The sequence below is a fragment of the Dromiciops gliroides genome, chromosome 3 (genome assembly GCF_019393635.1).
Source record: "Dromiciops gliroides isolate mDroGli1 chromosome 3, mDroGli1.pri, whole genome shotgun sequence".
NCBI lineage: Eukaryota > Metazoa > Chordata > Mammalia > Microbiotheria > Microbiotheriidae > Dromiciops > Dromiciops gliroides.
This window is the reverse complement of record NC_057863.1, coordinates 582,566,283-582,638,371: the sequence shown is the minus strand read 5'-3', so window position 1 is coordinate 582,638,371 and position 72,089 is coordinate 582,566,283. Positions and strand designations below refer to the sequence as shown.

The following is a 72,089-nucleotide window of genomic DNA, read 5'->3' as shown; positions in this document are numbered from 1 at the left end:
GTCACACAGCTAGTAAGTGTTAAGTGTCTGAGGTAGGATTTGAACTCAGGTACTCCTGACTCCAGGGCCGGTGCTCTATCCACTGCGCCACCTAGCTGCCCCCCAGAGATACTTTTGTTCTTCATTGATAGAGGCAATTTCCTTACCCAAACTTTCCCCAAGAAGATCAAATCACAGATGTAATTTCTCTAAATAATGCATGTGGATTTTAAGCTTTCGAGTCTATTCACTAGTGTTTTTTTCTTGGACTAAAATCCTAAATGTACAATGATTTGGTTCAGAATTGAAAATGAGCTGGAGAATGCAAATTAACATTAAATGAGAATTAGAAAAAGAAGCAATAGGCAGATCATTCAGGACACATAGGACACAGAATGGGGGAGGAGAGAATTGAGGGTAGTTGCCAGTCCCATTGTAAGAAAAACAAGAAGAAACTTTCTTAAACTGTAGTAACACTCTGAATGAAGTTTTTGTTTTTTATTTTATGTCTTTTAAAAAATAGACATTTCATTTAGTGCACAAAGTTCTAAGGACGAAAGGAGAGGTTAAAGTGACTTACAAAGGTTTACTTACCACTACCTATCAGAGGAGACAATTGAAACTAGGTGTTCCTAATTCTGAAGCTCACTATGCTGTCTGGCTAATTGACACTACTCAGATATGTAAATGGTTTGTGATCACATTGATTTTAGACTTCTTTCCAATACATTTTTTTTTTTTTGCAGGGCAATGGGGGTTAAGTGACTTGCCCAGGGTCACACAGATAGTAAGTGTCAAGTGTCTGAGGCCGGATTTGAACTCAGGTCCTCCTGAATCCAGGGCTGGTGCTCTATCCACTGCGCAACCTAGCTGCCTTCCAATACATTTTTATCTGTGCACCACATGGGGCTCTTGTCCATGCTCTTCCAAAAATTTAGCACAGAAGATTCATTCAACATATTGGAGGCCTTCCTCATTTTGTTAACATTTAGAGGGTAGCAGTTCAGCACTCAGGCTCTCAGATAGTGAGCTCTCATTCTTTCTATGTAACCAGTCGATCTTTTCTTCCTATTATAAAATCCCTTGAATTCATCTCTTTCTTCATATTTCCTTATTGGTCTTTTATCGTGGTTGGCTCATACTGACTGTGAGTCTCTCCTTTGCTCTTTATAAGATACCCTTAGTTCTTTATAGGCAATAGCTTTCAATACTTTAATACCATCTAGTAACCTTAGGTAAATGTTAGTATTGAAAATATGGGTGTTTGTTTTTGTAGGAGGTTGAGAACCAACCACTGATTGATGTTAGAGTCAAGAAAACCCTCTCCATTTCAAAATAAAGGGGAAATAAAATTTTCTGTGAAAACAGGTGACTGGTCATAAAATCAAAGAAAGACCATCATAGATTATCTAGCAACCTAGTCATTTTTTATTTTTTTTTTTTTGCGGGGCAATGAGTGTTAAGTGATTTGCCCAGGATCACACAGCCAACTTATTCATTTTGTAGAAGAAAACCAAACCCAAGACTATAAATTGACTAGACTTCAATTTCAATACTATGAGTATTACTCATATCCAATTTCACTTCAAGTTCAATGAGGATTTCTATTTTCCTTTGCATTCCTTTACAAGTTGAATAGAATATGTTACATAAAAGTTTTTAGTGTCACTGAATCCAATTCCAAATAATTACATGGAAAGGAAAGTCAATGCAAGGTATCATATGAGCTGAAAACTTATTTTGATTTATTATTAAAGGCTATTAATAATAGCAATAATAGACATTTAATTATGAAGATGTATATATTGCAAATTACATTAAATATGTGTGAAGGTCTATCCATATATAAATAAATTGTATAAACTTCTTGAAAGCAGAGTCAATTATGCCTATCTTTAAATCTCAAACTCCCAACATTTGACCTTACACATAGTAGGCACTTGGTAAATATTTGGTGAATTAGAAGGAAAATTGAAGATGCCTCATAAGACCTTGAGTAGAGTTTTATTGAAATATGGTAAAATGTCTAATTAAAGCAACAGATATTAATATACATTATTACTCAGGAGTAAAAAGATACATTTGAAAATAAAGGGTGGGGCAGCTTGGTGGAGTAGTGCATAAAGCACCAGCTTTGGATTCAGGAGCACCTGGGTTCAAATCCAGACACTTAACATTTACTAGCTGTGTGACCATGGGCAAGTCACTTAACCCTCATTGCCCCACAAAAAAGAAAAATAATTCTGAAAATAAAGGGAACAGACATTAACATACACAGGGGGTGAAAGTCTCATAGCAATGAAGGTTAAAGCTGATAAAGGCTGTAAGAGTTCAGAAGCAGTCAGGTCTGGAATCCATGTTTCCTTGTTTTCAGAAATCATAGAAGCTAAAAACAAAAAGAAAAAAAAAACACCCAGAGGCTAATGCTAATGAAGGGGAATGTGCTATTGTTTAATCTCTGACTGCTAAGAACATTTTAGTGAAAATCTCCAGATTAATTCTTTGGTTACTGAATAGATGATGGGTTGTTTTGTTTGTTTGTTTGTTTCTTTGTTTAATATTTGTAAAGTTATGACACAGTTCCCCCATTGTTTAGTGCTGCATACAGATTCTGAGTCTGTCCCCAATTTACCAGCCCCCCTCTCCCTCTCCCTGTCCCCTCCCTCCTTCTCTCTCTCTCTCTCTCTCTCTCTCTCACACACACACACACACACACACACACACACACACACACACACACACAAATAAACAAGCACTCATACACACAATTATCATATTTCAATTTATGCCCCAGGCCTGTACACTTAGTCTGACACTTCTCTTGAAATCTCAAGCCTAGGCCCCACTCTGACTCATGGATCCCTTAGAATCCAAAACCACATTCTGAAGCTGTCCTTGTCAGAGCCTTAGAGAACTTTCTAGAATCTCACCTTCTATACCAAAAAGGAAAAGGAACTTGCCTCAGGCTGGAGGATTTGCTTCACATTCTCTTTGTCTGTGTCCTTTCCTGTAGTATATGAGGGTTAATCTCCACTGGGATTCTCCACTGTTCCTCAGTCACCAGGGAATTCTTAATCCTCCAAGTTTATCACTTTCTATAAACAATGAGCTATCTCCCATGAGGAAATACCTTCTGGTAAATACTCAAGATGAGGACAGCCTTGACTTTAACCCTTTGGAATCTGGAAACTCAGAACAGGAATAAAGATCCATGGAAAGGGTTTTGTATTCTCCAGTCATCTGGTCTGAACCTATGATGCATATGGAGATGCATCAAACCGAAATGTTATTACAACTTAGACTCAGTCCATAATGATGGTTCCAGAGACTTTGGGGACTTATGAAGGCCTTCCAAAACTCATTGTTCCCTTCTTTCCTGGAGGAAATTATTTTCTTTGCAGTCATTTAATGCTACCTTACATCCTCAGAGTCTTACTATGTGCAGAGACTGTACATAGGATGTATAGAAGGATTTGGGAAGATAGTGGGGGGAAAGGAAACACTATTTCTTGTCAATGGAGAGTTTACATACTCATGGATGGGTTACCAACAAGGAAAAATATGTAGATAGACAGTATAGTTACTCAAAGCAATTACTAATCATTTTCATTTACTTCATATACCTTAGGTCTGAGGGAACAAAGGGTCCTAGAGTAACCTAGTTTCTCAATATTTTTTCAAGGGAAGGAGGTTTTCTAGTTTTACAATCAGGGGAAGACAAAGGTAGATAGGAAGCAGGCAAGGAGAGGAATCAGAATGGTAAAAGACCTAGAACTCAGAAGATGTGAGGTTTATTAAAAGGAGCTGGGAGTGGTTAGCCTGGTGAAGAGAAGACTCTTGGAGGAAAGATGATGGCTTTCTTCTAACATTTGAAGGGCTATCCCCTAGAATAATTAGACTTGTTCTGTTAGGCACCACCTGACAGAGCTAGAAGCACTCAAGATATATCAATGAGGGAAAATTAGTCTTGAAGCAAGTGAATACTTCCTAACAATTTGAATTATCCACAAGTGGAATGGTCTATTGCAAAAGGTTCCCCCTTTCACTGGAGGTCTTCAAGTAAAGTCTGAATGAGCATACATTAGTTATGTTTTAGGGGTACTTTCCCCCCCAGATATAATTTGAACTGGACAGCCAATGCAGTCTCTCAGAACTCTGGCTTGTGTCTGTATCATAAATTTGAAGGGTCTTCCCTGGCAGTTCCCCAATGCTTGGGATTCAAGATATTTCTTGTCTGTTCTCAGTTGCTTAAAGGCAGTTGGGGAATAGAAGAGTGCCTTAAATGACACTTTTTCTCCTTCTCAACTTCCTAGGAATTTAAAAGCTAAGTAGTCCATAGACTACACTTTTCTCAAACCCACTGTTTTCTCTTGAGAGAATAATTCCTTCAATGTCATCTCACTTGTGTATGGGGTGGGAGTTGGGAAGGAATATCCCCAGTATTTTTCTTCTATCCTATTTGCCCTCCCTTTTGTAAGAGATGTTTCTTCTCCTTTGCTGATGTTTCTTCTCCCTGTCCCTAGTTCAGCCTCACTCTGTGTTAGGAACCCTTCCTATAATTATTCATAGCTCCTTGGGTGGGTACTTTTTTTTTTTGTTTTTCAGTTTCTCAAGTAAGAGAGGAGAAAGCACCTAGACATAATCAATGAAGTCTCAGGGAAGCAAAGAAAGCTAAAGGAAGATACTAATATTTTTGGTCTACTGGTTACAAAGATGAAAAACTATTCTTGATTTAATTCCCAGTGATAAGAGACTAAATAAGCTTTTATACTCCTCTGACATTCATGTATAGACTGACAAGGATATTGCTCCCAACCATAATCCCATGAATCAAGCTGAAAAAAAAAATAACCTGAGAATCAGATTTTTAATTCATATGTGATTTGGTCTGTGAATATTTGTATATTTGTACAGATATATCTACATGTTTTCTCTGGGGTACATATATAATAAAGAACCTCATGGGGCAGCTAGGTGGCGCAGTGGATAGAGCACCAGCCCTGGAGTCAGGAGGACCTGAGTTCAAATCCAGCCTCAGACACTTGACACTTACTAGCTGTGTGACCCTGGGCAAATCACTTAACCCCCTTTCCCCCCCCCCCCCAAAGAATTTACTAATGCATAATATATTTTGACTATGTACTGAGGATACAGAGATAGAAAGGATAAAATAGCTACTCTCAAGGAGTTCCATTCTAATTAGATAAAACATTTATACAAATCAGAATATTACAAAGGAGACAGTAATAGGAACGCAGAAGAAAATTAGATACAAAGTTCTAGGAATATTTGTGGAGGGGTAAAAAAAAACCTTTTAGCTGGAAGAATCAAGTAGATTACAGGGTAGAGTAGAACCTTAATTGAGCTATTAAGGTAGATTGAGATAAGGATTGTGAAAGATAGAGATGATTAGGGAGTGATTCAAGACACAGGGGATGGTTTTTGTGAATGCATAGAAGCAGAGAATAGAACATCGAATTTGTAGAATAGCTAGTATTTCAGTTTTGCTAGAACATATGATGTCGGTCAGTGAATCAGTAAAATTTTACTAAGCACATATTATGTACCAGGCACTGTGCTAAACACTGGGAATAAAAATACAAATAGAAAGATAGTTCCTACCCTTAAGGAGCTTACATTCTAATAAATAGGGGAAGGTAATGCATAAAAGGAAATTTAAAAGAGGAAGATGGTGGAGACAAAGGTATTGGAGCAAGGCAGAGGAAGTCCTAAGGATAATCTGGAGAAGTGTAAAACATGTCTGGTCTAAGCAGACACTTTCTTAAATGCGGATTCTGGGAAGTCATACAACCAAAGGAAGAGGCACATGGACAGATAATGTATGAAATGGAAGAATATGAAATCAAGGACAGGTGATTTTCAATCTGATTGTGGAGGATTTTAAATGACAGTCTAAGAAATTTGTATTTTATCCTAAAGGAAAGATATGAGTAATCTTTTATTTTATTTAAGGGGAAGTATATGTGATATGGTCAGACCTATATTTTAGGATTATTCTTTTGGTAGTTCTGAGAACTATGGATTTGAGAAGTGAGAGGTTCAAGACAGAATAATTAATAAGTTATTAAAACAGTGCAGAATATAAGAGCTCCTGAACTAGGATGATAGTTGTGTGATTGGAAAGGATGGAATGGAAGTGAGAAATATAAATGGAGAGATGACAATATTTAGCAACTGATTTGGGTAAGGGCAAAATAAGTAGAGGGAAAAGTCAAGGATGAGGTTTTGACTCTAAGGAATGATGTGAGAATATTATTATCAGGGTCCCCCAGTCGAGGTTTCTAATGTTGATTCAGTGTCCAGAAGTTACCTCACATCAACATGAGACCACCCTCAATCAATCAGCTTGAAGCAGTGTGTAATACTGTTCGTTTTGTCAGTTGGTGGTTGGAACCTCGTGGTGGTGGCAGAAGACCCAGCCCAGGTTGAACTCTGATCTCTCCTCTAGGGTAGCTAGGTTTTCCTATTCTTTCAGAGACACTTGTTCTCTCTTTGCTAACCTCTAATATACTTTAATAAATGCTTAATGCCTAAACTGTTGCTGAAGCTTTTAACTTTTTTTTAAGCATCTAATTTATAAGTAAATCCTAGCTATCTTCCGCCAAACTGGGGACAGGTAAGGTGACATGACCACACATCTTTAGTTTTACCAGTCACAATGGAAAGATGGCTCAGTTCTACCAAAAATTGAAGGGTAGGATTTAGGTCAAAGCCTGATTATTTGAGGTTGTTTTATTTTGTTTGTATTTTGAGGCAGTCAGGTTTAAGTGACTTGCACAAGATCACACAGCTATTAAGTGTCTGGGGCTTCATTTGAACTCAGGTTCTCCTGACTCCATTGTACCACCTAACTTCCCCTACCTCATTTTCTTTTTCTTTCTTTCTTTTTTTTTGTGGGGCAATGAGGGTTAAGTGACCTGCCCAGGGTCACACAGTTAATAAGTGTCAAGTGTCTGAGGCCGGATTTGAATTTAGGTCCTCCTTAATCCAGGGGTCCTGTTTTATCTACTGTGCCACCTACCTGCCCCCCCCATTTGAATTTTTAATGGTTTGTTTGCAGTGCTAAATATTCAACACAGGTAGGACTGGAGTTTAACAGAGAAATGACAACTGGATTTGTAAATTTGGGAGTAATCTGCATGGATGTAATAAGTGAACCCTTACACGTGGATGGGGAGGAGTACAGTATGAAAAGGGAGGAGAAGAGAAGGAAGATAGCATCTTGGAGGATACAGGCTAGGACAGCGGCAAATAAACCTGAAAGGTTCTATCAAGGCAGAAAGTCACTGAGTATAAAATTAGTGACAGCTTACATATTTTTCATCTGAATCCTAGTTAAAGCCTAGTTAAAGACACAGAAGCTCAGCTTCTCCTACCCACTTCCTGCTTTCCTACAGGAGGCTGACTTTTTTTTAACCATGACAATTCTTTAACACTGAATAATAAATTACTTGTTTTTTTTTTTTTTAACCTGTCATTGGAAAGAGAATCCACATGGACGAAATTGTATGCTAGAAATGTGATGAAGCCAGTTATTAGCAGTTCAGAGAGTCTTGTTAAATTTCCAGTGTGAACATTTATACTTCACAAAATAGCAGATGTTACAAATCAGAGTTTGATTTATTGTTTTGGTGATTGTTTAGACTTAAGAAAGTGATGGAGAAAGTTTAAGTAATGCACATTAAACTTTTTTTTTTTGGCAGGGCAATTAGGGTTAAATGACTTGCCCAGGGTCACACAGCTAGTAAGTGTCAAGTGTCTGAGGCTGGATTTGAACTCAGGTCCTCCTGAATCTAAGGCCAGTGCTCTATCCACTGTACCAGCTAGCTGCCCCCCAGATTAAACTTTAAAGTGTGTCATGTATGTTTTTTTCCTAGAGAGCCAGTTGTTAAATATTTAGCCACATATTCCTACATATGATCCTAAATATTAAAGAAATTATGATGATTAAGTCCTACTATTGACTTTAAAATGATGTAAGTGAAAGTGGTGGGAGAAATGTCCAGATTACTTTTCATGTGAAAATGATCTAAACTAGAATTGAGTTTCAAGTTCACAGGGCAGAAGACAACCCAAAATAAAGGAACGTGTTTTCAGCTACATTAAGATTTTGCTATCCAGAATCAGTCATGTAATCATCTCATTTAATGTTACCCTGGGCAGATCACACATAAAGTGTTTCATTCAGTTCTGAGGGCTACACAATTGCTAGACCATTAACAATGCTCTGAGGAGGATAGACAGATATTTATGTGGCACTTTAAATATTGCAGATTATTCTAAACATTTTGCAGCTCCCTGAGATAGGACTCATGGATACTATTGTCCCCATTTCACAAAGGATTGAACTGGATGGAAGGAAATAACCATTTATTAAGTATCTACTATGCTCAAGGCACTATGTTAAGCATTTTACAAATATCACATTTTAGACTCACAACAACACTGTGAGATAGGCACTATTATACCCATTTTACAGTTAAGGAAACTGAGGCAGTTAAGTGAATTTTCCAGAGTCACACAACTGGGAAACATCTGAGACCAGGCTTGAACTCAGGACTTTTCAACTCTAGGCTCAGTGCTTTGGCCAATGTGACACCCAGCTGCCTCTAGGAAGCCAGTTCATACATATTTAGAGAGTCTTAGAGATTAAATATCTTGTTCATACACAGATAATATATGTCATCCAGAGAAGTGGTGGTTGTGGAACTTAAATCAAGGTCTTCCTGACTCTCTCTATCACTCTATTCACTAAAATAAGCTAGAACACATAGGAAGAAAAGTATTAAGGGAAGGGGAGAAGAATAACTGCAATTCTGTAACAAAATCAACCCAAAGAACTTTTCATGATTAGCCTAAATATGATATAATACCAAAACATTTAGGGTCTACATGATATTTATCTTCAAATATTTGAAGGACTCTTATTTAGAAGGTGAATTAAACAAATTCTGCTTGGACCTAAAATTTGTAACTAGGATCAATCAACTATAAATGAGCTGTTTATTTAAACTACAGTGAGGCATCTTATAACCTCATACTCTGGTTCTCACTCGCCCACCACATCCCACCTCATTCACAAACACTGTCCCTACAAAGTCACATCACCCCAGGGTTTCTGTGGTTTGGAGCAGCCTGAGCATAGCTTGGCAAATGAGTTTGGTTTTCAAGCTATAGATAATGGGGTTCAAGACAGGTGGGAGTAACAGGTAGATATTGGCCAGGATGACAGGAATAATTTGTGGGGCAGTGACAAATAGACGGTGTGTAAGTGACACACTGATCATTGGAACAAAAAATATGGCAACAGCAGCAATGTGGGAAACACAGGTACTGAAGGCCTTTCGTCGCTCCTTGGGGGAGGTGATGCTCAGGATGGTGCGGAGGATCAGGATGTAGGAGAGGAGGATGAAGAGCAAGTCAACACCAGGATTGGAGAGTAGAACAAATAAGCCAATCAGATTACTGAGCCAGGGGTTGGAGCAGGAATGCTTAAGTACATCAGGGTGGTAGCAGTACGGGTGGGAGAGCTCATGTCCTCTATGGAAAGATAATCCCTTCAAGGCTAGGGTTATTGGGAGCATGGAGGCCATTTGCTTCACAAAGACCACCAGAACAATAAGCATGATGGTTGAATTAGTGAAAATTGCTGCATACCTTAATGGGTAACAAATGGCTATGAAACGATCAAAGGCCATGGCTAAAAGCACAGAGGACTCCAGAAAAGAGAAGAGATGGAGGAAGAACATCTGGATAATGCAGGCATTCAAGCTGATCTCTTGCAAATTGAACCAGAGGACACCCAGCATGGTGGGGAGAGTTGTAATCGTCAGTCCTAGGTCAACAGTTGACAACATAGCCACAAAGTAGTACATGGGTTTGTGGAGGCTTCGCTCAGTGATTATTACAAAAAGGATCATGCTATTTCCCAAGAGGGCAATAGCATAGAGACAAGAGAAAGGTATGGAGAACCACACACGATCACCTTCTAGCCCAGGAAAGGCAGTGAGGAGGAATGTTGGAGGCAGTAATGTGGTATTATTGAGAGCCAACATGATAGACTGAGGTTACACCCTGAAAGAGAGAAAAAAAAAAAAGTTGAGTCATCATAATATCCCATTTATCATTTATCAGTGAACCCAAGTGCTCTTTCCTGCATCCAGCTCATGATATCTCCCTTTTCTTCATTCCTATTACACTTATTGTATATAACTATCATGTTTGCATAATTAAAATATATTAGCTTTTAAATATATATATGTATGTATTACTTATTTCATCACTTTCCAATTACATTTTTAAAATTTTAACTTTATTAAAAAAAAGTTCTAAATTCATTTTGTCCTTTCTGCTCCTCCGTCACCCCTTGGGAAGGAAAGCGATATCATATCAATTATGTATGTGAAGTCATACAACAAATTTCCATATTAGCCATGTTGCAAAAGAAAACACAAAAAACCAAGAAGAATAAAGAAAATAAAGTGCTTCAATCTGCACTCAGTGTTTATAAGAATATGAGATTTGAAAAGTTTAGAATCCCATCTACCCCTTTTACATGATCCCTAAGAAGGCATTCTGTCAGCTTCTGCTTGAACACTTCCATTGTCCAGAGAAATAATTGCCTCCTAAGGCAACCCATTTCTTTTTGTGAATAACTCTATTCCTCAACCTTCCTTTAACTTACAGCAATTGCCATTAGATTTGATTTTTCAGACATACAGAAATATCACCTATTTTACATGGTACTCCAACTATTTTAAAGCAATAATAATAACTTCCCCAAACCTTTTCAACTGCACTTTGAAAATATCCCATTATTTCATCTATTTCTCATAGTTTCTTTTTTTATTTATAGCTTTATTTCCCAGTTGATAAAACAAAATAACTGTCTTGTGTACAAAACGTCTTTATTACGGTGGCATAAAACTCTATAATCAAATGGTGAATGTCACTAAATTATTTGCAATTCTGTCAGAAATCTTATTTTGGAATGTTACGGGTTTCAAATCTTTTTCAGGTTTCCTTGCTCTGAACCCATAGGTTCAAACAGATTAAAACAGGTCTCTGAACCACCTTTCTGTAAGCAATTCAATCTCAGCCTGTACTTGACTCATTACTATATATTTAATTTTTTTTTTTTGGCTGGGCAATTGGGTTTAAGTGACTTGCCCAGGGTCACACAGCTAGTAAGTGTTAAGTGTCTGAGGCCGGATTTGAACTCAGGTCCTCCTGAATTCAGGGTCAGTGCTCTATCCACTGCACCACCTAGCTGCCCCTACATATTTAAATTGTTAGTCCAAACTCCTCATTGATATAGGAATATGTTGGCTATTTTATTTCTAATTAGTATATTACAATCTCTTCTCATTAAATAATTAGCTAAAGTTCCCTATCCATGAATTAGAGAACTCATCTTTTCTAATATAAATTATCTTTATCTATATTCATGGATATAATAAAATTGCTATGTATAGAATAGTTAATAATTGAATGCAATGATAAAAAGATATATATACCTAAGTATAATTATTTATAATATTTTTCATATGGCCAGTTTCATCACCAGAGTCACCTGAAATTCTCAGAATATGAGTAATTTTCACTTTTTCTGGAAGTTAATTCTGAAATTACTCAACTCATTTCAGGTAAATGATAAAAGTCTTTTAAGCATTTAAAAAACATTTCTCTTCAGGATTAACCCTTTCTCTTTGCCTTTTCTTTAATAAGCACAATAATAAGCAAAGCATCAGTCTTTTTTCCAAATGCACTGTACTGTTAGCTCCTCACATATCCTTCATAATACTTCATAATTGTCTTTATAGGATTTTTGCATAAAATAGCACTGATGAGAGTTTTCGTAGGAAAAGTCCTTAATCATTATATGTAACCATTGCAAGGGTTCTATTTTAATTCTTATTATTAATTTAATGAAAAACCTCCCAAAATAACATTACCATATGCAAAGTAGAAAAAGTGAACCTCTATCACATACAGCTTACTTTTGGTTTTGTTTTTTATTGGTGAGGCAATTAGGGTTAAGTGACTTGCCCAGGGTCACACAGCTAGTAAGTGTCAAGTGTCTGAGACCAGATATGAACTCAGGTCCTCCTGAATCCAGGACTTGTTCTCTATCTACTGTGCCACCTAGCTGCCCCAGCTTACTTTTATTAAAGTCGATAATCAATTCAACATGTTACTTTCAAAGCTATCTTGCTTGTATGTTTCCATCTGAACCTTCTGTTCCTTTTTGTGCATTGCAAAATATTCATCCATGAGGCTCTTTTCTCTCATCTTTTTTTTTTGGCAACAGTATCACTTGTTTCCCTCTCCTATCCTAGAAATAGAAGACAGAAGGTGAAATGGGAGATATGATTTGGGGAGTACCTATGTATTTTCCACTTCAGTGACTGGGGACTGAACAACCTAGACTGGCCCTATGGAGGACTTCATTCTTTGTACTAACTGGTTTAAAGGAGAGCCCCAAAGCAACATCATTGAACATTGGTGGGGGTTGGGGGGAACCTAGAGTTGAAGGTTAGCCAAGAGTGTCTAAAAGTATATTCTCTTTGAAGTAGTGGAAGGGAGAAGAAACAAAGTTAGAACCTAAGCACCATAACCATCTTTCTTTGAATTTAAGCATGTTGTTGTTACTCTTTCTCCCTTCAATCTTCCCTGTAGATATAATGGACAGGTTTTAATCTGGATGTTAAATTCCATTACTGGAGATCCTGAGTTTCTTTGAACCAGCTCACAGAACAAAAGAATGATTTTGTTTGCTTTGTCTGAGATGAGCTGCAAGCACCCGGGTCATGAGGTGGTTGTCTAATAGGTTTTATTATTTTTCTTTGATAATCAAGAATAAAGAACTGCAAACAATTATTCCATATTTATGATCGATTTCTGTTAAAACGCTGCAATTAAGAGAAGATGCATGTGTTTGCTTTTTTTTTTTTTCCTGGAGGATGAGGAAGGACAAAGATACTGAATTAGAAATCGAATCAAATAAATTGAAACATACTACACAGTTACAATCAGAGAAAAGCAATGCCATTCAGAAAGACGGCAGTTGGGGGCAATAGAGGGAGCCAGTCAGTGGAACTCCTCTCTAAACCTTCATGAGGAAACTGAGACCTGAAACTATCCAAAATCACAAAATAATAAATGGTAAAGCTGCAATTTCAACCCAGGTCATCCAACTCCAAAATCAGAATTCTTTTTACTTTACCGGACTAAATCTCATTGATTGGACAAGGGTTGTCATGAATCAATTCAAGCGACATTAAGGATGCATCTCATAGGTGCAAGACATTATGTTAGGCATTGAAGTTATAAAAGTGATGGAAAACAACTCCAAACCTCACGGAACTTGGATTTTTAACGGCTGAGTTTTTTATATTTTTTTTTGCAAAGATATTGGAGTAGTTTGCCATTTCCTTCAGGCAAACAGATTAAGAGAATTGCCTAGGGTCACACACTGAACTCAGGTCTTTCTAACTTCAGTTCTGGTGCTCTATCCACTGAGACATCTAGCTGCCTCCAACTGCTAATGCCTCCCTTTATTTACCTTGCATTTCCTTTGTTGCTGTTCAAATATACCCTTATCTTCTCTGCAGAATACAAGCTCTATGATAGCAAAGTCTGTTTTGTTTTTAATCTTTGTACCTTTAGAACCTAGCAAAGCCCTTGGCATACAACAGGTGTTTAGTACATGCTTGTTGAATAGATGGATGGTTACAGTCAGTGCAGTTTTTTTTTTTTTTTTTGGTGGGGCAATGAGGGTTAAGTGACTTGCCCAGGGTCACACAGCTAGTAAGTGTCAAGTGTCTGAGGCTGGATTTGAACTCAGGTCCTCCTGAATCCAGGGCTGGTGCTTTATCCACTGCACCACCTAGCTGCCCCCACTCAGTGCAGTTTTAAGCTTTAATAACTTTAGTAGTATAAATGCTACAAACTTACAGATAAATATAACTTGAAAATTTGATGATCTACATTTCTTTTACACTTATTTATTTTCGTCAATTTTGAATGACCTATCTTAAATTTTAGTTTTGCCAAAGTGGGGCATCCTGTCATTATTTGACACTATCTGGATGACATTTTCTCAGCCTAATTGTTCAGTATAAAAGGCTTCCCAGGAAAACCAGAATGTGAGACAAAATAATGGAAGCATTTCCAGTTTCAGCACATCTATATTATTCCATTCAGCAAACACTAATCATATTGTATGTAAGTAATTTTGTTAGGACCCAGAAGAGATAGAAATGTGATTAGGCTATGCTTTCTCATGTATCTTAGATCTAATAGAATACAGAATATAGCTTGTCTAAAAGTACAGTTATAAGCTTTAGTAACCTGAAGTGCAAGTCCTACAAATTTAAAGAAGACATTTGAAAGGTTAAATACTTTAACATTTTAAAGTATTTCTAATTAATATTTAGCATGAACACTATCTTGTGCTATACATTTCTCTAGTTGACTTTTGACCTTGTAAAATTTTTTCATCAGCTGCTTCTCAGTGACTGAATGGATTATATTTGTAATTTAGTAATAATATCATTCAAAGAATTGTATTTTGGTGCTCATGTGGCAGTTTTGAAATGGTTTCACAAGCAAAAGTCAAATGGGGATAAATCCTTTGACTAAGGTGGCCAAGCAAAGGCACTTCTACTGAAACACTAGTCTGTTCCTCCCAGGCCTTTGCCCCAGATACAAAAACATGGAAACAGCATTAAAAACAAAACAAAACAAAACAAACATAAACCAAAACATATCAGTATGACCCTTTCCCCCTCTGTAGCCCTGATCAAGCAGTACTGTATGTCAAGGGGAGTCAGAGATATCAGTGTTAAAAAAGACCCTTATATTGAGGGGGTGCCCATCAATTGGGGAATGGCTGGACAAGTTGTGGTATATGAATACAATGGAATACTATTGTGCTGTAAGAAATGATGAGCAGGAAGAGTTCAGAGAAACCTGGAGGGTCTTACGTGAGCTGATGATGAGTGAGATGAGCAGAACCAGAAGAACATTGTACACAGTATCATCAACATTGAGTGTTGACCTACTGTGACGGACTATATTCTTCTCACCAATGTAATGGTACAGAAGAGTTCCAGGGAACTCATGATAGAAGAGGATCTCCAAATCCAAGAAAAAAAAAGAAAGAAAGAACTGTGGAGTATAGATGCTGATTGAACCATATTATTTCTTTTGTTTTGGGTGCTGTTGTTTTTTTTTTTTCTATTTTGAGGTTTTGCATCACTGCTCTGATTCTTTCTCTTGTAACAGGATTAATGCAGAAATAGGATTAATGTTATTATGTGTATATATATATGTGTGTGTATATATATATCTATATGTATATGTATAGAGATATATAGATATAACCTATATCAGATTACCTGCTGTCTAGGGGAGGGGGGAGGGAGGGGAGGGAGGGAGAAAAATCTGAAATTGTAAAGCATGTATAAACAAAAGTTGAGAACTATCTTTACATGTAACGGAAAAAATAAAATACCTCATACATTAAAAAAAAAAAAAGAAAAAAAAAAGGGGAAAAAAAAAAACCCTTATAGGATCCTCACAGAGGGTCTCTTGCAGAAAGTGACATTTAAGCTATGTCTTAAGACAAACCCAGAATATCAAGACCTAGAGGATAGGAGGGAGAGAATTCTCACCCAAATAGCTGGTGACAGGATTCCTACCTCCTCCCCCCCCCCCCCACAGTACTTGGACTATATTCCCCCGGTGTACACAAGGAGCAGAAGAGGAATGTGGCAATTGCAACCAAACAACCTACCAACAACAACCAAATTAACCCTCAATTACCAGACCTCTAAAGTAATTCCTCCACTTTTATTCTCCTCCCTTTCATTCTTCCTCTTCTCTTCCTTTCTCTATTTTTTATCTTCACGATGCCCTTCTTTCCATAGATTTGGGGTCAGAGGATTTGTGTTCCAATTCTATCTTCACCACTTCCAGGGGTCTTTGTTACCTGTGTGACCTTGGAAAAGTAGATTTGGTTTAGAAGTAGGAATGCTGATCTGGCATTCCAGGGATCTGAAGGGGTGCAGATCTGAGGCCTGTCACATACTATTTCACCTTGCCCAAAGCACTTACCCCACTGATCTTCAGTTTCCTCACATTTGAAATGACGGCAAGAGTGTTGATGGTCTCTTGGGGATCCTTTCTGGCTCCATGTTTTTAATCTCATGTTCTATTGTTATAAAAACTTATTTAACATTTCTGTGTCTCCGATGATTATTTGGAACAAGTTGTTTCGACTAGAAGAACTCTAATGTTTCTTCTAGGTCTAAATTTATGTTTCCCATCTTGTTCTCTGTTCATCCACTCTTTTCTTCTTCCTTCTATTACCATTTTTCTCCTCCCTTCTCTTCTTCCTGTCTAGCCTTCCTTCATTCCTCTCTTCTAGATGACCTTTCCTTCCTTATACCCCTTTACCTTTATTATATACATAACCTTTACCAGACTCACAAGAGAGGAAGCAGATCTTTCTCCACAGGACTCCAGGACACAGAGTAGATAGAGAAACTTTTTGGCTGTAGAATTTATATGGATTTTGGAAAAGTTACCAAGGCAACAGTAATTATGAGACCTAGCTGGGGTGAGAGTGATGAAGCCAATTTACACAATCCCTTCCCCATTGTCCCTGGGAATCAGTGTTTTAACATCCTGATCTTGATAAGGCCTATATATCAGGTTCCTTAAGTTAAACGTTGAAGCCCTGGAGGCTGGTTATGATGCATGTTTCTTTGATATTGCCTAGGCTGGCTCATGACAATGGTTCATTTTCCCCCATAATTAGACTCTGGAAATTTAACATGCCTCAGGCACCCTCCACTAGAGATGGAAATGAGTAATCAATCATACCTCAGCTTTTTTTTTTTTCTTGGTGCAAGGCAATGAGGGTTAAGTGACTTGCCCAAGGTCACACAGCTAGTGTCAAGTGTCTGAGGCCAAATTTGAACTCAGGCCTTCCTGAATCCAGGGCCAGTGCTTTATCCACTATGCCACCTAGCTGCCCCCTACCTATATATGTGGATTTTTTTGTTGTTGTTTTGTGTTTTTGATTTTTTTGGGGGGGGGGCAGGGCAATGAGGGTTAAATGACTTGCCCAGGGTCACACAGGTAGTAAGTGTCAAGTGTCTGAGGTCAGATTTGAACTCCAGTCCTCCTGAATCCAGGGCCAGTGCTTTATCTACTGCACCACCTAGCTACCCTCCGTACCTCAGTTTCTTGCATGGGTCAACCTTAGTGACCTTTTTTGTTTTGTTTTTAATCATAAAAGTATTTTATTATTTTCCAGTTACATGTAAAGATAGTTTTCAACATTTGTTTTCATAAGGTTTTTAGTTCCAATTTTTTCTCCCTCCCTCCTTCCCTTCCCCCCTCCCCAAGACAGAAAGCAATCTGATATAGGTTATATATGTACAATCACATTAAATATATTTCTGCATTAGTCATGTTGTGAAGGAAGAATCAGAACACAAGGAAAAAAGAAAAAGAAACAAAAACAAAAAAAGTAGAAACAGTATGGTTCAATCTGCATTCAGAATCCACAATTCTTTTTTCTGGATGTGGGGACATTTTCCATCATGAATTCTTTGAAATTGTCTTGGATCATTATATTACTAAGAAAAGCCAAGTTTATCACAGTTGATTATCACACAATGCTGCTGTTCTTAGTGACTTTAATACCCTTGTTCCCTTCTGTGTGTCCTATGTTTTTCAGAAGCTCAATTTTCCCTGTCCTGTATCTGAATCACAATGTCATTCCTAGCCTTATATTCATTTTCTGGAGGCTTCACTAAATTGGAAGGCCATTTCCCAAATGTACCCACTTAAGGTTCCCCTTCCCCCACCCTTCCCCACAGCACCTCCTGGTGATCTATAAGTGAAATATAACAATGAGTTTTTGTTTCGTTCCAAATGTGTCCCACTCTATGCTGCTTATCCTCCTCTACTTATATATGAGAGGTATCTCTGTTTATTAACCACCATACTATGAGTGCCAACTATGGATGTGATTCTTTCCTTAACCTCTCCTTAATCAATACCGTCCAGACTGAAGATCATGGGTATCTTCTTGCTTGATTCAGCAGCTTCAATCTTGATCCTAAGTGAGTCCATATTCTTTTTTTTTTTTTTGAGGGGCAATGAGGGTTAAGTGATTTGCCCAGGGTCACACAGCTAGTAACTGTCAAGTGTCTGAGGCTGGATTTGAACTCAGGTACTCCTGAATCCAAGGCCAGTGCTTTATCCACTGCGCCTCCTAGCTGCCCCCACATGAGTCCATATTCTAAGGAATGAGAAAACCTCAAGAAATTCCTGGTGTTGTGGGAAGATATGCCCTGGACCATCTGAGTTTTTTGGAACATGAATAATCACTGACATGCATCCTCACTGAAAAATACACACACATATACATGCATACATATATCCAATACATATATATATATATAACAGATACATATATAGATGTATGTGAATGAGAAGAAAAATAATTCTATTTAAATAGAGCTTTTTACCCAAATAATCAGAAGAGTTAACCTGGGATAATATCCTGATCAAATATATAATGATAATATTTGAAAAATAAACAGAATATAGTCTATTGCTACATATGTGAGGAACATTATTCTTTTTTCCTATCTACATCCCTTCTTTTTAAAAATAAAAGTATTATTTTCCAGTTACATGTAAGGATAGTTTTCAACATTTGTTTTCATAGGATTCTTAGTCCCAAATTTTTCTCCCATCCTCCCTTTCCTCCCTCTTCCCCAAGACGGAAAGCAATCTGATATAGTTTAGACGTGTACAATCACATTAAAACATATTTCTGCATTAGTCATAGTGACATCCCTTCTTACAACATTCTTTGAGGGCATAGATATCTAGCCGCGTTGAATCTCTAAGATTATTGGGTTGATCATTGCCCCATGAACATGAAAATATGAGACCTTTAGAAACTAGCTCCCCACAACACTTGGGTAATTCACCTTCGGATCTCTCTGGTCCTGATACTGTAGACTATAGGATTGAGAACAGGAGGGAGCAGCAAGTAGATGTTTGCCATAAATGTATGTACAATGGGTGACAGGTGTTTCCCAAAGCGATGAAGCAGTGTCATGCCAATAAGAGGTACATAGAAGAGCAGCACAGCACAGATGTGGGAGAAGCAGGTATTGAGTACTTTGAATCGCTCTTCTCGTGATGCAATACCAAGAACTGCCTGGAGGATGAAGATGTAGGAGAACAGAAGAACAACAGCATCCAACACAATGATAAAGATAACAGCCAACAGGCCATAGAGGCTATTGATGCGAGTGTCAGCACAAGCAAGCCTCATGGCATCCTGATGGAGACAGTATGCATGGGAAAGAACATTAGAGTGGCAGAAGGGCAACCTTTTAATAAGAAAGGGAACAGGAAGTACAGCAGCCACACTCCTTAACAGTATAGCTCCTCCAATCTTACTTATGACACCATTGGTAAGGATGATGGCATAGTGCAGAGGGAAGCGGATGGCTACAAAGCGGTCAAACGCCATGGCCACCAGAACCCCTGACTCCACTCCTCCAAAGGTGTGGATAAAAAACATCTGGGTGATACAAGCATCAAAAGCCACTGAGTACTGGCCAAACCAGTGAACTTTTAGCATAGTTGGTAGTGAGGACAAGGAGAGGCTGAGGTCAGTTGTAGCCAGCATGGCCAGAAAATAATACATAGGTTCATGGAGGCTCTGTTCAAGTTTGATGACCACAAGTATAGTGATGTTTCCTAACAAAGTGACACTGTAAAGGAGGAAGAGTGGCAGTGCCATCCAGTAATCATTCTCAGGCATTCCTGGGATCCCAGTCAGAGTGAAAGTCTGATGACTGAATCTTGTGTGGTTAAGAACTGACATGGCTGACTGAAGATAGCTTCTGGAGAAAAAAGCACAAGGGATACTACAAATTTGAAATGAAACCACCATCTGTGAAGGCACAGACTATGTGAAAAATAATATTCTAGGCACTAAGAGAGATTAAAAAAACAAATAACGCATTGCCCTTCTGTTCATAGACTGGAAAGACTTGCACTGGAACAATGTCTCAATAAAAACACCTAGAATGCATGATATTACAAGATATACTACAGACTTATCCTTAAATATTCTGTGATATCTAAGGAAGAAAATTGTTAAGTGTCATGGAAATCAAGGAAGACTTCCTGGAGGAGGTGACATTTGAGGTGTACCCTAAAGTAGAGGTGTCAAGTGCACAGGACTCAGCACTTTCAAGTATGGCCTGAGGCAAATTAAAATGTAATGGGTGGGGGCAACTAGGTTGTGCAGTGGATAGAGCACTGGCCCTGAATTCAGGAGGACCTGAATTCAAATCTGACCTTGGACACTTGACACTTGCTATCTGTGTGACCCTGGACAAGTCACTTAACTCTCATTGCCCTTCCAAAAAATGTAATTGGGAATTATTTAGTAGAATAAATAAAAATATAATAAAACACATCATGTTAGTTTGTGGTTTTCCTTTCTTCTTCTTTTTTATCTATCTAGAATTTAATTTTTCCAAATTACATGTAAAAACAAATTTTGATTTCAATTTTTTAAAACTTTGTGTTCCAACTTCTCTTCCTTCCTCTTTCCCTCCCCTAAGAACTCAAACAATTCAATATAAGTTATACATAAGTAGTCATGTAAAAAACCTTCAGATTAAGAAACTATCAAAGAAATTATCCTTCATTCTGTTTTCAGATACCATCAGTTCTTTCCCTGTAGATGGATTGCAATTTTCATTAGTACTTAAGAGTAATCTTGGATCATTTCATTGCTGAAAATAACCAAGTCATTCACAGAAGATCATCTTATAATATTGCTGTTATTTTGTATATAGTACATTTCACTCTACATCAGTTCATGTAGGTCTTTCCAGGTTTTTCTGATAGCATCCTGCTCTAGTTTGTGGTTTTCTATGTTAACATGTGGCTGCAGGAGTCATTGTGTATGATTTAGTGGCCCCCATTTCTATTTGAATTTGACACCATTGCTTTAAGAGATAAATAGGTTAAAATGTAAAGATAGAGAGGGAAGAGAATTTCAAGCATATAAAAGAGCTCTAGTTAGACATAGAGTTATAAGAATATGGTACATCTTCAGAGGGCTGTGGATAGTCTAGTTGACTTGAGTATAAAGGGAATAATATGAAAGGTCAGATGGCACCAACTTGTGGAAGTCCTTAGATTGTTAGCCAGTAGATAAACAATTGAACCTGATGTCAGAAAGATGAGTTCAAATCCAGCCTCAGACACTTACTAGCTGAGTGACTATTCACTTAAGCTCTGCCTACCTCACTTTCCTGAAATATAAAATGGGAATAAAAATGGCACCTATCTCACAGGGTATTATGAGGATCAAATGAGATAATATTTATGAAGTACTTCACAAGTCATACAGAGGTATGAAGGTGCTAGCTACTACTATTACTGCTACCACTACTACTCCTACTATTACTACTTTGAAATTCATAGGAAGTCACTGAAAATATTTAGACAGAAGAGAGATATAAAAACATGGGTAAGAAGGTTATAGGAACATAGGAGTTAAGCATGAAATTATCTTAGAGAAACCCAAATCCTCTTATTCAAATCCAGTTTTACTTCTATTATACCACACTATATTATTCTGACTGTGTATTGATGGATATATGAAAGAGATAACAAATATAAATAATAATGGGGGTATAGTTTTACTGAGTATTAAAGAGAGACTATGCTAGCCTGATGGCAGTTGCAAAACAAGGCGGTGACAAGAAGAGAGAAATAGAGATGGAATCCAGAGCACCTACTAAATGATTAGACTAGAAAGGTGCAGGGAAAGTCACTTAACTCTCATTGCCCTGGAGAGAGAGAGAGAGAGAGAGAGAGAAAGAGAATGAGAATAAAGGGCTGGAGTAGAATTTATTCACCTCATGTTAGATGGTCTCAAACTTAAAGGGAAGCTAGGTCATCTGCTTTTAGGAAAATGGACTATGGCTGGTATGAGGAGAAAAGAAGAAAAGATTGGGGATAGAAACCTTAGGAAATAAAGCAAGGAGTGTTTAAGGGTAGAGTAGAAATTTGGTCAGCAGCTAGGGTTCATAAAAAGTGATGTAATATGAAGGCATCAAAAACCAGTCAATCAAAGAGCCCTGAAATCAGCATAGCTGAGCATGAGAAAACATGTCAAGTACTATATAAAGTAAATGACTCAGTCTCAGCCCCTTCCCTCAGTCTAACACCAACACAAAGCCCCTCTTTTAATCCCCCAACATAACTGAAACAACCCAAATCTTGTTCTCAGAAATTCACTTGAAATCAATCCCAACTTTGCCACTTACTAGTTATCTGATTTTGAGCAACCCACTTTGCTTTTCTGAATATATTCGTTCAAGTATTAATTTAGAAAAGTCATTTCCTTTCCCTTGTTTTTCCTATGGGAAATGGAAGTTTGAGGTGATATGCTCTCTGAGCTCTCTGTAGGCCATAAAATTTTAGAGAAAGTGTTAGAAAGAAATTGACCTTAGTTTCCAAACGTCTTCACAGAGTTTCCTACCGGGTGGGCTAAAATGATATTGAGCTTCTGCCAAGACACACTCCTTCCTCTGTGGCAAACATAGGGCCAGGAGAATAGAAATGCTTCTTTATTCCTTTGGATATTTCTGTCTGAAGTCCTTGATATCTTCACCAGCACAATCAGATATTCTCTTTTCCTAGATCCATTATGTACTGGAATGCCAGCTTTGTCTCCCTCCACCCCCTTCATGTGAAACACTTTTAGGAAGAGCAGAAAAAAGAAAGATCACATGTGGGGGCCTGACTTGCCCATTCTAAACTGAAATATCAATGTAAGTAGCAATGACATCAGAGTATAGTTCTGTCCTGATGGAAACCAAAATGAGATCCAGAGAGGGCTCATACAGAATAGTTTGAGCTATTTCCATTTCCATTGTTTTGAACTGTCTGAGATCGCAAGCACACTCAGGGATTGTAAGGAATCTCAGTTTTTTCAGACATGAAGAATGTTATTTTGTTACAAAAAACCCTTCTGTGGAAGTAACTTCCCTTGCTCACTGACTCTGTGATTAGCTACTGACCTCAGCCAAAATACGTGAGATTCATAGCACATGGGGTGGGAAGCACAAATCCAGACCAATATTTTCCTATTACTGCATTCAAAGTGGTTACAAGAACTGGGGTAAAGACACAGAAGGGAAGGTTCCTGGTCATAGCTGTAGCTATACCTTTCCCCATATGAGCAAGTCTTAATCATATTCTTACCTCTCTGTGCTGCTAGATCATTTTTTCCAAAGCCATAAAAGGGTGACAGGTAATAATAAACTCTTTTCTTTTCTTAAACTTGGGTTGTTCTCACATTCCTCTGACAGAAATGGTGGCTTCATCACAAAGTTATCTCAAAAGATAACTTATTTGTGGCTTATCCAGGTTCCCTAAAGCCTGAGCATTATATGGGCATATCAGTGGACTCTTTCATACCTTAATCAAGGCATTATCCATACCCTCTTCTCAGTCCACATTTTATAGAATCCTATTCTGCTGACATAAAAATGCCTTTAGACAGGTTTGCAGTGTGTGTGTGTGTGTGTGTGTGTGTGTGTGTGTGTGGCGGGGGGGGGGGGGTCTCTGGCATTGAGCTAATGGAACTCCTAAGTAGAAAGGATTTTAGAGATCATCCAAGCCAACCTCTTCATTTTACAGGTGAGAAAACTGAGGCTACAAGCAATGAAGTGGTAAGGTAGAAACTGCCTTGCCTCTGTAGTCAGATATCCCCTGCACAAATCTTACCTTTGATATTTACTACCTGCGTGAAATACTCCAAGTCATTTAACCTCCTTGAGCCTTAGTTTCTTCATCCGTAAACTGAAGGAGTTGGAGAAATAACTCCTGAGGTCACCTTGAGCTCTATATCTATGATCCAATGGTCAGTGGTTTTTGCAAATCACAGAGTTAATAAAGACCAAACCGAGGACTCATGGCCCAGCTTTTGTCCTGGAAATAGGAGAATTCTTTAGTGGGATTTTCACAAGCCACAGACTTGTAGCATCATCAGTGGATTTTCCTTGATGATACTAGCATTTCAGATCTTTACCCTGACTACTTTGGTAGCTCCAGATAGACATAACCATCTTAGTTCTAACCTGTTCTCTTATACAGAAAAAACATTCCCCTTAATTTTGTTGGTTAGGTTGAATGCCTCTATTTCCCAAGCAAAACACAGAAAACATGAAAGATGTCAAATGTAAGTGGTCAGCAAAAATTCCCCTATGTGGCCCAAACCAGACTAATATATAATTTGAAAATATGAATAGAATGCAACATAGATAATTACAATTTGTGATTTTCTAAGTGAATATGTCATCTGCTGAGATGCATTTCTATTTGAATTTTGACACCATTGATTTAAGTCCCAAGCCCCTTCCATATGTTGCAAAATTGCTCAAACAGCTTAGAGCTCTATTTCATGATTCTAAAATGAAAGGGGACTGTTTTATATAATCGAAAGAGGGCTGCCAGGACTTCCTCTATTTATTCTGCAAGCATACTCCATATCTGTGCTGAACAAAATTGCCTACTAGTATATCCAGGGCTGGCAAGTTCTGCCTACTGATGTGCCCCTTAGTATAGTGGAAAAAACAAGATTAGGGGAGACATGATAGCTGTCTTCCAGTAATTGAAGAACTGTCATGTGAAAGAGGCATTAGACTTAATTTATGTATCCTCAGAGGGAAGAATTTAAAATGACTGAAAGTTGCAGAATCAGAATTCTACTCAACAGAAGGAAAACCAATTCCTGAGAATTAGAGTTACACAGAATTGGAACAAACTGCATAACTGCATTAGAACGTAATGACTTTCTTTTTTTTTTCTTTTTTTTGCAGGGCAATGAGGGTTAAGTGACTTGCCCAGGGTCACACAGCTAGTAAGTGTCACGTGTCTGAGGTCAGATTTGAACTCAGGTCATCCTGAATCCAGGGCTGGTCCTCTATCCACTGTGCCACCTAGCTCCCCTAATGACTTTCACATTACTGGCAGTCAACAAGTAGAGAGAGGATGACTACATGCTGGGGATGTTAAAGAAATCCCAGGTCTATGGTTAACCTCAGCTAAGGTGTCTGAGTAAAGAAAGGCAAAAGACACAAGACTGAGGCAGACAAGGATGAAACAAGGATGGACAATTTAATCCATATTACCTCTAAAAGACAGTCACTACTTCAAAGATCTAGTTGAAAAAAAATCTGGCCCTACTGGGATTGTATTAATTTTCTGCCTCAGGAAATTTTCGTCTCTCCTATGTGGGTTTCTTTGGGTAATAAGAATCTAGAATGAGCTGACCTAGGTTGCATTGGGCTTTATTTCCTGCCAGTGCATTTTTCTGAAGTAAGATCTGCTTCCCTAGACCCAACTCAAGCCTGCTCCCCTAGGAAGACATTAAATCCAGATTCTAGGCCATCTTCCAACTCACCCAGAATCTGACTCGGGACAAGAAATATCTCCTTCCTGGTGGTTACAGCAATGCTCTGCCTTTAAGAAAGACAACCCTGCCCCTCTGACTCTGCCCAGTTTAAAGGCCCCAGGAGAACTCAGTGAATCATGAGGAAAAGCCCTCAGGGATGAACCCAAGCAGCCACTGAAAACAACTCTAGCCTCCCTGCTATGAGGGCTCAGAGTTCCTTGCATCTGTTGGTTTGGGAGCTATATCCTCACGACAAAAAAATTGTTAAATCATTTAGTTGTTAAGGGGAAAGACATCCCATTATTAAGAAAATATGCTCAATTAAATGTCCATGTAGACGGCATTTTACTGTATTTGAAAGAGCACTGGGGAGTAAATCAGGACACTTGACTTCTACTTATGGGTCTTCTACCTATTTGCTTGTCCTTCAACAAGGACAAGTCAATGAATATCTCTTGCCTTGCTTAGTTTCTCTGTATCTATCTGTTTCTCTGTTTCTCTCCATGCCTGACTATCTCTCTCTCTGTCTGTCCCTGTCTCTGTCTGTCTCTGCCTGTCTGTATGTCTCTGTCTTTCTATCTCTCTTTCTCTCTCCCTTCTTACCAAATCAATACACTGACATCTTTGATTACATCTTGTGCCTATAACAATAGAGTTTGGGGTAGGAAGATGAGCCAAAATTCATTCTTCTCACCTGAAAAATTGAATTTGTATTTACTTATATGCATGTAATATTGTATTTCATAAAGAATGTAAGCTACATGAAGATATCTGTTCATTGTTTCTACTTTTATGTGGCCAGAATACTGATGGAACTGGAGAAGCAAGAGTTAATCCCCCACATTCTCACAATACCAGCTTAGTTTGTTATGAGGGAAGACATGGGGTAGTTTGAGTTAACTTTGCCCCTAAGTAGATTGATCTAGGACTCAGTTATGGGTTTTTTGGCATGAATAATATAAATGTGTTTTTAGGACTTTGTTGGTATACTTTAAGAACACTCCCCCCAAACACCCCCATGAACTTCTTTAATCACTGCTTTTAGTTTTGTGAATGGCATTTTAATCTTTGGGGACATGCTTTGACCTGTAGGTATTGAGATAGATGTTAGATAGACAGACAGAAAAATAGATAGATAGATAGATAGATAGATAGATAGATAGATAGATAGATAGATGGTAGCTAGCTATCTAGAGAAATCTATATACACATACAAGGTGGTTGTGAAGAACACATGAAATATTATTTATAAAGTGCCTTTCAAATCTTAAAATGCTAATATGACTAGTAGCTATCACCATCAGCTGCAGCATCATTACTACTTGTTTTATCTACAACTGCTGATGCAGATATACACGTATTGATATCAAAATGTCCACTTATAATCACTTACAAACATAGACATCCTCTTTCCTCTAAATGGGATAGATACAAAAACAAGGACATTGAGAAGTCACTGAAGATAAATGTCACATTTTTTTTTTCTGGAGACAAAACTATAAACACAGCCATAGAGAGAAACTTAGAAAACAGATGTTTATTACTTCATTCATTATTTGATTAAAAATTCTTTTTATATAAGTAAAAATGAAAACAATGTTGATATTAAATGTAATCAATGAGAATTGTAGCATTCAATCAACAGCCATGTGAAAAATATTCCAAATTAGAGCAACACAAATAAAAACAACTGTGATGTTTCCATCCCTTGCCTATCAGATTGACAAATCTGACAAAAAAAAGAAAATTATAAATGTTGGAGGGGATTCAGCACACCAGGCCCACTGGTGCATTGAATGTTGGTGAAACTGAATTATTGAGTCCATTCAGGTAAGCAATTTGTAACTATGCACCAAAAGTCACTAAAAATTTGACACAGCAACAGCACTATTAGACCTACACTTAAAAGACATAAGAGAAAGAGGAGAAAATGTGTACAAAAATGTTTACAACAGCTTTTTGTTTTTGCAAAAAATTGGAAACAAAGGAAGGGATGCTTATCAATTGGGGAATATTTGAACAAGTTAGGTTATAAGTAATGGAAGAATATTGGGTCATTATAAATTATGGAAATAACTTTTTCAGAAAAAATATTTAAGAAGACTTGTATGAACTTTTCAGAGTGCCATGAGTAAAAAAAGATAAGAAAGAAATTAATGATGAATACAGTTTTAGAAAATTGAGATATACTAGATCTCTAGAGAAAAATGAATTGAAATAGAAATGAGTATAACTTTTTCTTAGTTGTACATAGTGCCTTCACAAAAATTGTCCACATATCCTGGCATAGAAACCTCAAAAACAAATGCAGAAAAGCAGAAATGTTAAATACATCCTTTTCAAGCCATAATGCTACAAAATTGTAATCAATAAAGGGCCTTCAAAACATAGATTAAAAATAATTAGAAATTAAATAATCTAATCAAAAAATGAATTGGTTAAAAAATCATAGAAACAATCAATAATTTCATTAAAGAGTATGACGACAATAAGACATGCCAAAATTTGTGTAAGTCAAAACATTCCATTCACTTTCTTTTTTTATTTTTTTTTTAGTGAGGCAATTGGGGTTAAGTGACTTGCCCAAGGTCACACAGCTAGTAAGTGTTAAGTGTCTGAAGCCGGATTTGAACTCAGGTACTCCTGACTCCAGGGCTGGTGCTCTATCCACTGTGCCACCTAGCTGCCCCTCCATTCACTTTCAAAACAGTACTTAGGTGAAAAATTCTATCTCTAAATACATACATCAATAAAATTAAGAAAGAACAGAACAATGAATTGAGAATGAAATTAAAAAAAAATCTGGAAAAAGAACAAATTTGACAACCCTAATTAAACACCAAATTGTAATTCCTGAAAATCAAAGTAAAGATTAATAAAATTAAAAATAAAAAACAATATAATAAATAAAACTAGAAGCCAGTTTTGTGGAAAAGAATAAAATAAACATTGATTAATTTGATTATAAAAAAAAAGAAAACCAAATTACTAGTATCAGAAAACAAAAAGGTGAAAGCATCATTAATGAAGATGAAATTAAAGCAATTATTAAGAACTATAATGCCCAATTGCATGCCAATTAACCTGATAATCTAAAAACAACAAATTAATATTTATAAAAATATAAATTTCCAAAATGAAAATATGTTAGAAAAAATTTAACAAGCCACATATAAGCTCTCTAAGAAAAAAAAATCCAGGACCAAAGGAATTTTAATTAATGACAATACTATGTAAATTATTTGAAAACATAGGCAAAGGAATCCTACCAAATTCCTTTTATGACACTAATATGATGCTTATGCCTCGACCAGGAAGAGAGAAAACAGAAGAAGAAAACTATTGATTAATTTTCTTAATGAATATTTATGTAAACATTTAAAATAAAATATTACCAAGGTCATTATAGCAATATATTATGATGATCATATATTATTACTAGGTGGGATTTATACTAGGAATGCAAGGCTGGTTGAATATTAGGAAAACTATCAGTATAATTGATCATTTTAATAATGAAAGCAACAAAAATAATAATGTCAGTAGATGCCAAAAACTTTTTGACAAAATATAAAACTCATTCCTATTAAAAACACTAAAAAACTGAGGAATAAATGGAGCTTTTCTTAAAATAACAAGTAGTATCTATTTAAAATCATCAGGAAATATTACATGTATTGGTGATTCTATAGGACCCTGCCCAATAATATGAAGGATAAAGCAAGGCTACTCATTGATAAATTCAGCATATCCTATTCAACATTGTGCTAGAAATGCTATCTATAACAATAAGACAAGAAAAAGGAATAAATTTTTTTAAAAAGCTATGAGGGAACAAAATGATCCTTCATTGATAGAATTGTGAACTGATCCAATCATTCTGTAGAACAGTTGGGAAATATGCCCCAAAAGCTATAAAACCATATGTACATTTTTGAGCCAGGAATACCAATGCTAGGTCAGTATGCTAGAAAGATCAAAGGAAAAGAAAAAAGACCTATATGCATGAAAATGTTTATACCAGCTCTTTTTGTGAGGGCAAATAATTGGAAATCGAGGGGATGCCCATTAACTGGGGAGTGGATGAATAAGATGTGACATATGATTGTGATGGAATGCTATTGTGCTATAAAAAATGAATAGCAGGATGCTTTCAGAAAACAAACAAACAAACCTTTGAGGACTTATAGGAACATATGAAAAATGAAGTGATCAGAACCAGGAGAAGATTGTACATAATAAAAGCAATAGTGTATGTGATGATCAACTGTGAATGACTTTGCTATTCCCTGCAATATAATGATCTAAGACAATTTTAAAGTACTTATGATGAAAAATGTTATCCATCTCCAGAGAAATTACTGATGGAGTATGAGTCCTTTCTTTTTCTTTTTCTTTCGGTTTTTTTTTGCAATATGATTAATATATTTTGCATGATTTCATATGTATAATTATTATTACATTCCTTGTCTTCTCAATGGATGAAGGAGATAGAGAATTCAAAACTCAATTTAAAAAATTATAATAATGATAATATATTTTTCAAAAAATTAAATAAAATGTGACAACCAGAACTTACACGAAAACTCAAGATGTGTTCTGACCAGAGTGGAGCCCAGGGAAATTATTTATTTCCTCATTCTGAAGTTCATATTTTCCTTATTTTAACATTTTGGTAATTTTAAGATTTGGCATTTTGGCTACCATTTTCAATTTCGACTTACATAAAGCTTTCAATTTAGTAAATGCCTCAGATTTTTTTCTACATATATTCTTGTCTAGCCATGCCTTTTATTTATATTTATATTTTTTATTTTTTGCAGGGCAATTGGCATTAAGTTACTTGCCCAGGGTCATACAGCTAGTAAGTGTTAAGTGTCTGAAGCCAGATTTGAACTCAGGTCCTCCTGACTCCAGGGCCAGTGCTCTATTCACTCTGCCACCTAGCTGCCCCTTAGCCATGCCTTTTATATAATGTCCATATCAAGTATGGGGACTTAAATTCATTTCTATTAAATTTCTTTTAATATGGCTTAGTCTACTGTTTTACCTTTGTTGGCTACTAATATATCCCCTATTATGTCTCTTATTCCTCCAATTTTTTTTTGCACATACAAGGAAAGGACATTTTTGAGAGGGCAATTCCAGTCAATAAATATTGTTAAATTCCAACTTTATATAGGACACTATGTTAAAGGCTAGGAGGAGAGAAAATATTTTAACATTAACCTGCTTCAAAGGAATTTCTAGTTAAGTACACAAATGGCCATCAAACAAACACTGGTATATTAATGTAAAGAAAGCTGGGACAAAAGGATAAGAAAAATATAAGAAAAATCAATTTCATCTAAGGCAAGTGTAAGAGGGAATCAGTAATTCCTTCCTGGAGGTTAGTTTGACATAATTTATTCTCTCTCTCTCTCTTTTTGGCAGGACAATGAGGGTTAAGTGACTTGCCTAGGGTCACTTAGCTATTAAGTGTCAAGTACCTGTGGTCGGATTTGAACTCAGGTCTTCCTGACTCCAGGGCCGGTGCTCTATCCACTGCACCACCTACGTGCCCCACCATAATTTCTTCTTCTTCTTCTTTTTTTTTCTAGCAACAAACATTTATTTTATTTTCCATTTACATGTAAGGGTAGTTTTCAACATTCATTTTCATAAGATTTAGAGTTCCAAATTTTTCTCCCTCCCTCCCTCCCTTTCCTCCCCCCTCCACAAGATCGCAATCAGGTTACATATGTATAATCCACAAGTGTTCTTTTTATCAGTTCTTTCTATAGGGGTGCATAGTAAGCTTCCTCATTAGTTTCTTGGGATTGTCTTGGATCATTGCACTGCTGAGAGTAGTTAAGTCATTCACAATTGCTCATTGAACAATATTGCTGTCACTATGCACAATGTCCTCCCAGCTCTGCTCACTTCACTATAAATTGATGTTCATTAGTCTTTCCAGGTTTTGGGGGGATCATCCTGTTTGTCATTTCCTGTAGCACAAGACCATTCCACTACAATCATATAACACAGCTTTTTCCATCATTCCTCAATTGATGGACATTCCCTTAATTCTCAATTCTTAGCCTCCACCAAGAGTTGCTATAAATATTTTTTGTACAATTTTTCCCCCTTTTCTCTTTTTCATGATTACTATTGCTAACTGTTTCCCTTCCATCCTATTCCCTTCCCCATGATATTTATTCTATTATCCATCTTCTTTCATCCTATCCCTCTTCAAAAGGGATTTGCTTCTGTCTGTCCTCTCCCCCACTCTGCCCTTCCTTCTTTTGCCCCTCTCTCTTTATCCCCTTCCCCTCCTATTTTCCTGCAGGGTTAGAGAGATTACTCCACCCAATTGAGTGTGTACATTATTCCCTCCTTGAACCAATTCTAATGAGATTGAGGTTTTTGAGCCAATTCTGATGAGTGTTAGGCTCATTTACTACTCAGATTAAACAGATTACTCCACCCAGTTGGGTGTGTCTGTTAGTCCCTCCTTGAGGCAGCTCTGATGATTTTAAGGTCTTTGAGCCTTTTCTGATGATTGTAAAATTCATTTACTGCCCTGTTCCTCTCCCATCTCTTCCCCCCACTCCATAAGCCTTTTCCTGTTTCTTTCCTGTAGGATTTCACCTCTGCCTTTCCCCCTCCCCCGTGAATTCCCTTCACCCCACAATTTAACCCTAAATATGTCATCACCTAGCTAAGTGACACAGTGGACAAAGCATCACCCCTGGACCCAGGGGTATCCCAGCCAAAACCCAGCCTCAGACACAAGACAATCACCCACTGTATGACCCCAGGTATGTTCCCCAGCTACAATTTTTTATGGTTCTCTAGGGTCTTGTATTTGAAAGTCAAATTTGCCATTCAGTTCAGGTCTTTTCATCACAAATATCTGAAAATCTTCATTTTCATTGAAGTCCCATTTTTTCCACTGAAAGATTATGCTGAGTTTTTCTGGGTAGGTGATTCTTGGTTGTAATCCCATTTCGTTTGCCCTTTGGAATATCATATTCCATGCCCTCCAGTCATTTAATGTAGAAGCTGCTAGATCTTGTGCTTTCCTGACTGGGGCTCCATAGTACTTGAATTCTTTCTTTTTTGGCAGCTTGCAATATTTTCTTCTTGACTTGAGAGCTCTGGAATTTGGCTATAATATTCCTAGGAGTTTTTCTTTTGTGATCTCTTTCTGGAGGTGATCGGCAGATTCTTTCAATTTCTATTTTAGCTTCTTCTTCTAGAATTTCAGGGCAATTTTCCCTGAGAATATCTTGGAAGATGGTGTCTAAGCTCTTTCCTTGATCATGGTTTTCAGGTAAACCAATAATTTTCAAATTATCTCTTCTGGACCTATTTTCCAGGTCAGCAGTTTTTCCCAGAAGGTATTTCACATAGCCATTTTTTTATTCATTTGGATTTGCTTTATTGTGTCTTGGTTTCTCATAAAGTCACTGGCTTCCATTTGTTCAATTCTCATTCTTAGGCAATTATTTTCATCAGAGAGCTTTTGTACCTCCTTTTCCATTTAGCCAATTTGACTTTTCAAGCTGTTGACTTTTTTCTCATGTCTTTCCTGCATCACCCTCATTTCTCTTTCCATTGTTTCCTCTACCTCTCTAACTTTATCTTCAAAATCCTTTTTAAGCACCTCTTTGGCCTGAGACCAATTCATATTTTTCTTGGAAGCTTTAGATATAGGGGCCCTGATGTTGACATCTTCCTCTGAGGGTGCCCCTTGTTCTTCCTTGTTAATGAAGAAACTTTCTATGGTCCTCACCTTTCCCTGTCGGCTCATCTTGCCTTTCTTTTACAAGACTTTTAGCTCCTTAAAGTGGGGTACTGTTTCCAGGCTGCAGTATCCCAAGCTTAAGAAGTCTCAGGTGGTATGATTTAAGGAAGATCAGGTTCTTCACTTCCCTGGCCTGTTTCCTGGTCCTTAGATGACCCCAGACCATCTTGCTAATCAACCAGCTTTGTGTGTTGTGGTTGTTAGCTCTGATGAGCCTGTGCCCCTCCCCTACCTGGGCCACTGCTACTGAGCCTACTTCCTGGTTCTCAGCAGGGGTGTAAAATCCAAGTTCTGCCTTAGCACCAGCATAGACCCCTGTAGTCTCCCCCCCTGCCCAGGGCTTAGCCCACTCACCAGACTGTGAGCTTAGTTCTAGATGACACTGGTTCTTCAGCTGATTCAGAGGCTCTGGGGGTCTGCTTCTCTGGTGAGGCTTTCCTGGGACTGGATCTGTGTCAGGGTGACTGTGGGGTTGGTCTCAACTCCTGTATCAGTACAGCAGCTCCCTCCTTCTGACTTTCCAAGATGTTCTTGTTTAGAAGATGATTTCAGCACATTCTTCTGTGAGTTTTGCTGCTCCAGGCATTTTCCTATGGCGTTATTTGGATGTTTTTTGGAGCAATCATGTCATGAGTTCAGGAGCTCATTGCCTTTCCTCCACCATCTTGGCTTGCCCCGGAAGTCAAGGCTCCATAATTTATTCTTTTTTTTTGTGTGTGAGGCAATTGGGGTTAAGTGACTTGCCCAGGGTCACACAGCTAGTAAGTGTTAAGTGTCTGAGGCCAGATTTGAACTCAGGTACTCCTGACTCCAGGGCCAGTGCTCTAGCCACTGTACCACTTAGCTGCCCACCATAATTTATTCTTAATGAGCCTCTGATTAGTCTTCTTTTTCATAGATCTCTAGCATGTAGAATATTACTCAATATGTAATAATGATGATGATGACAATGATAATAACCAGAATAAAACTAATAGCATTTATATAGTATTTAAAGGCTTGCAAAGCAATTTAGACATATTACATTATTTGATCCATAAAATGTCACTAGGCAATAGGGCCTATTATTGTCCCCATTTTATAGATAAGGAAACCAAGGCAAACAGTGTGTTGTACAGGGTTACCCAGGTAGAATATGTCTGAATCCAAATTAGAGTTTAGATCTTCCTGACTCTACTACCAGCTCTCTTTCTTTCTTTCTTTCTTTCTTTCTTTCTTTCTTTCTTTCTTTCTTTCTTTCTTTCTTTCTTTTTTGGTGAGGCAATTGGGGTTAAGTGACTTGCCCAGGGTCACACAGCTAGTAAGCATCAAGTGTCTGAGGCCAGATTTGAACTCAGGTCCTTCTGAATCCAGGGTCGGTGCTTTATCCACTGCTCCACCTAGCTGCCCCCTGTGATTTTCTTTCTTTCTTTCTTTCTTTCTTTCTTTCTTTCTTTCTTTCTTTCTTTCTTTCTTTCTTTCTTTCTTTCTTTCTTTCTTTCTTTCTTTCTTTCTTTCTTACTACCAGCTCTCTATCAACAATGCCTTTAATAACTGCCTAAAGAATATTTGTCAAGTTTCATTGAAAAGTTGGAATATATGCAAATATGACAGAGCATAATAATAGATATTGAATAAATACATAGAGGTAATATAAATATGTGCAATGTGTATACAAGAGTGAAAGGGGTATTTTCCATATGGTACATATGTTTGTTGCATAAGAAGATACAAGATTCCAATGGTGGGAGAAGATGGGGGTGTCATAAATGGGTAAAGACCATAACATTCTTTTGAATCATCTGAGATTTCTTTAATGAATCATGATATATATGAGTCTTTCTACCCATCTCCCCCACCTCCAACATATACCAGAAGGAGAAATTTCTGTAATAAAATGTCCATTTTGTTTGTTTGGGTTGTTTTTTGTTTGTTTTTTAGGGGCGAGGCAATTGGGGTTAAGTGACTTGCCCAGGGTGGCACAGCTAGTATGTGTCAAGTGTCTGAGGCCGGATTTGAACTCAGGTCTTCCTGACTCCAGGGCCGGTGCTCTACCCACTGTGCCACCTAGCTGCCCCCTTTCCATTTTGTTTGATTGGGATCTAGGGAATCATCAGGGCCTCCTAGAGACTCCAGGTGACCCATGGGTTTTAAAATGACAGCATAAAAGCTAAGAATCATTGCCTTGGTGAAGGAAGAGGTGGAATCTACAGCATAAAGAGGAATCTAGGTAAGAATAATGGGAAAAGAGCACAACAGAGAATCAATGATTAACATGGGGTAGGTAAAGGGGATGATGAAGAAGCATCTAGGAGTATGAAATAAATTCAGTGGAACAAGGAGTTCCAGAAATAGGGAATTGAGGGTGGTACATAATAATAATAGTGATAACAACAACAAAATACACCATGATTTTATTTTAATTTTCAATCACAAGCACATGCATAAATACTGTAGGCAACAGAGAGTGGGAAAGGAGGAAGTAAGGGAAAGGAACTGGAAGTGAAGAACAAGAAAAAATTAGAATGGAGTAAAGATTGATAGCCTTTTTCTGAGCAAAAATCTGAGTTTATGAAAAAAACACTATTTAGAATATGCTATTTTATTTTTGTAGGTATTTCAGCCCATGATAATCCAGTGAGAATTAGACTTCACACTGATCAAATGTGTTGAGCAAGGTAATGAACAATCAGAATGACATACAGATGGGTTTTGCCATTCTCTTTCTCTCAATGCCTTAAGAATTGGAACAAATAAACAAAAATAGAAGACAAATAAACCAAATTCCATTCAAATCACTTTTAAAAATAAAATGTTAACCATTCTCTCTGTGGCTAGCACTCAGAGAGTGGCTATGACAAATTGCATTCAATGGGTTAATGGCTTCTAAAAACAAGTTATAAAAAACAACACCGACAAAAACAGCCTATTAGTTTGAGAATAAAAGTGGCCTCAAGGGTACATTTGTCTATCCTGCTTAAAGGCTGATGAGCTTATCTCTAGCCAGTTCAGGGTCCATAACTCAGAAATGTACCCAAATCAATGAGATTGAACTGGACTGAAGAAAATTAGGGATTGAAACCCTGGGGAGAAGAGATGAAGAGAAGCTGATGAAACATTTATTGCAGACCAAACTGGCTCTCTCCTTTACTTTCCCCACCAACTGTTTCCTTTCACCCAGAAATCTATTTCCTCTTGTGAGTTGCCAAGAAAATGTCCAGGGGTTCTTTGCGTGTGTTTGTGTGTGTGTGCATGTATCTCTCTGTCTGTTACAAAAGTAACTGAAGAGAATAGAAAGCAAGTAGACAGAATGTTTAGATACATCCTTGTGCCAGCCAGAACCCGGATGAGAGTCAGAATAGTGTGACTTCAGAGAGAACAGGATAAAGGATGAAATACCAAGATTAGTGGGAAACATCTCTTCTTTAGGGCTCTAAGGTTAAGTGAACACCATTTTTATGAAGTTCTAATTAGGTAAGTGATTGAAATATTTTCATTTAATCAAAGGTCACATAGCTGGTCTAGGTCAGAGACAGGAGTCAAAATCATATCTTCCTATTCTGTGTCTAGAGCTCTTTCCACCAATTTGTCCTGCTAAGCTAATGATTCAGGCAGAGAAACATAAATAGCATGAGTTGAACTACACTTTTCTCGAGGAGTTGTTCTGTGGCGGTGGGAACTCCCTATTAATTCTTTTTTTTTTTTTTTTTTTTGGTGAGGCAATTGGGGTTAAGTGACTTGCCCAGGGTCACACAGCTAGTAAGTGTTAAGTGTCTGAGGTCAGATTTGAACTCAGGTCCTCCTGAATCCAGGGCGGGTGCTCTATCCACTGCGCCACCTAGCTGCCCCTCCCTATTAATTCTTATGTCAAGGCTCTCTGCTTGCTGGTCTCTCCTGTTATGAAGCACAACCACACCCAGAGTGCATCATGTGTATGCCACACTTAATCATGTATGCATATATGCATGCATCTCACTAGCTAGCTAAAGAAAGATAGCATAGATCACTGAAAATAACTGCATTTGCATGAAGTTCAATAGCTCCTAGTTTGGTGTCTACCAATAGAATTCCAGAGGGATCGAAAAGTTCCTTTTACCTCCAGCTTTCAGTCTCAATCCTGAACCACCTGTCACCTGACCAAGTTCTGAGTAGTCTTTTTTTTTTTTTTTTTAGTGAGGCAATTGGGGTTAAGTGACTTGCCCAGGGTCACACAGCTAGTAAGTGTTAAGTGTCTGAGGCCGGATTTGAACTCAGGTCCTCCTGACTCCAGGGCCGGTGTTCTATCCACTGCGCCACCTAGCTGCCCCCTGAGTAGTCTTTTAACGGAACATGATCATTCATCCAAAGTCAGAGATCAGGCAAAAACTTAAAATTCTCAGGGTGGGATATTTCTACATAATTTAGTAATTTACGATTCACTTCACCAAGACACATTGTATCCAGAAATGGTATACAGAGAGCGGTAAAGTGGGTGGGCATCACCAAAAGGAAGAAACAAAACAAAGGAGGGAATGGTCTGATCACACACACACACACACACACACACACACACACACACACACACACACACACACACATAAAGTAAACTTTCATCACAGTTTTCTTCAAGGCTGGCTTGGTTATAGAGTTATTATTTTATTCTATCCTCAAGTAGACAGAAGATAGAAAACTTCTGGAAATATAGAAAGCTTTCAATTATCCACAGACTGAAAGAGCAGAAGAACCTGAAAAACATAACTTACAAATCTTCATCAATTAGTTATTGATCAACAAATCATAAAATTACATTGATGAGATATCTGTACCTTCAGAGCAGGAAGTAACAGGAAAGGAAAGAGGTGGAGAGTGTGAAGGTAAGAGAAAAAGATGTGTGGAGTGTTCTTGTTAATGTAGAGGTGAGTATTTGCGCATAGGAGTACATAAGCCCCTTTGAGAAGAAGTAGAAAAGTATGTAGTTATCTAGGTGGCTCTGTATATAAAATGCTAGGCTTGAAGTCAGAAGGTCTTATCTCCCTAAGCCCAAATCTGACCTCAGACACTTATTAGCTGTGTGACCTAGGGCAAGTCATTTAATCCCTTTTCTCTCAGTTCCTCATCTATAAAATGAGCTGGAGAAAGACATAACAAAGCACCCCAGCATCTTTGACAAGAAAACCCAAATGGGGAGATAAAGAATTGGGCACAACTGAATAATAACAAATAGAAGAGAATGTGTATATATGTATCTCTATATGCATGTGAATGAGTGAGAGATAGAGATAGAGACAGAGAGAGGGAGGGAAGAGAAAGAGAGACATACACATAGAGCAAGAAGAGAGAGAGAGAGAGAGAGAGAGAGAGAGAAAGAGAGAGAGGAGATAGATACAGAAACAGAGACAGAAGGGGACAGAGGGAAGGAAGACACAGATACAGTTACAGAGCAGAAAAACTGACAGGACAGACAGACAAAGGAGAGAGGAGAAAAAGAGAGAAGGAGAGAGAGAACATACTCATTTTCTGTGTATGGCAATTTCATTCATGTATGAATATATTTATAGGTTATTGATAAGAAATGCAGCTGTGCAAATAAGTATATCTATATAGGACCATTTTTAGTTATGCTTGAGTTTATAGAAGAGTGTCCCTATAAATATAGTTGTTTGTCTCTGGTATGAAACTTTATTTCTGTGGAAGCACAATGGTATATTTACTTGTATTTGTTTTCCCAGTGCTTAGCCCAGTGATTGACACAGTAAGCACTGCTTAAAAACATGTTTTGTTTTGCTTTTCATTCATGTATTCATTCACTCATTTGTGCATAGAATAAATATCTGGATGTTTTTGAGTTTGTGCAAAAGAAACTATGTGTCTATGTTCAAATTAATGACATAGGAGCAGCTAGGCGGATCAGTGGATAGAGCACCAGCCCTGGAGTCAGGAGGACCTGAGTTCAAATCTGGCCTCAGATACTTGACACTAGCTGTATGACCCTGGGCAAGTAACTTAACCCTAATTGCCTCACCAAAAAAAACAAAACCAAATCAAAATAAACCAAACCAAACCAAACAAATGAATGACATAAGCACATAAGTATGCCTTTTTTCAGCCTGATCTTAGAATCTGGATTCCGCACTGTTCTATACCAGATAAAATCGTATCCCTCCATCAAGGGTCAGTTCAAATGCCACCCCCTCCAGGTAGTGTTCTTTGATTGTTACCACTAGGAGTGATCTAGTCTTCTCACAGGTCTTTGTACTTCAAATACATGCTTCCTCACTATAATACACCACATGTATTTGAGTATATCCCTCATCTCTACAGTGAGAATGAAAACTCAGGCATGAAAAGCCATGATCATATTCAATTCTGTATAATCACAATGACATTTGTAGGAATAAACCACAAAGAGCCTACACTGAAGTAATAATGGTTTGTGTTCATATGGCAATTGGCAGGTTTTGAGGTATTTTTCTCACAATCTTGTGAGTCAAGTAATTCAATTTCACCAGAATTTATTGAGTATCTATTAAGCACTAAGAGCTGTGCTAGGTTCTATGAATACAAAAACAAAGTGAAAGAGTCCCTACCCACAAGAAGCTTATTTCTAAGGTGCTGAATAGGTAGAACAGCATGTGTACATATAAGTGAATATAAAGCACATACATAATAATTTTTATGAAGAAGGCAAGTGTTTAATATGGCAGGAAGCTTGGTAATAATGGAAGTATTCTAAAGGGCACATAAGAGAAGGGTAGAGATTAAGACTGGTTTTCATGGAAAAGAATTTTGGCCATGGCAACGTTTCCTCTATTAAATAGTTAAGCTCTTCAAAAAATTAATTATTTTTCTAACAAAATCATTCTTGTTGATATATTTTCTTTTTAACCTGCCTACATTTCCTCATGTATCTCCTTCCCAAAGTGTCATCCCATATGTCAAAGAATATTTTAAATAAAAAAAATAGAAAAGACAATACATAATATGGATCAGGACATCCAACATGAAAATGTATGCAGTGCCATGGCCCTCCTGTGACTGCAAAAGAAATGAGTGAAAGATCTTCATATCTTTTCTTTTTGCCCTAGGCTTATTCTATATAATTTTGAAATGACTCAACTTTTATGTTAGTTTTTTTTCCATTTACATTGTAATCATTGAGTATATTATTTTCCTGCTCTTGATTTCTTAGAACAAAGATAATATTAATTTGATTATTAGTCACTGTAGAAAAGCTACATAGGGTATGTCAAAAGGTCAGATGTCCAGTACCTCATCCTGTCTTATGTTCAAAGGAGAGGTGATAAATTACTAGGGTCAGGTTGGTAATAGAGGGGAGAGACTTATTTGAGAACTCTCCTTCATTCAGATATAGTTCTACCTACGTAGGGGAGAGAATCTATTCAACATTTAATCAGAAGGGCATTTTCTTCCTTACTTGAACTGGTGATCAACATGGTGCAAGGTGGGTAGCAGGATATATGTCTGGTTCTTGGTCAGAAAGTGAAAACAGGGGACAGTAGAGTAATATAAATACTACTATCCCCATTTTATTGATGGGAAAGTTGAGGTCAGAAAAGGGAAGGTTAGTGAGTCAGTATATCTCATCATTTTTAATAGCTCTCAGTCTTTCCATTTCCACAAAGCTCAATGTAGTGTGACCTACCTGCAGGAAAACAAGCCAGTTTGTTATATGAATAATGACATTTATAGAGGAATAACTGTATATTTATATTCACACATGCAAATGTCTGGACTTTAGTGTCCAATTCAAATGATTTGCATAACCTGCATAAATTACTATATGTGAATATAAGCATATAATGTGTGTCCACCATTGCATGTCTATATGCTTGGGAAATTTTCATGAGCATAGAGAAAGTGAATATATTTGTAGAGATTGTATTTAAAGGAGAATGATGCTTTGACAAGTATTGTCTGAGTATGACACACTCCTAAATTACTGGGAGTTTTTTCCATTGCTTTTATTACTTCTCTACGAACATTTAAACTGCAGAAATGAACATAGAGTCATGATGCCCCACACACTAAAGTCTTTAAGCCCTTGTGTTTGGATTCCAGGTACTACTTAACTCTTAAGGATACTGCTTTCCTGTTTATATCCTTACTTTTTTCAGACAAACCAAAACCAATGGAAGGAGTTACCACACATGAGATACCCAAGGAGGTAAGGGGTAAAGTTGGGCTGAAAAACTTGTCTCTGTTCCATTTCTTCCCTAACCTAGCTGTCCATTTCTCCCTACCCCATAAGAGAATGTTCTTTTACTTTAGGAACTGTCTCCCGAGCAGAGAAACCCTTTGCTGCCAAAGCTATGCTTACCCTGAATGGCTCTCATATAAATCATCACAGTTTTCTGCTGACGGGTATACCAGGAATGCCAGAGAAGAACTCCTGGATGGCATTCCCACTGGGACTCCTCTACACTCTCACTCTTCTTGGCAATGGTACCATCTTATCCATTATCAAGATGGATAGCAGCCTCCATGAGCCCATGTACTATTTCCTCTCTATCTTGGCACTGACCGATGTGGGTCTCTCCATGTCCACCCTGCCTTCTATGCTTAGCATTTTCTGGTTCAATGCTGCTGAAATCCCTTTTGATGCCTGTATCACTCAAATGTTCTTTATACATGGATTTGGAGTGGTAGAATCTGGAGTGTTGGTGTCCATGGCCTTTGATCGCTTTGTGGCCATCCGAGATCCACTGCATTATGCTTCCATACTCACCTCTGAGGTCATTGGCAAGATTGGAGTAGCTGTCCTTGCCCGTGCCATCTGTGTGGTCTTCCCTGTGCCCTTTCTTATTAAGCGACTGCCTTTCTGCCACTCTAATGTCCTCTCCCACTCTTACTGCCTCCACCAGGATGCCATGCGACTTGCCTGTGCTAGTACACGTGTCAATAGCCTTTATGGCCTTATCGTTGTAATTTTTACTTTGGGGCTGGATGCCCTTATCATTCTCTTCTCCTATGTGCTCATCTTGAAGACTGTGCTGGGCATTGCCTCATGGTCTGAGCGGCTCAAGGCCTTCAATACCTGCCTCTCTCACATCTGTGCTGTGCTACTCTTTTATGTACCCCTCATTGGGGTCACCATGATCCACCGCTTTGGGAAGCACCTTTCACCCATTGTCCACACACTGATGGCCAATGTGTATCTGTTACTACCGCCTGTTCTTAACCCCATCATCTACAGTATAAAGACTAAGCAGATACGTAAGAGAATAGTCCAAGTATTCTTTAAGAGAAAGGGCAGGGCTTAGTGGATGCTTGGGCTCGGAGTGAGTTGAGTGATAATCACCAAGTAGGGTGGGCAAGGGTGGGAGGGTAGGGAAGACAAAAAGAATTTATATCATGCCTATTAAGTGTCAGACACTGTGCTAAGTGCTTTACAAATGTTATCTCAGATGATCCTCACAGCATCCCTACAATGTGGCTGCTGCTATGATATCCATTTTACATTGAAGAAAACAAAGAGTAGTTAAGTGACTTGCCTATAGCCATGGAGCAAGTAAGGGTCTGAGGCCACATTTTACTTGAAGTCTTTCTGATTCCAGGCCAAGTACTCTCTCCATTATGCTACCTAGTGGCCCCTAGTTGTATATAGTAAATAGTACCCAAACCATTAGATTGTCTGGACTATTAAAGGGAAATGGGTACATAGATTGCATTAGAATTTAGGAAACAATATTTTATCCTCATGTCATTAATTTATATATCATTTCATGATTATAAATATCTTTCACATGCATGGTTTCATGTGATTTCCATAGATTTGTACTTTCCTACAATTAAAAAGATTTTTATTAAGTCACTTAGGTCAACTAATACCAAATAGTAAATCCTATTAATAATAGCTGTGAAAGAGATTATCCAGTCTGTGCTTGAAGAACTCCAATAACACTGTAAAGTAGACAGAATGAGGATTATTATTCTAATTTTACAAATGAACCAATTGAGAAAGAGAGAAGTGAAGTGATTTATCAAAGGTCATACTTCTAATAAGTGGAAGAGCTGGGATTTATATTAAAATATTCTGAATCCACATCTGGTATATTTATATAGACCATATAGAAATGCTCTAATCAACTGATTTTTCTATTTAAGATCATATATATGTACATATACAAAGACACATAATATATGTATATGTATGACATTATATCTATATATGTATACGCATATATGCATTAATATCATGGATAATTTATCTAGATACGTACAAATATGTACATATAGAAAATGTACATGCATATATGTGCACATTAAGTTGTAGATGTACAATTTGAATGCCTTCTATATTCCTTTTTTCCATTAATAAACTACGAATTTGAATTACTGCTGATTCTGTGAATGGTTATTAAGTTTGGAGTCAAAAGACCTGCATTTGAATCTTGACTTTACTTCTTTTTTTAAAAATTTCTTGGCCAGCTAGGTGGCACAGTGGATAGAGCACCGGCCCTGGAATCAGGAGTACCTGAGTTCAAATCCGGCCTCAGACACTTAACACTTATTAGCTGTGTGACCCTGGGCAAGTCACTTAACCCCAATTGCCTCATTAAAAAAAAAGTTTTCTTCATTAGTCATGTTGTGAAAGAAGAATCAGAACACAAGGGAAAAACCTCAAAAAAGAAAAAAAAATGAAAAAGTATGGTTCAATCTGCAGTCAGAATCCACAGGGGTTTTTTTGATTGTTTTTCTGAATGTGGAGAACATTTTCCATCATGATTCTTGGATCATTGCACTGCTGAGAAGATCCAAGTCTATCACAGTTGATCATCACACAATGTTGCTGTTACTGTGTACAATGTTCTCCTGGTTCTACTCACTTCACGCAACATCAGTTCACTTAAGTCTTTCCAGCTTTTTCTGAAATATGCCTGCTCATCATTTCTTACAGTGCAATAGTATTTCGTTACATTTATATACCACAACTGGTTTAGCAATTCCCCAATTGATAGATATTCCTTCAATGTTCAATTCTTTGACACCACAAAGAGAGCTGCTATAAATAGTTTTGTACACGTGTGTCCTTTACCCTTTTCTATGATCTATTTGGGATACAGACCTAGTATTGGCATTACTGAGTTAAAGGGTATGTATGCACAGTCCCATAGCCCTTTGGGCATAGTTCCAAATTTCTTTCCAGAATGGTTGGATCAGTTCATAACTTCACCAACAATGCATTGGTGTTCCAATTTTTCCACAGCTTCTCCAACATCTATTATTTTCCTTTTTTTTGTCATATTACTGGCTTTACTTCTTATACCTTTAAACTTAAGCAAGTGATATGATCTCTACATTCCTTGATCTATAAAATAAAAATACAACTTTGTGATCTTTAAAATGCTTTGAGCTCTGTGTCCCATTGGCCAATGATCTGACTTGGGAACTCCTTCTTTTAAATTACATTAGGCGTGATGTCAACAATTATATATTTTACAGAGAAGATGTTGATGTGCATTGCTTGAGGAGGTTCCTCACCTAGGATATTTGACCAACTACAAAGATCAAGACTGGATAGAATTTTTCTACTTCCCCCAACACAGCAGAACCAGGAGCAAAGTATATGAAAGTATGACAGTAATTAGAAGGAAGATTATGGATTCCATATAAAGTAAAACTTCCTAACTATTACAATTGCTCTAAAGCGGAATGACTTGACTTAAGAGATAATGAAGTACTGATCACTGAAGGCAATCAAGTAGATACTGACTGTTTCCTTGATAAGAATTGGCCATGATTAGTTAACTAAATAGGTATAAGGCTAAGGAAGAGAGAAGTATCAAAGATAACTTTGAAGTTGAAAACCTCATTGACTTCAAGAATAGAAAGGGAAAGTTGGATTTTTAGGTTTTAGAGGAAACATGAAGGATTTAAAATCATCCTTATGCCCTAAAAAGATAAGCAGGAGTGAATTGGCAAATGTTTTTTTTTTTTTTTTTGCAGGGCAATGGGGTTTAAGTGACTTGCCCAGGGTCACATAGTTAGTAAGTGTCTGAGGCTGGGTTTGAACTCAGGTCCTCCTGAATCCAAGGCTAGTGCCTTATCCATTGCGCCACCTAGCTGCCCCCAATTGGCAAATGTTTAACAACCTTCTCTCCAAAAAAGTTGAATACACTTTTATATTTAATCTGCATTATTAAAGGTTTGTCTATCATTTTCTTAAGTCTAGACAATAAATAAAACAATATATCAAATTGTAATTTTATGGTTTGGGGATTTACAAGGTATAAGTGCTCACACTGAAAATTTAAAAATTGGCTTTTGAGAGTTTATTTGAGGTGGCTCCAGAATACCCCTTGAAAATGAAGGTGAAATATGCAGGCAGTAAATGGAAATAGTTGGCAGAAGTGGTTGAAGGATTGTTGATGTAGCCTGTCAGCATTTTAAGATCTCTAAATCTCTGAGCTAGGAACAAAGTAAGTAGATGACTGGATTTACCCAGTATTGAAAGTTAGCAGAGTAGGAATGACAGCTGATTGAGGAGGAAAGGACTTCAAGAATGGTGGAAGAGGAATTGAAATGTTTGAGGAGAAGGTAAGGATTAGGTACAAATTAAAGTGAGCCCAAAACAGGCTACTCTATGAAACCTTCCTCAGCTTTTCCAGTCTATTTGGATTTCATATTTTCTTATGTTTATAGGTTACATCCCCTAGAGGAATGTAAACTTCTTGAGATTGTTTTTCATTTTTGTCTTTGCATCCTCGTTTATGTCCTGAAATTCTATAGCATTTTTTGACTACACAATGCCATTCATAGAAACACTTCCACTCTGGATTGCTTGACTTGAACTACTCTGATGTTACTACCTTTTTTTCCCTAAGTAGGCTGTTAGAGGGGAGGCAGACAGAAGGGACACCTTCCCAGTTGCTTTTTAGACTAATATATTCTCTGAGGTCCTTCCCAGTTCTGAGATTCTATGTCTGAGAAGAGTCTTGTGGAACTCTCACTGTTATTTAAATAAATATTGGGGCATTGTAGACATTCACTGCTGGGATGATTAAAAGCATGAGAGACATAGTTTCTGGGTAATTTAATCATTTTATTAATAGGCCAGCAGATTATTAATAAAAGATGGTTTTATCACCAGGATAATACACTATGACCAGGTGGGATTTATACCACGAATCAGGGCTGGTTCAACATTAGTAAAACTATCAACATAATCAAGCACATCAATAACAAAATTTACCAAAATCAGATGATAATCTCAATAGATGCAGAAAAAGCTTTTGACAAAATACAGCACTCATTCCTAAGGCATAGGAATAAATGGAGCTTTCTTTAAAATTATAAGTAACTATTAGCAAAGATTACATGTAATGGGGATAAATGAGAGGCATTCCCAAGGGTGTAATAGGGATGTCCCTTATTAACTCTATTACTCAACAGTGAACTAGAAATGTTAGCTTTAGCAATAAGAGAAGAAAAAGGAATTGAAGGAATTAGTATACACAAGGAAGAAATAAAATCACTCTTTGCAGATGATATGATGGTATACTTAGAGAATCTTAAAGAATCAACTAAAAATTACTTGAAACAATTAATGACTTTAACAAAGTTGCAAGATATAAAATAAATCCACATGAATCATCAGCATTTCTATACATGACCAATAAACCTCAGCAGCAAGAAATAGAAACGGAAATTCCATTTAAAATAACTGTGAACAACAAAAGAATGGTCAGTGACTGTCTCTCTCAGACCAAAGATCCCATGGTGATGAGACACAAGGTTTTTATAACCTTGAAACTGTAAGAGGATGAAGGGGCCACAGTTTGAACCCTGAACAAGAAGATTATCTCTAGGCTTGGCCTATTAATTCAAAGAATGCCATCCTCTTCAATAGGGGGCTATCTGGGATGACCTGCCCTGAACAGACACTACCCTCCCACAATGGAGAAGCCTTCAGTTATCTAGATAAATGGATTTGTCTCCACCCAAGATTTCTTGTAATCTTGGATTGGGCCTGACTCACACATTAGATTCAATGTAATCTTACTTTCAAGGAGCTAGGTGTCAGTGAATAAAGCACTAGGTCCCTCCCCCAATATATAGGTTATAATTTTTTTTCACACTGCATGCCAGTAATGAAATAAAGTTGTTTTTTTTTAAGTTGATTTATATGCATCAGACCTCATTAGTAATTTTGCTCTTATTGAAGGGGTGACCTGAAATAGGTAGAGAAGGTGCCTGCTCAGAGTATCAGAGTATTAAGATCCATTGTAAAAAGCTTTGTTATAGGTCTCAATAATGAGGATCTTGGTTTCCTGCTGATCTGTCCTCCTATATGAAAAGAAAATATAAATCCATTCCCTTTATGCCTTCCTCCACCAAGCATATTCATTTTGGGTGATAATAATCTCTCTCTCTCTCTCTGTCTCTCTCTCTGTCTCTCTCTGTCTCTCTCTCTCACACACACACACACACACACACACACACACACACACACACACACACACACTCTCTTTAACACATTCCTTCCTAAAATCCATCTCTTCAAAATTTCTTGTTTCCTTCCAAGATCAATTCAGGTGCCAACTTGTACATAAGACTTTTCCAATCCTCCCAATACCTAAAGCCTAACCTTACCACTTACCTTGCATTTACTTTGTATATATGTTTATATGTGCATATGTTGTCTCACCCCCTAAAGATTGTAAGCTCATTGAGGGCAAGAAATGTTTTGTTTTGATTTTCTTTGTTTTTCTTTGTACCCCCAATGACTAACATAGTGGCTTGTTAGAATGAGAGACAAATTTCATCAAATGATATTTGATTGATTGGTTATTTGACTCCCACCATTCCCAGTAGAAATCATATTATAGCAAATGTGAGAAAAAGAATAAAAGCCTTTATTCTTAACAGTCATAATTTGTTCATAAGAACAGAATTATTTCTTCCCTTATCCTTAATACATATAATACTAACCATGTACAGTGATCTTTGTCCATGTAAATATATTTTAATCTTCCTTCAGATCTCCTTGGTCTTCATAGTATAGAATATGGATGGGGTTTACCACAGGGGGAACAAAGAGGTAGGCATTGGCCATGAGGGTATGAGTCAGAGGGTATAGATGCTTTCCAAAGTGATAAATATCAGAAACACCAATGAGTGGCACATAGAAGATGAGCACAGCACAGATATGGAAAGCACAGGCAATAGCCAACATTGTACATAGGAGAAATGCATAGGAAAGGAGGATAGAGAGTGAATCTGAACCTTTGGTGAAAATAACAACAATAAATCCATGAAGATTATCGACACAGGCACTGGCACAGGCAAGGCACATGACACCCTAGTGGAGACAAAAGAAATGTGATAGAACATTGGAATGGTAGAAGCAGAACCACTTGATGAGAAAAACAGGAAACACCACACAAGCAGCCTCTGTAAGGATAGCTGTCCCTCTTTTGCATACTGCACCACTGGTAAGGATGGTGCCATACCTTAATGGGTTCCATATGGCTACCACTCTGTCAAAGGCCATGGCCACCAGCGCTCCATACTCAATGGCTGATAAAGTGTGAATAAATATATCTGGAGCAGGTAAACATCAAAAGCAATAACTTTGTAGTCAAACCAGAAGATTTGGGTCAAGCCCAGGTCTGCCAGTGCCAACATGCACAGGAAATAATACATGGGGATATGCATGGACAATTCAGATTTGATGGTGCCATTGCCCTAGATGGCAATAACATAGTTGAAACCCACTGGGAGTACCAACCAATAATATTCTTTTTCTAGTCTAGTTTTTCTAGTCTAGGATTTCTGTCAGGACAAGGTGGAGGTGCTGGAAGTAGAAGTGATTGATGGATGCCATGGGAAGGGTTGCTAAAGAGGAAGCTCTTGGGCAGTTAGGTCGTACAATGGATAGAATCCCAGTCATCAGGAATACTCATGTTCTTGACTTCATATCTGATCTCAGATATTAACTATCTGTGTGACTCTGGACAAGTCACTTAACACTTTTTGCATCAATTTCCTCATAAGAAAAATTATCTGGAGAAGCAAATGATAAATAACTCCAATATCATTGCCAAGGAAACTCCAAAACTGGTTCACAAAGAATTGAACATGACCAAAAATAGTAAACAACAAAAACAAAGCTTTGAGTTAACTTCATTACCCTTGGGGAGATCTCTAACTTTAGAGACTGCATGAAATCCCAGCTCAGGCTTCAGCTAACTAGGGAGAGAGTACAGTGGCACAGTGGAAATCTGGCTCTAGATTAATAGGAGTTTGGTTCAAAATCCATTTCTGAAGTTAATTATCTGTGTGACCATAGAAGAACACTTAGTTTCCTTGTTCATCAGGTTTTTCATTTTTGGTAGTTGTCTCATAAAGCTCTTTACTGAAGATAAGGGTTTAGAAATGATGAGACAAGGAGGCAGAGCCAAGATGAAGGAGAAAAGACAATGACTTACCTGAGCTCTCCCCCAAACCCCTCCAAAAAACCTTAAATAATGTCATAAAGTAATTTATAGAGAAGAAGAACCCATGAAAGGATGGGGTGAAATAATTTTCAAGCCAAAGACAACTTTGAAGGTTGTCAGGAGAGGTCTGTCACACCTGGGTGAGAGTGGAGCACAGTCCAGCACATGGCATACCAGCACAGACCTGTCCTCAGCAAATCAGCAACAAGCTTTGGAAGCCTCTGAATAAACAGCAGCAGTAGCAGCTGCTTATAGACCTCTCAGCCCACAAACTTACAGTAAGGGGGTCAAAAAACTGGTCAGAGGGGGTTTACAGGGGTCTTTTTGCTAGCATTGAGATAGGACTCTGTTTCTTTGCCCATACTCAGTTTCAGGTCACAGTTTTAAGTGGCAGTCCTTGGATGAAAAGGAGCACTAGCACATCTAAGTTTGTGGCAACACTGGAGCAGGGACCCTAATCACAATTCCAGGATAGAAAATAGTGCTTATGGTCACTCACAGACAGGAGAGTAGCAAACACACCTCTCCTTAGATCATACCACCTTGGAAGAACTGAAAACTGACAGGTCCCTAGAAGTATCTATGAAAATAACTGCACAAAACTCCTGACACTTGTAACAGTGAGCCCTCCACCCTGGAAGCAGGGCCCTACTTTAGCAAACAGTTAAAAGTCAAGAAACAGACAGAAAATGAGCAAGTAACAGGAAAAAAAATCTGACCATAGAAAGTCACTATGGTGACAAGGAAAATCAAAATATATACTCAGAAGAGGGTCAAATTAAGAGCTAAGTATTATAAGCAGTTCCTTTGAATTACTTTTTTTCTGGAAAGAAAAAATAAAAACGGGGTCATGAGAATCAGACATGATTGAAACAACTAAGTAACAACAACAGTGGTTTTATTTGTTTGGTTTAGTTTTTGTGTGTGTGTGTGTGTGTGTGTGTGTGTGTGTGTGTGTGTGTCGGGGGGGGGGCAATGAGGTTTAAGTGACTTGCCCAGGGTCACACAGCTAGTAAGTGTCAAGTGTCTGTGGCCAGATTTTAACCCAGGTCCTCCTGAATTCAGGGCCAGTGCTTTATCCACTGCACCTCCTAGCTGCCCCCAACAACTGTGTTTTAAGGTTTAAAAAGCACCTTACACATATTTTCTTATGTGATCTACAAAATAGTCCCAGGAGGTAGGTGTTGTTATTGTCCCCATCATAGAAATGAAAAAAAACTAAGGCTAATAGAATTTGTGACTGGCACAGTGTTACCTAAATAAAAGGTATATGAATTCAAATTAGGCTAAAGATCATACTGACTCACCTTCTAGCTATTTATCCATTGTGTCAACTAAATTTCTTTAGTAGTGCTTAATGAACATTTTTCAGATTTCATTGACAAATATAAAATATATTTCATGTATCTAATTACATAAATATATAATTTATTGGATATAGAATAAATATGTAGAGGTAATATAAACATGTGCATTATATGTACTTAAAGTGAAAGGTATATAGGTTTTTGGATGAGAAAATACAAGATACAATGGAGAGAGAAGACTGGGGTATCGTGAATGGGTAAAGGCTATGAAGCTATTTTGAATTATCTGAGATTCCTTTAATGTTTCAGCATAAATATGAATCTTCCTTCCCATCTCCACCCCTCCCACATAAACCAGAAGGAGAAAATGCTGTAACGAAAGACCCATTTTGTTTGATTAGAATCTAGGGAATCATCTGGGCCTCCTGGAGACTTAGAGTGACCCATGAGGTTAAAAATGATAGCATAAGGGCTCAGGATCATCACCTTGGTAAAGGAAGAGGTGGAAATTGTAGCAGGAAAATAAAGGCAGGTAAGAATAACAGAAAAAAGCACAATATAGACTGATAAATCAGTAACATGGGGTATGGAAAGGGGATGATGAAGAAACACTTAGGAGTGTGAAACAAATTGAGTGGAGGAAGGATCCAGGAGGTTAGTAGCCTCAGGAGTAGACAATTGAGGTTGGTGAAAATACACATCATGATTTTATTTTCATTTAATTTTTCTTCTCTTTTTCTTTTTCTTTCTTTTTTCTATTTTCATTTTCAACCACAGACACACATACAAATACTATGGGCAACATAGAAGGAATAAGGAAGAAGGAGGGAAAGAGAAGGAATTAGAAGGCAAGGACAGGAAAAGTTTAAAATGGAATAAAAACAGGCATTAGCCTTTCAGTAAGCAAACATCTCAGCTTCTTAAAAAGCTGGCTATTTAGATTATGTGAAATTATTTTTCCTTGATATTTCAGTTCATGCTAATATAGTGAGAATTAGATTTGACATTGATTAGGTGTAGTAAGCAGACTATTCTCCTCTGGACATTGAATAACTACAAGGTAATGAACAATCAAATTGACACACAGATGGCTTTTGCCATTTTCTTCACCCTCAATGCCTTAGGAATTGGAATAAATAAACAAAAGTACAAGACTATGTTCTTATCCAGGTCAACAAATTCAATTCAAATCACTTTTAGAAATAAAATATTGACCATTCTGTGACTAGCACTCAAATAGTGGCTATAACTAATTGCATTTAATGGGTTAATGGCTCCTAAAAATCAGTTGTTAAAAAACAAACAAACAAAAAACAGCCCATCAGTTTGAGAACAAAAGTTGCCTCAAGGATACATTTTACTATCGTGCTTAATGGTTGATGAACTTAGCTCTAGCCAGTTCAGGGTTAATAAGTATAAAATATACACAAGTGGATGAGAGTAAACTGAACTAAAGACAAGTGATTTAAACCTTGGGAAGGATGGATAAGGAGAACCTAATGAAATAGTTATTTCTCTCCAAGGTGCTTTTCTCCTCTTCTAACTTCCATTCGCCCTTAACCAATTCTTTCTCCACAGATTACTTTCTCCTGTGATTTGCCAAGAAAATATCAGCCATTGTGTGTGTGCATGTGTATATGTGGATGAATCTCTGTGTGTGCATGTGTTTGTATGCAACAAAAATAACAGTAAAGAGAGTGGGAAGCAGGTAGAATGTTTAGATACATCCCTGGGCCAGCCAGATCCAGCCAGATCCAGCATCCCATGACTTCGCTTACAACAAGATAAAGGATTTTCATGCTTTATCAATACTACAGTGGAACCTCTCACTTCTTTAGGGCTCTAAAGTTGACTGAGCACTATTTTAATGGCATTCTGGGTAGGTAAGTGACTGAAGTATCATCTTCATTTTACAGAAAGGTGTCAAAGAGAAGTTCAATGACTTGTCCAAGATTACATATCTGGTCTAGGTCAGAGAGATGATTCAAAGTCATATCTTCTTATTCTGTGTCTAGATCTTTTTCCCTCAATCCATAATGCTAAGCTAATGATTCAGGCACAGAAACACAACTAGCATGGGTTGAATTAGACTTTTTTCCAAGGAACTGATTCATGGGTGTTAGCTTCTTTCTAAGTCTAACTTCAAGGCTCCCTTCTTGAAGGTCTGTCCTACTATGAAGCATAACCACACTCAGGGTGCACCACATGCAAGCCCCATTTATTATTCATTTTTGTATGTATATATGCATATCTCTATATATCTCTTTATATATATATATTTATATATATATATATATACATATATATATATATATTTTTTTTTGGTAAGGCAATTGGGGTTAAGTGACTTGCCCAGGGTCACACAGCTAGTAAGTGCTAAGTGTCTGAGGCTGGATTTGAACTCAGGTCCTCCCGAATCCAGGGCCAGTGCTCTATCCACTGCACTCCTTAGCTGCCCCTATCTATCTCTTTGAAAGGGAGGGGATGGAACATTGTACCTAACTGAATTTGTATGAAGTCCAATAACTCCCAGATTTGTCTCTACCTAGACATGCCTAGAAGTACACATCCATAGATTCAGAAGGCAGGTATGGGGCACACTGGATAAAGGGCCAGGCCTGAAGTCAGTAAGACTCATCTTGAGTTAAAATCTGGCCTCAAATACTTAATATCTATGTGACCCTGGGAAAGTCACTTGAGGCTATTTGCCTCAGTTCCTCATTTATAAAATGAGCTGGAGAAGGAAATGTCAAACCACTCCTGTATCTTTGCCAAGAAAACCCCTAAATGGTGTAAGGAAGAGTTAGACATGACTGAAAATACTGAACAACATATGTAGTTATAGATGAGTTGGAGAGTAGAGTCTGAGAGTGTCCTTAAAGACATAGTTGCATATCTGTAGGTATGAAAGTTTGTACATTTACTTGTGTTTTTCCCCAGTGCTTAGCCCAGTGATTGACACATAGTAAGCACTACCTAAAATGTTTTGTTTTGCTTTTCATTCATGCATTCATTCACTCATTTTTTTTGTAAGGCAATTGGGGTTAAGTGACTTGCCCAGGGTCACACAGCTAGTAAGTGTTAAATGTCTGAGCCTGGATTTGAACTCAGGTCCTCCTGACTCCAGGGCTGGTGCTCTATCCACTGCACCACCTTGCTGCCCCCATTCCCTAATTTTTGTATAGAATGTATCTATCTGGATGTTTTTGAGTTTGTATGGAAGAAACTGTGTGTCTATGGTCAAATTAATGACATAAGAACATAAATGTGCCCTTTCTCAACTTGGTCTTAGAGCCTGGGTCTCCCTCTGATCTACACCAGGTGAAATCTTATCCCTTCATCAAGGATCGGTTCAAATGCCACTCCCTCCATGATGTTTCATTGATTGCTCCCACTAAGAGTGATCTAGTCTTCTCAAAGGTTTTTGTACTTCAAATGCATGGTTCCACAGTAAAATGCATCATATATATTTGAATCTGTACCTCATCTCCACAATGAGAAATAAAACTCAAGGATGAAAAGTCAACTCTGTATCAATGAAATGTCACCAGTAGGAACAGAGCACCCAGATGTTGTACTGATTTAACAATAGTTTACATTCCTATGGGAAATGACAGTTGATGAAGTATTTTAATCACAACAATCCTGTGAGCCAAGTAATTCACTTTGTTGTTGTTTTTTGTGGTTGAAGTAATTCACTTTGACAAGAATCCATGAAGTATCCAATAAATATCAGGCACTGTGCCAAGTGTTATGGATTCAAAGACAAAATGAGAGAGTCCCTACAAGAAGCTTAGTTGTAAGATGGTGGAGAGGTAGAGTAACGTGTACATATAAATGAATATAAAATATATCCAAAACAATTGGTATGAGGAGGACATATGATGAATGCTTGTTGATAATAGAATAGGAAAAGATACAAAATAGTGGGACATGAACACTAGAAGAATCAGGATGATATGAATGGTTTTAAGGGAGTAGTATGAAGTTTTCATGGAAAGGAGTTTTATCCATGCCAGAATCTTCTGAACAAAGCCATATATTATTAGATTGTCAATATTAGATTCTGAATAGAGCCAGATAGTATATAGATACTTACTTGAAAGAATTGAAGATAATTATTTTTCTAATAAAATTGATGTTTCATTTTGAACTTAGCTAAATTTCTTCATGCATTTTCATCACAGAATGTTATTCCACACATCAAATAATATATATACATATATTTTTTTTTTAGTGAGGTAATTGGGGTTAAGTGACTTGCCCAGGGTTACACAGCTAGTAAGTGTTAAGTGTCTGAGGCTGGATTTGAACTCAGGTACTCCTGACTCCAGGGCCGGTGCTCTATCCACTGCGCCACCTAGTTGCCCTTTTTTTTCATCAAATAATATTTTAAAGAAAAATGAGAAAAGTTAATCAATAAAATGCATCCTACAAATCTGAAAATCTATGAAATTCTATGAACCTTCTATGTCTGAAAAGGAAATGAGCTGTGTCTATTAGTATCTTTTCTTGAGCTCTAGGCTTATTTTTTTTTTTAATTTTGCAACAGAGACTTTCAAGTTTTGAGGGACTTATTTATGTTGTTGTGATCATTGTGTATATTGTCTTAGTGCTCCTTATTACTTAGAAAATATATAATATGATTTTTATTATCAGTCACAGCAGAACATATAGATAGGGTAAGCCAAAAGGCTAGATGTCCAGTACCTCTTTCTGCCTTATTTATGACCAAATTAGATGTGGTGGATTACTAGGGTCAGGCTGATAATAGAGGTGTTTCATCCAGGTAAGTTTTACCTTATTTTAAATATTGAATAGATTCCCTCCCCAGATAACACAGGAAGGTCGTTCCTTCCCTTCTTGGATTGGTGAACAACACGGTGTGAGATGGGTGGCAGAATACATATCCAGTTTCTGGTCATTTAATGAAGATGGGGGTTAGCAGAGTGCTGGAATAATGTAAGTAATATTATTCCCATTTTATTGATGGGAAATTTGAGACCAAAGAAGTGAAGCTAATTGTAACGGTAGCAAGATTAGAGTCAGCATATTTCATTGTTCTTAATAGCACTATGTAGTTCTTTCCATTTACAAAAGCTAGCTGTAGTGTGACCTACCTATATAAAAACAAACCAGTTTCCACATATGAGAAACAATATTTATAGATGAATAACTGTGTACTTAAGTAAACACACACAAATGCCTGGAAATGAACAAATATTTGATTATTTATATAAATTACCATATGAAAATATATGTGCATTGAATATTTTTGTCTTACATCATGTGCTTATATGATTAGGAAAGTTTCATGATTACAAAGAAAGTGTGTATATATTTGTAGAGGGTGGATTTAAAGGGCAATGATGATTTGAGAAAGTATTATCCCAGTTTGAACACTGCTAATTTCTTTTCTTTTTCTTGGTGGAGCAAAGAGGGTTAAGTGACTTGTCCAGGGTCACACAGTAGTAAGTGTCAAGTGTCTGAGGCTGGATTTGAACTCAGGTCCTCCTGAATTCAGGGACAGTGCTTTATCCACTGTGCCTCCTAGCTGCCCCCATGAACACTTCTAAATTGCTAGGAGTTTTCTCTATTGCTTTTGCCACTTCTCTACCAACATTTAAAATGCAAAAACTGAACTTGGAAATCAGTGTCCCACAGACTAAAAATTTTAAGTCCTTGTGTTTGGATTCCAAGTGCAATTTAACACCTTTCCCCCTTTATTTTGTCTTAATAGCATTTATAGGATAAAACAAGCATTTCCATAACAAAATACAATAAAAAGATGATTGCATATGAAACTGCAAATCTACCATGCACAACTTGCTACTGCTTTGAAATATACAACAAAATTATCATTTTTTTTCCTTTTTTCTTCCTTCCTCTCCCCCATCCCAGAAATGACTATAAATAGGTATACTTAAGAAAAATTGTTCTATAAATACTTTTATTTATGAGTTTTTTTCTCTAGGTGCAGATAGCATCTTTCTTCATATGTCCTTGATAATTAATTTGAGTATAACAGTCAAAATAACTTATTTTTCGAAGTTATTCTTTTTTTTTTTTTAGTGAGGCAATTGGGGTTAAGTGACTTGCCCAGGGTCACACAGCTAGTAAGTGTTAAGTGTCTGAGGTTGGATTTGAACTCAGGTACTCCTGACTCCAGGGCCAGTGCTCTATCCACTGTGCCACCTAGTTGCACTTTCAAAGTGATTCTTAATACAATATTGTGGTTACTTTATACAATGTTTTCTTGGTTCTGCTCATTTTGTTCTTTATTATTTCATGCAAGTCTTTCCATGTTTTTCTAAAGATCATCTAGTTCTTTATTTCTTGCACCACAGTAGTATTCCATCACTATAGCATACCACAACTTGTTTAGCTATTCCCCAATTGATGGGCATCCCGGAAATTTCCAGTTCCTTCTGACCACAAAGAGACCTACTGTACGCATTTTAGAATATATAGGTTTGGGGCAGCTAGGTGGCACAGTGGATAGAGCACTGGCCCTGGATTCAGGAGGACCTGAGTTCAAATCCAGCCTCAGACACTTGACACTTACTAGCTGTGTGACCCTGAGCAAGTCACTTAACCCCAATTGCCTCACCAAAAAAAAAAAAAAAAAAAAAGAACATATTGATTCTATTCCTTTTCCCCTAATCATCTTTGGAAATAGACCAAGTAGTGGTATTGCTAGATAAAAGGATATAGGTAGTTTAATAACTCTGGGCATAATTCCAGATTGTTCTCCAAAATGATTGAATCCATTTATAATTCCACAAAAATGAATTAATGTCTCAATTTTTCCATATCCTCTAGAATATTTGGCACTTTCCATTTCTATCATTTTAGTCAATGTAGTAGGTGTAAAATGCTATCTCATGGTTGTTTTTATTTGTATTTCTCTAATCAGTAAGGATTTAGAGCATTTTTTCACATGATTATAAATTGTTTTGATTTCATGATTTGAAAACTGCCTTTTCATATACATTGACTATGTATCATTTGGGGGAAGCCTCATACACTTATAGATTTGACAAAATTTTTTACATATTTTAGTTATGAGACCTTTATCTGAGAAACGGTCTATATTTTCCCCAATTCTCTGCTTTTCTTCTGATCTTACCTACGTTTGTTTTATTTGTAGAAAATCTTTTTAAATTTAATATAATCAAAATTATCCATTTTACACTTAACTTTGCTCTCCATATGTTGATTATCCATAAATTGTTTGCATACCCACAAGTCTGATAAGAAATATGTTCCGTGTTCTAATTTTCTTGTAAAATCTCTTTATTTAAGCCATGTATCCATTTTGACCTTATCTTGGTAAATGGTATAAGATATTGGTCTATGCCTACTCTCTGCCATATTGCTTTCCAGTTTTCTGAACAATTTTTACCAAATAATGTATTCCTATTGGATATTAATACTTTTTTGGGGGGGCAGGGCAATGAGGGTTAAGTGACTTGCCCAGTGTCACAAAGCTAGTAAATGTCAAGTGTCTGAGACTGGATTTGTACTCAGGTCCTCCTGAATCCAGGGCCAGTGCTTTATCCACTGCACCCCCTAGCTGTCCTTTGGTTATTAATTCTTTTTTTTTTTTTTGGTGAGGCAATTGAGGTTAAATGACTTGCCCAGGGTCACACAGCAAGTAAGTGTTAAGTGTCTGAGGTCGGTTTTGAACTCAGGTACTCCTTACTCCAGGGCTGGTGCTCTATCCACTGTTCCACCTAGCTGCCCCTGGTTATTAATTCTTAAGGAAACTGCTTTTCTATTTATATTCTCACTTTTTTCAGACAAACTAAAAACCAATAAAGGCGGTAGCCATACTTAAGATTCCCAAGGAGTTAAGGGGTAAAGTCAGGGTGAAAAATACTTTTTCTTTGTCCCCTTGTGCCCTGATTTAATTGTGACTTTCTACCTACCTAATGAGAGGATGTTCTTTTACTCCAGGAGCTCTCTCTCTCAAGCAGAAAAACCTTCTGCTCTTGATACCATGATTACCCTGAATGGCTCTCATATAAATCATCACAGTTTTCTGCTGACGGGTATACCAGGAATGCCAGAGAAGAACTCCTGGATGGCATTCCCACTGGGGCTCCTCTACACTCTCACTCTTCTTGGCAATGGTACCATCTTATCCATTATCAAGATGGATAGCAGCCTCCATGAGCCCATGTACTATTTCCTCTCTATCTTGGCACTGACTGATGTGGGTCTCTGTGTGTCCACCCTGCCTACTATGCTTAGCATTTTCTGGTTCAATGCTGCTGAAATTCCTTTTGATAACTGTGTCACTCAGATGTTCTTCATACATGTATTTGGAATCATGGAATCTGGAGTGCTGGTGTCCATGGCCTTTGATCGCTTTGTGGCCATCCGAGATCCACTGCATTATGCTTCCATCCTCACCTCTGAGGTCATTGGCAAGATTGGAGTAGCTGTCCTTGCCCGTGCCATCTGTGTGGTCTTCCCTGTGCCCTTTCTTATTAAGCGACTGCCTTTCTGCCACTCTAATGTCCTCTCCCACTCTTACTGCCTCCACCAGGATATCATGCGGCTTGCCTGTGCTAGTACACGTGTCAATAGTCTTTATGGCCTTATCGTTGTCATTTTTACTTTGGGGCTGGATGTCCTTATCATTCTCTTTTCCTATGTGCTCATCTTGAAGACTGTGCTGGGCATTGCCTCATGGTCTGAGCGGCTCAAGGCCTTCAATACCTGCCTTTCTCACATCTGTGCTTTGTTGCTTTTATACATACCCTTCATTGGTGCCACCATGATCCATCGCTTTGGGAAGCACCTTTCACCCATTGTCCACACACTGATGGCCAATGTGTATCTGTTACTGCCGCCTGTTCTTAACCCCATCATCTACAGTATAAAGACTAAGCAGATACGTAAGAGGATAGTCCAAGTGTTCTTTAGGAAAAATGACAGGGCTTAGTGGATGCTTGGACTGGGAGGGAGCTAAGTGATAGACACTAAGTAGGGTGTGCAAAGGGGGTAGTAAGGAAAGCAATAAACTTTTATATCATGCCTACTATCTACCAGCCATGACACTAGCTGCTTTACAAATATCTCAGATGATCCTCAAAGCATCCCTACAATGTGGCTGCTGTTATGATATCCATTTTACAGTTGAGGAAAATAAGACAAATGGAGGCTAAGTGACTAGCCTAAGATCACAAAGCTAGTAAGAGTCTAAGGCCAGATTTTAATTCAAGTCTTTCTGACTCCAGGCTAAGTACTCCATCCACTGTGCCACCTATTTACCCAAAGCTGTTTCTACTAAATTATACAGAAACTACAGGATTATCTTGACAATTGGGGGAAACTGAACACATAGATTGCATTATATTTCATCCTGATATCATAGCATTTACATATCATTTCATGGTTATAAATATCTTTCACATACTTTGTTCCATGTAATTTCCATAGATTTGTAGATTCCTGTAGTTGAAAGGATTGTTATCTAGTTATCTGGGTAAACTAAGGCCAAAGCATTAATCCTGTTAATAATAAGACTGATAGGGGCAGCTAGATGGCACAGTGGTTAAAGCACCAGCCCTGGATTCAGGAGGAACTGAGTTCAAATCCAGCTTCAGACACTTGACACTTTCTAGCTGTGTGACCCTGGGCTAGTCACTTAACTCTCATTGCCTCACAAAAAAACAAAACAAAACAAAAAATAAACAAACAAACAATAAGCCTGAAAAGTTAATCCAGTCTGTGCTTGAAGACCTCCAATAACCCTGTGAAGTAGACTGAATAAGAATTATTTTTCTAATTTTATAAATGAAAAATTGAGAAAGTGAGAAGTTAACTCCCAGTTATTGGAAAAGTTGGAATTTTTATAAATATGACCTCATTAATATATACAACATACTTATATATCCCATATTGAAATGTTCCAATGAATTGATTTTTCAATTGAAAGTAGTGTATGTGTATATATAGACACATATATGCACATATATGTGTGTGAATGTATATATCAATCTATATGCATATACATGTTTATACAAGTGTAATATGTATCATAGCTGTATATATGTGAATGTATACGAATATGTACATATATGTAATCCACATGATAACATATATGTACACTAAGTTGTGAACAAATGTCATGAGTACCTTCTAAATTATTTGTTGAATTAATAAACTCTATGAATTATTTTTATTCTTACTGATGCAAGGGAATGCTTAATCAATTTGGAGTAAGTTTAAAAAAAAACCCGTGTTTGAATCTTAACTTTGCTTCCTATACCTTATTTTACCTCAGGCAAGTCACTTTAACCCTATATTCCCTTGTCTATAAACTTTTTGAAAAACACACATTTAGCTAGATGATCTCTAAAAGGTTTCTAGCTCTGAATCTCATGGACCAATTATCTGACTTGTGAACTTATTATAAATTACATTAGGCATGAGGCTCTAAAATTGTGGGGCTGAAACAAAGTAAGTAGATAGCTGGAGCTATCCATTATTGAAGGTTAGCAGGGTGGGAATAATAGCTGGCCAAAGGGGACAGGGATTTAAGGATAAGGGAAAAGGAATTGAAGTATTTGAGGATTAGATAAGGATTAAGTACAAAGGAAAGTAAGCCCAAATAGGCTACTTCATAAAACCTTCCTCAACTCTTTCAGCTTTCATGGATATAATGTTTTTCTTGTGTGTATAAGTTTTGTCCCCTAGAGGAATGTACACTTCGAGAATATTTTTAAAAAATTTTTTGTCTTTGCATCCTCAGCACCTAGAATTGTTCCTGATATAAAAGGTGCCCATAGTAACTTCTTCTTCTTCTTCTTTTTTTTTTTTTTTGCAGGGCAATGAGGGTTAATTGACTTGCCCAGGGTCACATAGCTAATAAGTGTTAAGTGTCTGAAGCCAGATTTGAACTCAGGAACTCCTGAATCCAGGGCTGGTGCTTTATCCACTGTGCCACCTAGCTGCCCTCGTAACTTCTTGTTAAATAAAAGTGATTTATTACTTTCACGCCCTAAAGTTCTCTAGCATTCTTTGACAATATGGTAGGATTCCTAGAAACTTTCATTGCTGGAATCATAGAAATCATTTTATGCTGCTTCAGAATACTTTCTAGTGTTTGTACCTTTTCTTCTTAACTAGGCTGTTAGCAGGGAGGAAGGTGGAAGGAAATCATTCCCAGTTACTATTTGGATTATATGTTCTCTGAGGTCCTTTCCAGCTCTGAGATTCTATAAATCTTGGGACATAGTGGAAATTCACTACATGCCAATAATTAAATTATTATTTTTTAAAAGTTGACTTTTATATGCATCAGCTCTCATCTGTGGTTTTCTTCTAATGGAAGGGGTAATATGAAATAGCTAGAGATAGTGTCCTGTCCAGAGTTAATGACACCTCTTATGAAAAGCTTGGCCATAGGCATCAACAATGAAAATCTCACATTCCTGTTGCTTTGTTCTCCAATGTGAAAAGAAGACAAAAATTCATTTCCTTCATGCCTTCCTCCACCAATCATATACATTTGAGGTAAGAATAATTTCTCTCACCATCTCTCTCTTCTCTCTTTTTCTATCTCTCTTTTGCTCTCTTTTCTCTCTCTCCCACACACAATATCTGCATTGCACTCCTTCCTCAAATTCATCTTTTATAATTTTTATTTCCTTCAAAGATCAGTTAAGTATCAACTTGTACATAAGACTTTTCCCAACCCCACTAATACTTACAGCCTAACTCTACCACTTACTTTGCATTTATTTTGTATATAATCTGATATGTGTGTGCTGTCTCTCCCTTATAGAATATATAATATTTTCCTTTATACCCCTCCCCCCAGTAACTAATATAATGCCTTGGTACAGAGAACATTTAGTAGATTCTTTTTGATTGATTGTTGATTGCCTCCATTCTCATTAGAAATCATGCAATAGCATATATGAGAAAAATAATTTAAAAACTTTATTCTTGACAGTCATAATTGTTTATAGGAATGAAAATCTCTCCTCCCTTATCCTCAACATGGATGGTCCTAAACTTTTTGCACAGTGATCTTTGTACGGGTACATATTTGTATAATCTTCCTTCGAATTTCTTTGGTCTTCACAGTATAGACTATGGGGTTTAGCACAGGGGGAACGAGGAGGTAGGCATTGGCCATGAGGGCATGAGTCAGAGGGGATAGATGTTTCCCAAAGCGATGAATAACAGAAACACCTATGAGTGGTACATAGAAGATGAGCACAGCACAGATATGGGAAACACAGGTGTTGAGTGCTTTTAGTTGACCCTCTCCAGAGGCAATGGCCAATACTGTACGTAGGATAAATGCATAGGAAAGGAGGATAGAGAGTGAATCTGAGCCTTTAGTGAAAATAACAGCAATAAGGCCATAAAGGCTATTGACACGGGTGCTGGCACAGGCAAGACGCATTACATCCTGGTGAAGACAAAAGGAATGGGATAAGACATTGGAACGGTAGAAAGGGAGACGCTTGATGAGAAAGGGAACAGGAAACACCACACAGACAGCCCGTGTAAGGATAGCTGCCCCTATTTTGCAGACTACACCACTGGTAAGGATGGTGCCATACCTTAATGGGTTCCATATGGCTACCACTCTGTCAAAGGCCATGGCCACCAGCACTCCAGACTCAATGGCTGAGAAAGTGTGAATGAAATACATCTGGACCAAGCAAGCATCAAAAGCAATGAGTTTATAATCAAACCAGAAGATTCCTAGCATGGAGGGCAAAGTGCAGAGGGCTAAGCCCAGGTCTGCCAGTGCCAACATGCATAGGAAGTAGTACATGGGGATGTGCAGGGATGATTCAGACTTGATGGTAGAGATGATGATGCCATTGCCCAAGATAGCAATAGCATAGATGAAACCCAGTGGAAATGCCATCCAATAATATTCTTTTTCTAGTCCAGGGATTCCTGTCAGGACAAAGTGAAGGTGCTGGAAGGAGTGATTGGTGGCTGCCATGGGCAGGGTCAGTAAAGAGGAAGCTCTTGGAACATACTCAGCAACAAACTCCTGAAAAATGGTGCAGAAATAAGGCATGGGTAGGACACCTCTGGGCATGTGTTAAGGGGCCAGTGTTGTTCTGTGCACTATGATCCATCACCAAGAATGTTGATCTCCAGGATCCAGAGAAGGGTACCTTTACCTTAAATAACTGAGAGTGGTCAGAGAGATATGACTTTTGTATACCAGATCATTGAGTGCAGGTTTGGGGAACTCAGATCATAGTCACTGTCAACCATCCTCACAGGGAAGTCTAAAAACCCAGCAGATTTTACAAAATAGGATCCATTGGCCTTCAGGGTGGGGGTAGGGTAAAGTAGGGAGGAAAAATAAGAGAAGAGAAGGGGGGAAGCAGGTTTCCCTGAGAGCAACTCAAAATGATCAGATTTCATAGTATGAAGCCTTTACTGATCCCCTAACTGCTAGAGTTTCATCCCTAAATTAGCTTTTAATTATGTTTACATATGTAATTACATGCATACACACATACCACACATATCATGTGCAAGTGCTTGTGGGGGCATGTTGGGGTGCAGTGGGTGTGATTGTTTATGTGAGTATGGGTATAGGTGGATGTGGGTGACTGTGTCCAAGTTCTTTAGTGCAATAGCCTATAAACTCCTAGAGAGTAAGGAAAGTCATTTTTTTAAAACTGTGCATCCAAATGGTTAACACAGTGCTTGGCTTTCATCAACTCCTTTTTTTTTTTTTTTTTTTGCTTTTTTTGGTGAGGCAATTGGGGTTAAGTGACTTGCCCAGGGTCACACAGCTAGTAAGTGTCAAATGTCTGAGGCTGGATTTGAACTCAGGTCCTCCTGAATCCAGGGCTGGTGCTCTATCCACTGCATCATCAACTCCTTTTAACTGTCTTAGTAATGATAAATTTCTTAGGGGTTATAAGTACTATCTTCCCATGTAGGAAAATAAATAGTTTAATCTTATTGAATAACTTATGATTCAAATGTCCTCTATACTTTTTATAAAAGCTTATCTTGAATCTTGTATTTAAAAGTCAAATTTTCTATTCCGTTCTGTTCTTTTCATCAGGAATGCTTAAAAGATTTCTATTTCATTAACTGTCTATATCCCAAAAGGGTTATGCTTGGTATTGTACAGTGGAAAGAAACCTTACTCTGGAGTCACAGGAGTTCAGTTTAAAACCTACCACTGAAGTTAATTATCTGTGTGACCATGAAAGAGTACTTAATATCCCTGTTCATCAATTTCTTCTGTGGTATTTGTAGTAGGGCTCCAAATATAACATAAGGGCTTAGAAATGAAAAGATACTGTGCTCAGCTCAAGGTCTCTGGGTGAATAATCTACTGATTATATGGAGAGGAGGCAGTCTTTTACTCTCTAACAGCCTCATCTGAATGAAAATTGTTTTGTAGTCACTGGGGATCTTCTGAACCCCTATTTAATGCGTTAAGGTCTTGTTAGGAAGCCTTAGCCTTTTGTGACTATAGGACAACTACTGACAACATTGTCCTTGAACCCTTTCAGAATATTTGCATGGCTGTCATCTGGTCAATACTTTGCATTTAGATTGTCTCTTTAAGGGTTAGAACAATCTAGGCTTTGATCAAAACAAGACCTAGCACTTCTGACCTGATACCTTTGAGGGACACTTAGAAAACAGAAATATCCCTCTTTTATTTATTTATTTTTTTTGTGAGGCAATTGGGGTTAAGTGACTTACCCAGGGTCACACAGCTAGTAAGTTGTCAAGTGTTTGAGGCCAGATTTGAACTCAGGTCCTCCTGACTCCAGGGCCAGTGCTCTATCCACTGTGCCACCTAGCTGACACAATATCCCTCTTTTAATCAGTAAAGAAAAGAATCTGTCTGATATGTCATTCTTTATGACATTTTTTAAGCTCTACCTTTCATCTGAATAACCCCTTCCCCAATCTAATCCTAATATTTTAGATATCCTACAATTAATTTAAGCAACATTTACTTCTTGGCTTTAAAGGATACTGAAAGGCATTTATTGGCTCATTGGCTTTCTGGTTTTTAGTTTACTGTTAGTATGGGTGGACCTGGACAAGTATTTCACAGAAAATATGAAAGTAATGTCACTATTGTTAGTAAAGTGAGTGACTACACCGAGGAAATCAAGGGACCTTTCAAAATATCTAAATGTTTGTCTGGTTTTACATTATGGACTAACTGTCTCTCCCTTGGTTTTTCTCCTGTTTTAAACAAGATACTCTGGTCCTGCCCAAGCCTCTCAACTATTCCACTCAGCCAAGGTTTCTTTTCAAATATAAGCTCTCTTTTACAGTCACTATATGGTTCTCTCTTTTAATGGTTTATTGACATCCTCCAGTCAATTTAAGAACTAAGAATAATAAATTATTCCTTTTAATTACTTTTTTCTAGAAATAATAAAACATTTCTATGCTAGCAAAGCAGACTGTAAAGCAGAGGAAGGTGAAGGAAAGAGAAAAAAATGGGCAAAGAACGAAAATGAATAAAAGGAAATGAAAGAAAAGGAAATAGGGAATGGGGAAATATGAAGAAAAGGAAAGGAAAAGGGGAAGAGAAAAAGAAAAAGAATGTGGATGAAAAAGTAAACTCTCAGCTAGAGGTCTATCCTCAGAAATATCTGCTCTATATATTCTGGCTGCATTGCTTATCCAGTCTCTCTCCTCTTCCTCTCAACACCACCCCCCAATTAGATGCTTGGTTCACACAGCAGACTTTCCCCAAGCTCTAGGATGCCTTTGCTACTATGTACAGAATCTATCTATCTATCTATCTATCTATCTATCTATCTATCTATCTATCTATCTATCTATCTATCTATCTATCTACCATGTAAGTAAAAGTTTATTTCAAATGGAAGTTACCAACAGTGGGGCTCAGGTAAGGGAGAAAGGAAATGAAGCTGGAGATAGAGTTCAAAGGGGCACTTGTCATCATTTACCAAACAGTTATACTCGACAAAATAGGGAGGATTCCCTGTATTCCCAAGACAAGACATCTGATTGTACCCTTGAAATCTAAGAATGCCTATTTGCATATAATTTACATATAATAATCCATTATATTTGAGTAGTGTCTCTTTTTAAAAAAAGAATATGAATACTCATTACTTCATTATAGACTTACAATAATTCCATAAGCAGGTGAGCAGGGATTCTTAAACCACTTAACTGAGCTGTAGAGAAGCCAAGGGGCTTGTTTGAATTCACACAGTGCATTAGGGACCTGAGGAGAGCTGCAACTAAAACCTTGATCTCTTTCCCTGGATTTCTCCCATCTCTTCCCACAGTAAGTCTGCTTACCTGTCATTAAAAGCAGAAATAGGAAATGAAACTGCTTACTTGGCACAGTCAGCAATCAAAACTTCATATTCCTGGAGAAGTGCTCTCCACCTCCATGCTTGAGAAAAAATGTAGGATCTGGGGCAACAGGACACAATTCCATTCTTTTTCCTTCACTTCACTTTAATTCAACAGATATTTATTGCATGTATCTTAAGCATCAAAATTTTGTGCTCAGGATGGTGCTCAATATTTAATTTTCATGAAAATAGTATCTTCTCTCGAGGGACTTAGATTATTTTGGGGGTAATGTGACAGAACACTATGTCAGGTACACAGATAAATAAACAAAAAACCAATGTAAAATAATACATTTACCTTTTGAAGGCAAGGGTTAATAGCTGAGAATTAGGAAAAAGATTCTAGTAGTAAATGGCACTTGAACTAAACATTGAAGGGAACTAGGGGTTTCAAGACACTGAAATTATGTAGGATATTATTCTGGGTCTGTCCAACAGGTTGGGCAATGGTATAAAGGTAAGAGATGTAATATTGTGTATTGGGAACATCAAGTAAAAGAGTTTGGCTTCAACAAAAAAGAGCAGGATGAAGCTGTGAAATGGTTATAGATATGAGTTAGAATCCTTGAATTGGAGGAAAACTTATAGGTTTTCCCATCCTAGTCTTTCATTTTGAAGGGGAAAAATAATGTACCAATGAAGTGACTTGCCCACCATCAAATACTGTGTGCATCCTACCCTTTGGTGTTATAAGATAGTCACATAACATGATTTCAAGAATATCAGGAAGGTCTGCCATTAAATTCCTTTACCATCTGCAATTCTTTTAAGAGAAGTCATTCTACACTCAGACAAGGTTCAAATTGCAACTTTTCCTCTGGCTCAGTGACACAGACAGTGACAGTGTGTGATTAAGTGATATCTAAGAGACTTTTGTTAATTTAGCTTTGTCCTCCCAAAGGGGTACAATGTATGACAGCAGAGAAGGACCTAAGATGGCATAGTTTATGATATGAAACAATGAATACTAAGCCTGAGGTTCCACGGTGGTATTCTTCTCATACATGTACCTGAACATACTTAATTCTTGCATGAAAGGTGATGACTCACATCAATTTCCAGGCTTGCCATTCTTCGTACTGGGGGTGAGGTGGTAGCTACACTTAATATGGCAGGAGAGAAGAGAATGTGTGTCTGGTGTCCAGTAAAGGCAGATAAATCTCGGGAAAAAATATCGGCTTTCTGGAAAAGAAATTTAGATCATAGGAGAGAAGAAAACCAAGGCATTAAAATTCTTGGCAGAGGAAGAAAAAAGAAGAATGAGATTGTATACACAACCAATGTCAGTATTGAAATCGCACTGCCCTTTAAGCCAACCTTGGCCCCATCCATGCCCTGAGACTCACCTGGTTTCCCAATTGGAACTGGACTCCAGCTTAGAGAGTCTAACTGAAAAATCTGTGGCCCTCTGGGGAATCCCACTCTGGCAGCAAAACCTGTAAGGTCAGAACTTTTATTTTATTGGCAATCTAGGTTCTCCCCAGAGAATTAGCTTATCCTTCCAGGCCCTAAAGAGGCCTGCGACCTCTGGGACTGTCCCAAGTGACTTCCTTCAACTTTGGGGAGACAGACAAGGGAAGGCTAGGAGAACAGTTGAACTCTGGGAATATTTTATTCCAATCATATGTTGGACTAGATGCCTCTGGAGTTGCTTTTAGCTTTAACCATAGTTTCCTAGAAACTAACTTCAAGTTCCTATAGGGAGCTGGTAAAGTAGATAGGGTGCTGGAGCTGGAGTCAGGAAAGCCCAAGTGCAAATCCAGATTTAGACCATTTCAAATGACTCATAATGGAAAATGCTGCCTACCTGCAGAGAGAGAACTAAGGAACTCTGAGTGAAGATTGAAGCATATTTTGTTCACTTCATTTTACTTCTTTTCCCTTCTACAATATGACTAAGGTCAACAAATGTTTAGCATTATTTCATATACATAATGGGTGTTATATTTCTTGTTTTCTCCATGAGTGTGGGGGGTTGAGGAAAGGAGAGAATTTTGAATTGAAAGAATTATTATTTTTTTTAAATCTAGACTCAGACACATAGTAACTTTTTTTGTAACAAACATTTATTTTATTTTTTCCAGTTACATGTAGAGGTAGTTTTCAACATTGATTTTCATAAGATTTAGTTCCAAATTTTTCTCCCTCCCTCCCTTTCCTCCCCCCTCCACATGACAGCAACCAATCTGATATAGGTTATGTATGTACAATCCACAAGTGCTCTTTTTTTTTTAGTTTGTGTTCAATTAATATCAGTTATTTCTCTGGGAGTGCATAGTATGCATCATCATTGCACATAGTAACTTGTGACCCTGGCCACTTGATCTCTGTTTGCATCAGTTTCCTTATTTGCAAAATGAGGATAATAATAGCATCTACCTCAGAGAGGTGTTGTGAGGATCAAATGAGTTAATATTTGTAAAGCATTTAGCAGTGTCTGGTGCACATTAGGTGCTTAATGAATCTTATGTCTTTATTGCTTCCCTCCTTTTCTACCTCTAGAGTTCTTTGCTAGGCACAAATCATAAGAGTGGAGGTCTTCTATTAATCTTTTTTTCCTTTACCTAGTCTCTCTCTCTCTCTCTCTCTCTCTCTCTTTTTAGTGAAGCAACTGGAGTTAAGTGACTTGCCCAGGGTCACACAGCTTGTAAGTGTTAAGTGTCTGAGACCGGATTTGAACTCAGGTACTCCTGACTCCAGGGCTGGTGCTCTATCCACTGCACCACCTAGCTGCCCCTATCTACCTTTCTCTTAACCCCAATAGGTTGAGTATACATATATAGCTTTCTCACTATACCATATATATATATATATATGTATATATATATACACATACACACACATATATGTGTATGTGTATATACACACATAAACATACATATATATTATATATGTATATATGAATATTTGTATATGTATACCTGTGCATATTTTAACAATTTCATTTTGATTTTCAAATATAACTTTTAGGGATTCTTGATATAGGCCAATGCTTTTTACCGTGTTTACATATCACTGACCCCATTGACAGTCTGGTGATGCCTATGGACATTATACTCAATTTCAGTAGATGTTAGTGAAAATAAAGATGTAATTTTACCCATCCAAGGTCATAGAATCACTGGTATTTATTCATGGATCCATTAAGAGTTTGTTGACCACAGTTTAAGAACTCAATATTTTAATATGAATTGAATAAGATATATAACAGTTTTAATATTTTGTTCTGGCAAGACTTATTTTTCTCATCCCTTGTAGTTCTTTAAAAATGGGTTTGCTCAAGTTACAATCTGCATTTATGAAATTAGGCACCAAAGAAATAAATGCACTAAGATTGATATTATTTTATCAAAATAAAAGGAAGTTTTTAGGAAAAAAGTTTCTTCTCTCTGTCGATTCTTTTTCAAATTTATTCCATAAATAGCTTATTTGTACATAGTTGCTTGCATGTTATATCTCCCACTAGACTGTTAGCTGTTTGAAATCAGGGACAGTCTTTTATGTTTCTTTGTTGCCTCAGCCCTTTACATAGTCCCTGTATTAATAATAGGTGCTAAATAAATATCTATTTACTGATTAACTGTGGGCAAGTCCCTTCCCCTCTCTACACTTCAGGTCCCCCTCCATGATTTTTTAAAGTTAGAATAGGTCATGTCCAAGTTAAAGAAGGAAAGTCAAGTGACTTGTCCAATATCTTTCAAGGAGTAAGTAAGTGGTAGAGACCAAGTTTTCTCACTCCAAATTTAGCACTTCTTTCATGATGTCTCTCTACTTCATGGTTCCTCAAAGCATCTCCAGGATCATTTTACATATTTCAAAAGAAATGTATATGCCAAGAAAATAAGGTAATTTTAATTATTGTAGATTTGTGGTGTATTGGAAAGAGTGCTACATTTAGAGTAAAATAACATGAGTTCAAATATTTCCTTTCCCAATTCCTTCCTTTGAGACATTGGACAAGAAATTTAAAATTTCTATGCCTCAGTTTCCTCACCTGTAAAATTAGGAAATTGGAGTAGACGCTTCTGAGGTTGTTTTCAGCTTTAAACATATGATCCTAGGTATCTCAGTTCCCTCCTTCAAACCTTTACTGATCCTCATCAGTCAGAATCAATCTTTCTATTGTATGACTTCCATATTTGTTTGCACCTCTCTGATATACATATTAGATATTATTTCATATTTTATTCATTGTATTTTTATATCCCCTTCTTAGTTTCATGAGAGAAGGGAACTATATATTTTATTGCATTATTTTCCTGTTCCATTACCTGGGGCTTACAGTACTACTGGCTCACATATTTAGAGCCTAGAAGTTTAGAGCTGTTCTATTACAATACTCTTTTTTTTTTGCAAGGCAATGAGGATTAAGTGACTTGCCCTGGGTCACACAGCTATCAAGTGTCAAGTGTCTGAGGCTGGCTTTGAACTCAGGTCCTTCTGAATCTAGGGCTGGTGCCTTATCCACTGTGCCACCTAGCTGCTCCTGCAATACTCTCTTTCTACAGATGAGGAAACTGAGATCACAGTCATTAAGTGATTTGTTGATCTCATTGCTGGGATTTTAAGCATAGCTCTCCTGAAATCATACAACTTTGGAAGAACAGAAAGCATACATATCCTTAGAACTACATCTAAAAACATCAGAATGAAATACTAAAGTTTGGG

At 37.5% G+C, this 72,089-nt stretch overlaps 5 protein-coding genes and 1 pseudogene across 5 annotated transcripts; 2 read left to right on the top strand and 4 right to left on the bottom strand.

Moving 5' to 3' along the window:
- Window positions 1–9,104: 9,104 nt before the first annotated feature.
- LOC122748029 (olfactory receptor 51T1) lies at window positions 9,105–10,055 on the bottom strand. Its single transcript, XM_043993766.1, has one exon. It carries the CDS (start codon window positions 10,053–10,055, stop codon window positions 9,105–9,107), a length of 951 nt encoding a protein of 316 aa, XP_043849701.1.
- An 8,960-nt stretch (window positions 10,056–19,015) lies between these two features.
- LOC122751376 (olfactory receptor 51H1-like) lies at window positions 19,016–19,927 on the bottom strand. The gene has a single exon (XM_043998385.1). It carries the CDS (start codon window positions 19,925–19,927, stop codon window positions 19,016–19,018), a length of 912 nt encoding a protein of 303 aa, XP_043854320.1.
- A 12,951-nt stretch (window positions 19,928–32,878) lies between these two features.
- Window positions 32,879–42,556, top strand: LOC122748028 (olfactory receptor 51H1-like; the record flags this gene model as incomplete). The annotated part of the gene is made up of 2 exons (XM_043993765.1): window positions 32,879–32,910; window positions 41,644–42,556. Coding segments are annotated over 2 exons (945 nt in total), but the record flags the coding sequence as incomplete, so codon positions are not given.
- A 5,705-nt stretch (window positions 42,557–48,261) lies between these two features.
- Window positions 48,262–48,953, bottom strand: LOC122748027 (annotated as a pseudogene).
- Window positions 48,954–59,044: 10,091 nt separating this feature from the next.
- LOC122748025 (olfactory receptor 51H1-like) lies at window positions 59,045–59,995 on the top strand. Its single transcript, XM_043993764.1, has one exon. It carries the CDS (start codon window positions 59,045–59,047, stop codon window positions 59,993–59,995), a length of 951 nt encoding a protein of 316 aa, XP_043849699.1.
- A 3,075-nt stretch (window positions 59,996–63,070) lies between these two features.
- Window positions 63,071–64,027, bottom strand: LOC122748024 (olfactory receptor 51H1-like). Its single transcript, XM_043993763.1, has one exon. It carries the CDS (start codon window positions 64,025–64,027, stop codon window positions 63,071–63,073), a length of 957 nt encoding a protein of 318 aa, XP_043849698.1.
- Window positions 64,028–72,089: the final 8,062 nt, after the last annotated feature.

Bases quoted from the DNA above. Each gene is read 5' to 3' on its own strand.
- LOC122748024 (XM_043993763.1), bottom strand. From the start codon at position 64,027: ATGGCAGCCACCAATCACTCCTTCCAGCACCTTCACTTTGTCCTGACA.
- LOC122748029 (XM_043993766.1), bottom strand. From the start codon at position 10,055: ATGTTGGCTCTCAATAATACCACATTACTGCCTCCAACATTCCTCCTC.
- LOC122751376 (XM_043998385.1), bottom strand. From the start codon at position 19,927: ATGTCAGTTCTTAACCACACAAGATTCAGTCATCAGACTTTCACTCTG.
- LOC122748025 (XM_043993764.1), top strand. From the start codon at position 59,045: ATGATTACCCTGAATGGCTCTCATATAAATCATCACAGTTTTCTGCTG.